The sequence below is a fragment of the Mytilus californianus genome, unplaced genomic scaffold (assembly GCF_021869535.1).
Source record: "Mytilus californianus isolate M0D057914Y unplaced genomic scaffold, xbMytCali1.0.p SCAF_42, whole genome shotgun sequence".
NCBI classification, from domain to species: Eukaryota; Metazoa; Mollusca; class Bivalvia; order Mytilida; family Mytilidae; genus Mytilus; species Mytilus californianus.
In genome coordinates, this window is record NW_026262693.1 from 1,573,702 (window position 1) to 1,645,790 (window position 72,089).

Sequence of the window (72,089 nt, forward strand, 5' to 3'; positions counted from 1 at the left end):
TTGTTATAAATTTATACAACTATTGTCTTTTCATAACTGAGCTTAACCATCTAGGAAAATATCTTTATATAGCTGATTAGATTCGTTATTCGTTATTGTCAGTTTATTTTTGACTTATGAGTTTGAATGTCCGTTTGGTATCCTTCGCCTCTCTTTTATTCATAATATAATGTTCATATTTCATTATATATATTATTTGTTGTCATTCTCCACTGATGATTAAATGATTCAAATTTGTTTATAATTGTACAACACATATACATATAATTACTGATGCTATTATATTTGTATATGTATATCATATAAGCTGTATGGTTCCTGAATAAAAGACTATTAATATTACTAATTTGAAAAGCAAAACGTCCAAAAATATTAAACATCAAATTTTATTCAAGAATACAAGGCATCTTATTTATCAACAGTGTCGGCTATATTTCAGCACTTTTAGTCATTTTGATCAAGAGATTTTATAAATTCAGTTTTGATATAACTGCATAATTTGTAATTTGACAATAAATATAAGAATGTATCATATAATCTACGATTTAGAACGAATGTTAAAAAGACATGGAAAATGTTTTGCTACCCTTTTAATAGGTTTTACCCCCCACTAAAACAGGCTGTAATTATTAAATGAGGATTGTTTTTTTATGTTTGAATAATTTAAAAAATACATGAATGTAAAATAATTAATTAAAAGAACAGTGTATCGTTATTATGAAACTAATGTAGGTAAAATTGTTCCTTAATTTCGTTTTTAACAAATGATCATAATTTATCATAGTTGAGTTATTCATCTCTTTCCATTTAAAAGACAAACTTTGTAATTTAAGATATGTTAACCGGTATTCTTAAGTAATAATATGTTGGTCATGTGAACTTTTGAAACCTTGATCAATGTGTCGTTTTTGTTCTTCATCATTTAAAGGTATAGATAATTAATTAGATTGATTTGGCATCGCTTACATGTGTTATTTGGAACAATTTGCTCTTCGGTGGTTGATACCGTGTTTTCAATATTTGGTTTTGTGTATCGCTGTTAAGAAATACATTTTCCAAAAAAGACAAACTATGCATCAAGCTAGCTGTAGTTCCTCGCATCTTTTTACACCTTATCCCTGCTGTGCTTTATTTCGACTCGTAAGCTACGGTACACCCTTGAGTTATCTTTTCTTTACACAAGTATTTCTCATTCCTAACTTGACATTTTGAAAGCAAAAAGTAAAATAACAAAAATACCGAACTCCGTGGAAAATTCAAAACGGAAAGTCCCTAATCAAATGGCAAAATCAAAATTTCAAACACATCAAACAAATGGAAAACAACTGTCATATTCCTGACTTGGTACAGGCAAATTGTTTTATAAAAAATTATCAACGGAGAAATAAACATTTTGCAAAAATTTACAGTTTCTGACAAAAAGTTCTTTAAAATGAGATCATAAAGATACTTAATTTTTTGAATTATAACAAAATTGTTTCCATTGGTTTTCAAATAAGCACCAACTGTGCTGTTGTTCTCATAGACTTGTTCCTAACTTCGTTTAAAGCAAACTTCAAACACGATTATTCCCCAAGTATAGTAAAACGTTTTATATCTTATATTGTATTTTCAATGTTATTTTTGAACGTTACATCCGCTATTTATACGTCCGTTTACATATCTCAATTGATACGTAACGCTCGTGCACACTATATATGAGGACTTCATTTATACGGGTCTATTCCTTAGAAAAAGCTGCCCCAACAGAGTTATGAGGAAGAACGACTGAAATCGTTACTACATAGGTTGTACGATCACAATCACAAATTGATTGACCGATACGATATATCTGTGCTTCAGCTCACTAGCGATATGTTTTCGCAGTCATGGATCTTTAGATACCAGAATTGTCTAGTCTGTAATGCAATATAATGGAATTTTATGCCACTGTCATACAAGTGAGAGGTTTAGCTAGCTTTAAAACCAGGTTTAATCCAACATCTACATAAGGAAATGCCTGTACCAAGTCAGGAACATGACAGTTGTTTTCCATTCGTTTGATGTGTTTGAGGTTTTGATTTTGCCAATTGTTAAGGGACTTTCCGTTTTGAAATTTCACTGGAGTTCGGTATTTTTGTTTTTATACCTTTTATGCAACCGAGTGTGTCCTATTCCTGATTGTGATATTTTACTGAGTGTGGATTCACATGGTGGGTGATGCACGAATAGCAGGAGACGGTTACTCTGTCGACCTACCCGGACTCGATCCTTCTGGAGTTCTTGCGATTCACTCAGATTTTGTTTGTTACCTTAGTTTGTCTATTAACCGATTTGTGAGATTTATAGATCGGTAAACTAACGTTGCCTAAATACATAGATAAAGGCAACAGTAGTATACCGCTGTTCGAAACTCATAAATCGATAGAGATAAAAACAAACCCGGGTTACAAACTAAAACTGTGCCAAACCTCCCGCTTTTATGGCAACGTCAAACACAACACCAAAAGGACAACATCACATGACAGGACCACAATACAAATAAATAGCAAATTTCTTTTCACTAATAAGTTATCGGTTTGGGATGTTTTTGGCCGCATTTATCACATTGAACTCAAAGCTCAGAACTCAATAGTTAAAGTTATTACTTAGGTTGGCTTTATATCTTGACTTACAGATGAGAATTGAAAGTGGAATAACTTCTTTTACGACAAGGGCTGCTGCTAGCATGCAAGAAAGCTATTTCAGCAAGAATCCAATGGCAACAGTGGAGTCATTTAATTAGTTGAGCGTTTTGGATATCGTAGCCACATTCTTGTTGTTCTTTATTTCCTACTTTACCAAAAGTGACAGGTTTTATACTTAACATGATAACTTTGGGTGATACCGCTTGTTGAACGGGAAGTGCTTCAGGAGCAAGAGTTCACTTCGACTTTTGTTGGAGGTTGATCTGCTCAATCTTTGGTGTTTGTGTTTTGTTTGTGGTTTTGTTTTAGGTTCTTTATGCCATGATGTTAATTGTCGTTCGCGACTTATTGTTTTGATTATACTATGCATTCATTAAGTTAAAGTTGTTGGATATACCTAACAGAAGTTCTCGTGAGATCATTGTGAATAAGCACAAAAAAGTCTTTTAAAATTTTGCTGACCGATTATAATGGAAGGATCCTCCAAACCGAAACACTTCCTATTTTATTGACAAACATATTAAGAAAAGACACTACCACTAGATATAAAGTTAAACAGTGGAAAAAAAAGACTTTTATTCAAAAGAACAGTACTTTAATATTAATTTACTTAAATTGAAGAAACATTCATCTGAATTTAAAAGAGTGATGTATTCGAACAACGTACATTAATGTGATGTCGATAATGAAACAGTTCAATAACGAATGAAAAATGGAAAGAATGTTATGATATAATTGCAAGATATGCAGATATGTGTTGATTTTGCCTGACAGACAGAAATTCCATTTACTTTGCGAAAAAAAGGAGCAACAGCATTAATCAATCTGAAAAAAAATAATGAAATTTAGACACTGGAGTATCTTATACTAGCAAGTATATAATCCGATTGTGGGTTTCGTGTAAAATTTAAATGTATAAAGATGTTACTGTGTGGTTAAATTGTTTGACAGACATTCCATGTGCTTTATTAAAATAAGAAGCAAAACAATTATAATTTCTTGAATATCTGACTAAAAATCATTCTATCCATATTATCAGCCCCTGAAAGAAAGAGGCGGAAGACACCAAGGGATATGTAAACTCATAAGTCAAAAACAAACCGACAACGCCATGGCAAAACAAAACAAAAACGACGACAAGACAAACAACAGTCTACCCAGCACAACATAGAAAATTCATATTCAAAATGGTTTTACGAGATTTCTACATCGGTAAACTATTGTTGCCTCTTATTTTTAAAAAAGATTAAAAAAAAAACATATTTATCAGATAAAAAGATAAGCTGATGCACCATAAACGACTTATGAACACAAGTTTTCGTATTTTTCGGTCAACTGGAAATATCAGAAGTACATATATATATATATATATATGAACATTAAAATAATCTTTCCAAAATCAATCGGCTTCTGTTATAAATTTCCATTACAAAAAAAATCCTTTTGACTTTGAACATGAACTTTAATTATATTAAATGTGTCTTGTTTAATAAAAAATAATAACCGTTATTGGTGAAAACAATCAAAATATTTATCTTTTGAAGACAGCGTTGTGTTTTGTCCCCTATTCAATTAATAAGTTGTGTATTTCAGTATGAGTGGGGATAAAACCTCGTCTGCCTGACTTTTAATTTAAAATAAACTATTTTGTTTATTTTGAATACCAGTTAAACTGGCTGGAGATATGTATTTTCAAGAATATAATAATATGTTTGATGACACATCAAAAATCTTTGAGAATAGTTATTGTTTTGTTTACATATTTCAATTATATTTTAAATGACTAGATCAATAAGAAAGTATAATAGAATTTACATCATGTCAGTTTAACATTTTTGTTGCTGGTATTTGAATCAAGAATTTCAGTTGAAATTTTGGCGTTCCGATAATATTTTTATTCATTTTATTAGAAATTTTAGCTTTTGTTTTTTTTTTCTTCATGGGGAAATACTTTTGTTTGTGCAATTTCCTCAATCCTTTACAACGAATAAGAAATTACCAGTTTGCACCAACATATTTTCAAAATAATTAGCATGTCCCTATACAACTGAAAATGTTTAAGATAATACATTTTACTAGCTGTTAAAATTTTTTGTTCCTACGGCCTACGGAATCCTTTGCTATGATTTCATTTTCCATGTGTAATTTTCTTTTTGACTTTGCTGTTCATTCTGCTTACGTCAAGAGAAGTGTCAGACGAAAGAAAACACTTGAAATAATAATTAATTTGAGTATAAGACACTACACTGGAGTAAAACATCAATTTACAGCATTTAAAATGACAACGACATTATCATAAAAACAGAAAATTAAGATGTTATAAGCATGGTATAGTAAATATGAATAAATTGTAAACTGTTTGTGTTTTATATGTACTATATGTGTGATAAATAATTATTACTAAACGCAAAAACTTTCTATATTCCATAAAACAGATTGTAGAATTCATCTTCCTTATCTATAAAGGTATGGCATTCATTATGTTTTCTTCATTTAAGTTGACAGTAATGGTCAAAGTTTGTTCCACAATTAGCATGAGATTTCTTTCTGGATTTGCATAAAACTAAATTCCTCATAAAATCAAAATATAAAAGTAATATAATATCTATTTACATTTTTAGATAGGACAGATATGCTTTGCTAAGTATATTCAGTTATAGAAAGGTACGTACTCTTTCGTTTGGTTTGCAAACATTCTTTTTATTAATTAGAAGTTAAACATTTTAAACATGGATTTTTGCCAGGGCTTATTAACTCGTTTTTTTTTGCTGTATGTCATTTTGTAATTGTTTAGAGAATTTTAAGATATACTTAATTTAACTTCAACGAAAGATTTAGAAAAAAAAATAAATACTAATATTATAAACTATTTATTTGTTCATTGTTTTATAAATCGTTGTGTATATCTTCAAATTTGAATAACTTCGATCTTGTTTAATCACTTATTTTAATGTTCAGAAATGTACATGTGGTGAATCAAATCAGTTTCGTTATCGTTTAATTTTTGTATTAGAAGCTCATTTGAAATTTCGATGATTATTTCTTGGAAATCTTACGTGTTCACCTCAAGTTATTCCATTCAATGGAAAATAGTATAGATATTTGTTATTAAATAAATACATGAAATGTCGTTGAATTAGTTTAGATAAGTTGACGGTATATTTGAATATAATTTACTTTCTAAACAAAGGCTTGGATTTTAAAATATAACTTGATATTCTTTAGTCTATCAATACTTTTACAATATCTTAATATTTTCTTAGTGTATCAATATCTTCTTTTATATACAATTTATATATACATAATATAATTTTAGAATGTCATCAGCAATTCAACAAAACTAAGTTATTAATGTTTCAATGTTGAAATTATGGTATACTTTTCTACTATTTGAAAATAAAGTTTTTAATTAATTAACAAAAACAAATCTGCATTGATTTTCCTCAGTTATACGGTTTGGCTACTTTCGGCAACATGAGACAAAATGATATGTATTTCGTAAAACATATTAATGTATAATAAATAACCTGATAATAATATAGAAATATATTTGAAAAATAAACAATCAAAGATATTAACTACCTCTTACATTTTTCATGTTTTAATTTTAAAATGATATAATATAAAGGATATTTTACTAATTGATATATTTAAAAACTGGATTTCCTTATTATTATTTTACGTTATGATATTTTGTTTTACTTATTAATCGCTATTTATTTTATCAACAACTCCAGATAGTGACGTTTAACGACTGTTGAGTTTGCATATTAAGATAAAATATATAAAATATATACCAGTGTAATTGCACTATATTGTGATTTTTTATATTTAATGTATCTTTAAATATATGTGTACACTATTTTTGTTTAAGTATAGAACATATATCGGTATTTTATATAGATTTTATTCCTTCATTTCGATTGAACATCGTTTACAGTTTATATGCTAAATTTCATAGCAATTATTTTATTTATATTTGATCAATATTGTTCGAACTAATTTATTGGCTTTAAACAAGCCCAAATGAATAATGTGTCATCAATTTCGAATAAAAACTCCATGTTTTAGCTGTAAACGTCAGTTTTAATAATGGCTGTTAAAATCTAATTTTTATATTTCTTTTATCGTGATTGAATTTTTTATTTAGTTTAATATCATTCAAATCAGATTAATTTAAAAAGTTCTGTGTGCCTAATTCTTCAAAGAATTTTCATAGTAAATAATTTATTTCCAACAAATTCATCATAATATAAAAGAGTAAAGTTATGATCCACCTTTAGTTTTCAAATTAATTACCAAAATATGTTCAAAAGAATTTAAAACAAAAAATTTAAAAAGGTAAGGAATACACAGAATACATATGAAAATTATCATCGGATAAGAATTTTATGTCAATTATTCAATGTTTTGTTATTATTATTTCTCTGAAAGTTTATAGATATAAAAAAAAAGATTACCATTTGTCTATTATCCATTGTAGGTGGTCCACAAATCTGCATTAAACTTTATAATAATCAAATTAGTGATTTATGTTAGAAAAACAAAGAAATAGCAAATGAATGTTTGCTTTGTTTATTACATTTATCTATGTTTTATTTGTAGAAAATTTTATGCGCGAGCGAACGAAGGCAGTCACTGTTCCGTAGCGACGATAACTGTCAGTTGACCTCGCGGGAGGTCATGTATGTCTTTATATCGTCCGCCTGTTGTTACAGCTAACCAATCAATATCTAGATAGCAAGCTATCGATGTGTAGTATTATTTTAATAGGCACTGTCGCAAAAACAGAACTGGATACTTAATAAGATAGAATACTTGTCAACGCCATAAACATCTCAACTGATGAAATAGTATACCTTAAGACATACCGTAGAGTAACGTTGATGAAATTGTTTTGTGTATCTTATATTAGAACGAGTTATTAACTGAGAAATAAGTGAGTTTAAGAAAACAGCAAAGAAACATTTCTGGATGGCGGCTATGAATCCGTATGCCTTTCGTGGGTGGCATATACCCTCGTATGCCGATGGTGCTAACTGTGATAGAAACTATCCTCACATGTATGGAACTTGGCCCCATTCGGGGTATTTCACACCTGGATCAGTGTATTCCTTGCCCTCGGAAACAGCAAAGCAGCATGCAAATACAGACTGGAAACTGTGTACCCCAACGACATCTGAAGGTATGTCCCCAAGGGATAATAATTCATTAATGAAAACCGGATATGAGAATTTACTATATAAAAGTTCAAATATTCGAGGGGACAATGACACCCCAAGGGACGATTCTCAAAGAAGCTGCTGTGCCATATCTTGCAGTTGTAGCAGTCATCAACGACTAAATGTATTAGATAATTCATGGAGGGGGCCCGATGCTTTAGACCTCAATAAAGCTACTTCAATGTCAGCTTACTCAACTTTCTGCCAAAGAGGTAAGACACCATGATTTATTATCAGAACTCACCAAATAGCTATTCTATTATTAGAATTTATTTATGGACCATTTTAAAATTTTCAAAATATCAACTCACTATTCTTAATTCATTAGAAACAATCAAAGTTTGTTTATGGACATTTTTAAGTTTTCAACATACTTACAACTATCATCGTTTCAGGTATCTAGTGATGATGGATCAACTGAGATACCTCCATTGTTTTGGTACCTTGTACCTTAAGATACTCTTTGTTTTAAAATGTTATCAACAATGTTAAGTGCTTAGTATTCTCAATGTCATTACATAGTAATTTCCTAACATTTGTAATAAATCAAAATATATTAACAAATGTAGATTCAACGTCATTTATGCTAACCACAAATTTTGAAAACATTAATGACAAGCCTGTAATGACCCACAAATCGCTTCTTTTTATTCATCTTTTTCATATTTTCATTAATATAACTCCTACATGTTCTTGATAATTTTTTTTTACACACAAAAAAACTAATGAAATATAGCAATTTGAATCTATACAATTTTTATGCCTGTAAAATTTAATGTAAAAATAAAAGCAATTTAAAAGAAATAAATATGTCAGTGATTGAACGGTTATGAAATAATAAAAATATAATATTGTGTATTTCCCATTTTTATTAGTATCATCATAATTTTTTAAACTAAAACAATTGTCGAAACGTTTTCAGAATTGAAATATTATGTATTATTAACTTGTTCGTGTGGTTTGAAAATCATTAATATAACAGAGCATTTTAAATAATCCTTTTAAAGTGCAAAAATGAGTGAAAAAGTTTGTAATACAATTATCGCAGGATATGTAAGCAAGGGGCCTTCCAGAAAAATATTTTGTTCATATAACGTCATCAAAACAATAAAAGAAGTTCATTAAGAAAAAGTCTAGTCCCTTTTTAGCAACAATCTTTTCTTTTTATCAAAGTTTAACAGTTTTTCGTTTTATTGTCCGAGTTCACGTCCTGGCTAAGCATGAAAAATATTCCAAAACAAATAAATCGTTCTTATAAAAAACAAATTTTGTTTGGCGTCAATACTTCTCTCAGAAATGTTTTCTCTTAATTTTGCTATAACATTAAGTCAAAGTCAAAGATTTTATTGATATAAAATCCAAAATATGGATTGTCATCAACACACAAAGAACAATCATTAATCATTACAATCAATTATATAACAATACAGAACATAAAAAAAAAAGAAGAAAGAGGTGTATATATAAATATATAATGAGTATTTTTATTTTCCCCTTCTATCTATTTGACTGAGGAGGTACAGTTTTAGATACTAGTATTACAATTTATATAATATAAACATAAAATAACTTAAGTTAGTGAACTTCTGAACGTGTACATCTCATTAATACCTTTAATGCAACATTTACTGACATCATAATCATTACTTCGAAATATGAAATAGAATTTTTCAATGTCTGAAAGATTATTGATTAATGATTATAAAGATACATTTCAATCACCATTTACACAAAATCCATTATCACATATACATTATACTTCTTCAACCCGGATAAACATTTCAAGTGAAGAAAATATATAAATGTGTTGACGAAAGAAAATTAAGCGTACACAATGGTCAAATGAACGAGTTTAAATGTATCGAATATAATACTCAAATCATAGTATGATTGACTAAATTGTAAATGTTTCTTTATTTCAAATTTTCCCCATCGAAGGTTAAGGTAACAGAATGCATTTACAAAAATAAAAATATAACGCCCCAGCGATCACATGTGTTAGTTATGGGAAAATTGTTTTATTTATGCGAGTTACTCTCAGATGGTGTCATACATTTTGGTTATATAGTAATTTATTTACTAATCATGTCGCGACAGAAATGATATCTATATATCTGCAGAAGTGTGGGTCGATTTTTAATAAATATTCTCTAAAACTAGTATAATTTGCATGTTAAAGATATAACCATAATTTATGACAATGTTTATGAATGTAAATTGTCTGTTTAAAGCTACATTTTCCTGTTTTTCATCTTACAAATGTATTTCAGTCCATTTAAGATAGAAAGTGCTGTTAAGTGGAGAGAGATTCGCATAACGTTTAAATTTTTAGTATTCATAAATAATTTTTTTCGAGTATAGAAATGTCGAATTATTATATGAATTATATTTTTTGAATAAATATTATAGAGTCTTTTGTCGTTCTTGAGTATATGTTCCCATAAAGTAAATTAATGTCACCAAAGTGATTTGAAGAGATAAGTCTTACAAACATTAAATATATGTAACAGTGTCAAAATGTAAATTACTGCTATATAGTAATCAGAATAAAATAAACTGTACAACAAATTTGTCACTTTTTCTAGAAAAACTTCACCTTTGCAATATTCGACGCTACAAAGATGGAAAAAGTAGTATGTTGATGTCTTAAACAACACCCAATTGCACTTCCCAGTGACTTTTCTTGTGAAAAGTGATTTATTTTTCTCAGTAATTTAATAAATGAAATCTAATATGTAACGAGAAGGATAGTAAAAAAAAATGCTTTAATACAAATTAATTCGGGAACTTATACAATAAGATGTGAAGGTAGTCCTAAATAAGAAAAGAAAAATAGCGATTTTCTTTATGAAGATTTTTGTTTATAAATTTGTACATTTATCATAATTCAATTATATTATCGGTCATTAAATGAATATTTGTGAGTATGTAAGTGTCGATTCTATTTTCAAATAATATTTCTAGAGTGAGATTTTCAATATGTCAACACATAACATGTTGCAACCCCTAATATTGTTGTACAACTGCGTGTTCTTAAGTTATCTTAACATTATAAGTTTAGGATATATCTTAAACAAATACATCTTCAATATTCTGACTTGAGGTTATGGTACGTTATAAAACCATTCGAAGTCATTTTTTATAAACAGGCTAAAGAATATCTCTATTTGGATTACTGGTTTTGCCACCAAAACAGTGAAAAAAAGTGTAAAATAAATTAAGCAAATACCGTTTGCATTTTCTCCTTTTTTATACTTTCGATACATGGGGCTAGTATAGCTCATAAAAGAAAAATTAATGTACAAAAAATGTCGTTTGAATTAATTACGAAATCCACACTGAACATAGACACTATAGCTGAACAATGAGATGTAACAACAGATTCACATTTCAGTGTTTTAGATGAATACAAATTAAAACCTAATAATGAAATTTATAAAACCACAACTATGATGTTAAATATAACATGTACCGAGTAGCCGAAGGATGATAACAAAGGTGTTAAGACAATCAAATCAAAACTTGGTTCAAATGCACGCATTTGGAGTCGAATAATTTTATTTAATTTCAATCTTGAATTTTATAACCCAAACTGAAAATAGTCAGATCGATATTTCACCACCTTGCATCTAAATAATCTAGTTATGTTGGTCAGCTGATATAAACAACTAACTACCTGTTTCAAAAATGTATTGTAAATCAAGTAGTAACAAGTGAATCTTAATTCTTATAGACTACAAGCTACAGTGACTGTCACTGTATTATTATTTAGTCGGAGACAAAATGTTTTCTAGGGTCATACGATGACTTGGGGACCACCCATGCATTCATCAGTTCATTATCATACACTATACATTTATTATTATTTTTTGTCATAGTAAATGGATTAGTGTTATGTATTAGGTTGTGTGCAGTGTTTTGGTTGTGATGGTAAGGAAATTGTCAAAGATGAAACGAAGTTGCTGTTTTATTAATCGTTCTATGTGTCATAATTTAATAATATATTACCAGACACTATCGATGCTATCGCTTTAAGCTACTGTTTTCTATTTTTTTTCACAGTTATAAATGCGTTTAGAAGTGAGGTCGTTTGCATATTTCTTAAAACGATTTTGAAATGCTTAGGAAACTGCATATTTATAAGTGAAATATATAATAACTGACCACAAGAATGTATATATATAATTCGTGTGTATGTATTCGATTTTCTTATCTGAAACGAATAGATGAGTATATGCTGCACTGTAGCAACTGAACCAGGAATGTTTGCATACCATAATAAATTTGATCTGAGAGCATGTGTACTTGCATGTGTACATTTGAAAATATTTTGAAAACAAAACAGGTTTACATCCTCTTTATTTGAACTCTGGTGGATAGGTGTCCCATTGGCAATCATACCACATCTCCTTATTTTTATATCAAAGATGTGTTAAATTTACTACACGCGTTATACTTTTATTGTATTTGTCACTGATTTTCTATTGGTTATATTTTTGGTGAACAAGCGAGGCACAAGAACAGACAACGCCTTGGCCAAAAGAAACTATATTTGGTGTGACTACACGAATTCCTCCGCCTTTAGAAGGGCAGAAGGACTCCATGAAAAGTAGGTCATCCGGAACAAAACGCGAAGTTGATTTGTATCTCACCACCAGACAAGAAATGTAGACATAATGAATAAAGTCCGGATAGGTTAAATTTTCATTAATATCTTTTAGTAAGAAGCTTGAACTCAATGTATGTAACTTTTATAAGCTTATAAACCAAATATCAGCTCAGTATCTAAAGTCTGTAAGAAATGTCTTGACACTTTTTGGATTTCGGATTGACCGCGCAAGGACGACATGACGTAACATTTTATGTTCCCATCATTACGTGGCACAAAAAACAAAATAGTTCACAATACTTACTAAGAGAAATAAATACCTAACTGAAAACCGGGAGGCTGAACTCAAGTGCTCAGAAATTTCTGTTATTCTAGTGATACACGGCAAGTTACGTTATAGCTCCATAAACACCTTAATATAACAAGTTACGTTATAGCTTCATAACCACCTTAATATAACGGGTACGATTTTGCAGTATTAAAGTCAAATTATAACCTAGAAATAGAGTAGTCGGTCAATTGGAGAACTGTGTGCGTACAATAACTTCTTATTATCTTTAATAGAACTTGTCATATCAGACAAACCAAGAATGTTGGGCCTGAATTTTGTGTATATTTCAGTCACATGTGAGAAATAACGATGACGCGTTCAGGTTCCTCCCATCTAAAACAATGGTTGCAATTCGTGTTTTAAATTTTATGACACAAAGAACATTTAAAATAACACCTTTATTGTAGGTCTGTTTTTGTTTTGTTTGTTTGTTGGTAATAGACTCTTGCTTTATCGGGTTTCGGGGGTTTTCAGACTTTATACTGATGCGCGCTATATAGTTTCAACTATAGTCTAAAAACACAAGTAATATATCATACCGCGATATATTAGATTTTCTCATCTGTATAATGTTTACTAGAATTCTATACACAATACCAATAGAACCAAACAGTTTAAACCCATATGTGTAAAACAAACATAAATATTAGAAGGTTATAATAATTGGAATATGAAAATTTCATGACTCCATTAATATTGTGTTATTAGATCATTTTTGTATAATTTAAATTGATCCTAAATGTAAATCAATGAGTAACGAATGACAACTTTATAAAATATTTAAAGTACAGCATCTGTCTTTACGAGTGTTTCCCTTTAATTTCTGTAACATTCGTTTTAAAAAAAAAAACAAAGATATTCATTGTGGTACTTGACTGTTTTAAGGTAATTGCGTGGTGTTGAACGCCAATAAAATGCATATGCGATAAAATAAGTAAAGATTTGAAACCTCTTTGTAAATATTGGTTTACAGGAGATGCTATCACTTTTTTGCTTCCGTTTAACCTATATCAGTATGAACAAGTATTCAAATCTGAAACCGTTTCATTTGATGTTTCATTTTTTATATTGTTCCATGTTTGCTGTTTTTTTAATTGACTCCTTTTTGATTTGTTCTATGTATGCATATCTCTAGCCCTTACATTAGATGTACTATTACAACTAATTGATATAAGTGCGAGTTTCCCTAGATAAGAAATTATTACTGAAAATATGTCAATATATAAAAAGACATGTATAATACTTTTATTGTATTGGTTATGTTTGTCTTATTACGTATACCCAATATCTACTTTTATCAAATTCTTTACTGACTATAGTAACCCGAATTATCCAGTCCCATATATTCCGTTCACTACGATCACTCCATTAACGAGAAACATTAGTGGATAGAGGGCGCTGAACCTATTGCGATCGTTTCAAAGGTGATTTCTTATTCAGCTTATGTGTTTTTTCACGTTAGGATGTTTTACACACAAACATCGAATAACAAAATAAAATAAAAACTAAACTAAACTAAAACTGATAAAATTTTTGTCATCAAGGAAATTCACTACAGAAACCAAATTCAAATCAACTTGTAATTCTGCATGTAAACCTCATCAATGAGCTGTAAACTATATCAATTATAAACAAATAACAATTAAAGCTAAATAATATACAACTAATCTGTCCAAACCAGTTAATATTGAAACACATCATAACATATGGATATCTGTCTACAGCCCTGTGGTCAGTTTTATTGTCAATTGATCTGATAAATTATCACAAAATAAAATGTTCAAAAGATTCCGACCTTTGATAGGGTCCACCTGGAAAATGAAACCACTTAGAAATGTAGACAGTTAGAAAGTCGGTGTGGATTTCTTATCGAACTCAGAATTACCAATTATTCAGCATCAGAAATGCTTTTCAGTTCATTCAAGGTGTTAATACAATTTGATATATAAATTGAAAATTAAATTTAGTTTCATATACTTAAATTACTGCTCTCACATAATATGCACAAAATATGTCAGTATTAGAGTCAAGTAGCAGATGTGTTTTACAAAAACTATTTAACAATATATATGTCGGATACAGTGCAGGCGATTTGGTGTCACGATAACGAATAAAGTCCCTAGTGTGGACAGTGTGTTGCTTGCCAATTTTTTTAGTACCCCTTCCAAATGTATTCCTTCATGTTTTATGCCTCAAATAGCAAGTAGGGGGATGAAATTACACTGTAAAAAAATTTGGGTCATGAATTGTAAAGTAAAGTAGTGATTTGGTCCAGCTGAAAAAGGTTAAAAATTAGCACTTCGGAAGCTGTCAAAAGATTTCAAGACCCCCTTAACATAGAATTGTCCATATTTTGAGTTAGAGCCGATGAAGTTTTCTATAATTTTGATATAATTTGTCCCAAAAGTAGTACAACACACTGTAAAAATATTATTGAGAAAGCGCAGGTGGGATTTTTTTTATTTTCATTTATTGTCTAAAAGAAATGCACTACGAAATAACTGTGTACTCGGACCAGTAGCATGAGTTCGAATCCCGGCGAGGGAAGAACAAAAATTTGCGAAAGCAAATTTACAGATCTAACATTGTTGGGTTGATGTTTAGACGAGTTGTATATATATATATATATATTATATCTAGAGCACTGGACATGAGACTTCCTCCCCGACTGTACAGGTTCCAGCCCCGGTCGGGCAGGAAGTAGAGAATCAGATCTTCTCTAACATTGTTAGGTTGATTTTCTAGGCACTTTATATCTGTATATATTTATTTAACCTTTCATACTGGGATATGATCCAATCTAACATCAGAGGTGGTCATTTTAGTTCATACTCATGATTTCTATTGTTAACAATGCATATAACCCTAAGAAATAGAACACTGTAAAGTTATATAAACAGACATAATCTTATTATATGTTTGTTTTAATGATTTGTTTCACAAACATCGATTCAAAGTTTGTTTGTATCATTCAAGCTTTCCATGTATCATTTATTTTTAACTTTCAATTGAGTATATAATTGTGATTAACAAATTCAAATCTCTTATTGGTATTGATTGTTTATCATCCGGCGACCAATATCACAGGCATATTAAGAGTCACAAATTTCTGTATATCATTATGACCAAGCTCGAAAAGAAAAATAAACTGTAAAGGAATAAAACAATGTATGAAATTGGCAAAAAATTTTCAAATTTGATTTTGTGTTATATCCAGACATTCACATTATAGTACTCTGAGTTTAAAAATACAATATAGAAAACCAATAATCTTATTCAAGATCTAGCTACACTTTCTCGAGGTAACACCGAACGAGATTTCATTGTCAATAATCAACAGATGGTCAATATGAAGTAGAGATGGATCATAAAATTGAGAATGGAAATGGGGAATATATCAAAGAGACAACAACCCGACCAAAATCATGCATGTTATATGATTGTACACAAATACTTCGACAGGATAACTATCTCTCTCAGTTGGTTCTGCAATGAAATGTCACAGAAGTGCACGATGTTATTTCCAAAGCAACACTGTACCATCTTGGATTGAACCCGAATACATTTTAATAAAATGTCATGGTAACACCATGCTCTACTGCTTAAAGTTAAGACAATTTAATTACACATGTGTACCATGGGAAAATATTGGTCCGTTAACGAGTTGACTATATCCAGAATGTCCGATAATGGTCGTAAATGTGTTTTTTTTTTTCGCATAGTGCTGACCAACAATTTGTTACTTATTTTTCATTTCATGTTTTTTCACATTTTCCTACTTTTCCTATCAAATGATAATATTTGTACAGCATTGGAAGCGTATTTTCTGCTAAAGTTATTTTCAATTATATATTTAAGTATGAAGTTCCATTTTACGAAGCAGATTCGAAAAGAAAACAAGATCCCAACCTGGAAATATTGTAGTTCTGTACCCAATATTATTGCTCAGTTTTTCTTGCACTAATTTAGAAGCCAGTTTACAAAAAAATCAATTACTTTATTTGTAAATTTGACAAAAGAATTATTGGTGTCAGTATCATATGTGTTGTAATTCATGACTGTCTCTTTCATGTGTTTTATTTCTTTCTTCTGAATGCGAAAAATTTTAACACTTTTTCATTTCCGATAAAAGAATTACTCATATTTTCTTTTTTTTTAAACTTAAATGGATTTTGAATAAAAACTAAACCATTGATTACAAATTTAAGATTATAACATTATAACATTTTAATTGTTATGCTTGGCTTTAAATTTCTGAAATCCGTATACGTTTGTCCTTAAATCACCACCTAATGACTTCGGCAGATATTAAACCTATTTGACTTTTTAAATGACGTTTAGTCTATCGCCCTCCGTTGGTGGCAACAATAATCATATAACTGATAGAAGATACAAAGGCTTTGACAGAATCATTTACGGAAAGAACATGATAACATCTTGAAATTTACATCCGTCAAAAGAAAATGTTAAGATGAAATGAATGACATAAAAAAAAATATTTTTATTTGTTGCATATAAATTGAATCATGATTAATTTTAAAAAGGAAGGATATGTGAGTATATAGAAAAAGGGACACGATTCTATACGGAAATAAAGGAGCGCTAAAGGTGCAGTCGCTTCAATTCACGTCAACACACTCTTTTTACCTTAGCAATTGATAAGAATATTTTAAAATATTTTAACTGCCTTATAGTCAATATAGTGAAGGATTTTTTCCTTTGCGATTTAAGAGAAGTTTCTGGTATGCAGGGTCAGTGGGTCATCAGCCAACTCATGGTCTAATATATACTTGGGCTATTCAAGTTAGTATATTTTTTTTGTATATCAACTTAACATGGTTCTATATCTAAGATGGTATACCCTTGAAACAAAAGTTTATTGTCACGTTAAATAAAGTGAAAAACTTCCGTTCTGCATTAAAACTTACATTATCTATTAATGATTTATTACAAAATATCAATATAACAAATCCTTTATTCTATTGCTTCTTCATAATCTACCTTTCACTTAGTAGCCATTTTTACGATAAAAATCTTCTTTAATGGAAGATTCACTTTGAAGATTTCCTTTTGAGTCATATTGGAGTTCATTCGTTATTATAATAAGTAGCAAATATATAAAATGCAATTTTGATAAATCGGTTACGCTTTCTTTGTCTTTTAAAATGTCTATGACTATTAATTCGATTGTTTTTTTTGTGTGTGTAGATGTGACCACAAACCCGAAATGAGGTTTTTTATGTGTTTGTTTGTGTGAAGATGTTACCCCAAAAGCCGAAATGTATCCTTAATAAAAATGCTTTCATTGTTTTAGTTTGCTACAAACAGTAGACTACTAGTCCATGTCACTGCTAGAGGACTCCGAAAGATCTTCTGTCATTAGCCACTGTTCGGTCAACTATTTGTTTCAAAGAAGACATTTTGGATGATTTTTTTATTTTTATTATTATATAACTAGTCGTAAGGTTTGGCCTAATAGTGCACGTGCTCGCTAAATTTTAAATTGATTTTCAAAAGAGGAGAATGGTTTATTGAAAACACACATCTCACATAATTCTGGCAAATGCTAGTATTAAGTCATTGAAAAAGCTGTCAGTCTTCTGTCGTTTGGAATGTCTTTATTATAAAGCTGCAATGTTTGCATGTTTTGATATTGTAAGTTTTTAGACGTTTTAACTGTAATCAAATTTTTACTTTTTTTTTATTAGAACAAAATAATGGATTATGTTTTCAAATAATCTAGAGCTTCTATCGAACAGAAAACTTAAGAATACATTTGAACCTACCTCATGCCAAACGAATTGGCAACTAGGCAAATCATAACATCTGATGCTTATAAATTGCCAATAGTAATTTTAATAACACCAAAAAATATTCCATTAAATACCTTACAGTACAGTTTAAACCCTATACAATAAGACAATAATAATAAAAGCATAAGCGTTTGTTGATTGCATGTATTTGTTGCATTATCGTCTGAAATTCTTAATTGAATGTTTGCGTTTTAAAGAGGGTAGCATGTGAGCTAATTGTTCTCTTGATCTTAGTTTCTGATATGTATATCGTATGTTGAAACATTACTGAATATTTGACACACATTGTGAGTTCGAATCCCGCAAGTAGCAGGTATAATTTTTCTTCATTATCAAATTGAAAGTGTTTATGTAATCTTCAATTGTGTTGTTCTCTTGTTCGCGTGGAATATCTATTTATCAGTTAGAGACAATAGAAATATTCGTCTAGTCTAACCTGGGGAACTTATGGCTTTTTCTTCCAATCTTTAATTGGATAGAGAACTTTCAAGGTATTCGTCCTAAGCGTCTAAGCATACTGAATGAAAAAAAATCAGAGGTTATCTATATATCTTTTTTTTCTAGAGGCCTTTGGTTATATGTCGTTTAGACTTGGGCTTTTGTTGAAGACTATATTACTTTCTAGAGGCCTTTGGTTGTTTTTGTCGTTTAGACCAGGCTTGCTACCTCATTAACCTGCGTCTCCTTTATTTCTATATTATGTGCAATTATGGATTTTGGTTTAAATTTTCCAAAGTTAAGATAAACTCTTGTTTGCAGTACAAGAATGGGTTTATAATAAATTCTCAGCGTTTCAACCATCCAAATTATGTTCTAATCTTTAAATCAGTGGGTTAGACTAATTTTATAGTCTGGTAGTTTAACGTTATGGAGATACCAGTTTGACTTTATTTAGTATACCTTTAGGTGAGATGATGTTTTAATTTCACACTTGTTTGTTGAACCATGTATTTACTAAATCAATGTCATAAATCATAGTAAAAATAGAATTGGATACTTTTTTAGACAAAATTTAAAATATTTTTAGCGGTGCCCCTTAAAAGAAAAGATTTTACCAGTGATAGTCCTACGCAATCGTACACTAATGGGAAGAAAATGGAATATATTTTTGTTAATTTATATAAATGAATCATATCCGTATTTGCGAGAAAAACAAGTCCTACCTTAATAATTATCGTGTGTTTCTAATTTACATATATATAGTTGTTTGGGGTACAATCACTAGAATATCAAACAATTATATGTTTAAAGGCAAACATAGAAACTAGTTTGAGAAAAGGGATTGAAGGCATAAATAACATATAAGTAAATAAATTAATATTACAGTCATAAAATGAATCAATAAATCAATACTTATTAAGCGTTTCAAAGTGTATATGTAGTTTTCGAGTTCCCTCTCCTGAGTAACAAAAACTTTTTGATAAATGGAGCCGTATACTGTGTAACGTGGGGGTACCCAAATTGCACCTATTTTGACAGTTTTTTCGTCTACGTTTTTTTTATGATCCAGACAAAAGTTTCCATTTTGTGTTTATTTTGTAGATGTATCCTTATTTACTATATAGTCCCACCAATTTAATTTTTAATCCATATTGAATCATAGAAAAATGGGTTCGAACTGACCTCCAAACGACCCATGATTCTGTAATGAGGAGTACCCAAATTGCATCCATGCTTAAATTCACGTCCGTAAAAATCTAATAACTGATGTTTTGTACTATTTCTTCAAATATTTAGAAAAATTTGACTATAGTCCATGCTTACTATTCATTTTTTAAGAAATGGATGCCTGTAACATATTGTATTTGCTCATTTTTAAAAGATGACTCTTTATGGACGTCGCATGGCGACGTTTTCGTAGATTTTACTTTTTCCAGTAAACACTTTATCTGTTGATATATACAGTGAACGTTCTGTGAATATTTAAATATATTTACCTATTTGAAAGACGTGCATAATGTCAAATGATAAAAAAAAAAACATAAATTGTTTAGTCCCTAAGAAAACTTGTAAGATTTTCGCTGCTATTTTTGCTAAATAGGTGCAATTTGGGTACTCGGTGCAATTTGGGTACTGTGACGTTATACTGCACCACATTTCAAAAGATTAATGGACGCCATCATGATTTGGTTGAAAGTTACGGAAAATATGTGCCTCAGATGACCATGGCTGTGTATGTTCCAACTATCTTAGCCACAATCCTGTCCTCTTTTCCTCAATTTTGACATCACCGAATGAGTTCTTACCTGCCATAAGCTACACGACAGGAACCACATGTGAAGCAGGATCTGCATACCCTTCCTGACCACCTGAGATCACTCACGGTTTTTGGTGTGGTTCGTGTTGTTTAGTCTTGTTTTCTATGTAGTGTTTTGTTGATTGGCTTTTTGTTTCTTCGTCGTTTATTGCAGTATGCTATGATATTGTTGGGTTTTCTTTTACTTATGATTTTTTTGTTGTCCATTTTGTGTCCTCTGTGGTTTTTTTACATGACATAATTATTTCATTCATATCAATACTATTTGGATACATTGAATTGAAGATATATCTCTTTCAATTTTTGGAACCTAGCCATACACTTTTACCGTATGAGAATGAAAAAAAAAAACAGTATTCACTATCGTAAATGATATTAAAACTACGAGTTATTATTTTATATCTCACTTTTTCAATTTCTTAATCGTGGTTACTAACTCTAAAGTTAGTTAAACACTTTTTGTGTTAAGTAAATGTAACTCAGTTTCCAAAACTTATCAATTCAAGTGAACGAGCTTAAATTTTGTAAGAATGATGGCTCCGTGTTGAAGGCCATACTTTGACTTATATTTTTTTTGTGTGACTTGGATGGAGAGTTGTCTCATTGGCACTCATACCACATCTTCTTAGTTATATCTAATGGATGTTGTAACAGTTCTGATCTGACTGAAATATTTATAAAGATAGTAAAGTTTGAAGCAAGTAAGTCATTGGTCATCATTTGACACAAATTTGATTTTATTTCCTATATTCGCTACAAGATAAAAATGCTTGTGTGGCGAAAAAGTTACTAAAAAATAGTACAGCTGTCATGGCAGACGACACTTTTCTTTGATCTTGTGACGAGTATCAGACGACACATTTCGCTAACAACACCTACATCGATTCGATGGGAAAACAATAGCTTTCCTAATCAGGGTCAATCAGTACATTATGTCCATCGGGATAGATGGACATGATATTTTATTGCTTTATATCAATGATATTTTTTTTAGAAAGATAAATCACAGATTAAAGATGGTCATCAAGCTGAAACTAAAACAATATTTATTTATTTGGTTACGGTGTGTAAGCATGATTACAACAAAATAATAGCTGGTAACGTCATTAATAAAGAATGCCTCTCCTTTGATCGATCGCTTTGCATTTCTACGAAATACACACAAAATGGGAACTATAATGGTAAAAACTGACCGCGAAAATGCCTTTTTATCGAAGTTTTGGTCTTCAAAAAACCATAGATGTTTTAAGACGTGGCCTTTATATAAGTCGGCATACTCATTATAATCAACTTATTATTTTAGTTTAAGAAATGTGTACAAAAAAATGATTGCTGCTGTAATCGACTTTCTTTAATTTGAGTAATGTCATCAGTCAGACCATCTAGAGAAGATCGAAGTTTAATTTGAGTAATGTCATCAGTCAGACCATCTAGAGAAGATCGAAGTTTATATTGATTGAAAATTTCTACTAAAAAGTGTTGCATAGATTTAATATTTGATAAAGCATAAATCCCAGACCACCGGCGACGGGAGATAGAAGCTCTACCAACTATGCAGAACACTCTTTTGTTAGCCGTTAGCCTCTAGGGCTTGTATGTGAAAACTTGATCATAAGGAATAAGGCTTACTGCTTTATCAGAGGAAAAAATATGATTAAGCTTTTAAGTGTGGAAAATTTGTGTTTTTACAGAATATCGTAAACAATTTTTTTCTGAAATAATTTTAATGGATTTTTAACATTTTTATTTCATATTTATTAAAGAGATTGATTTGAAAGTCAGACATACTAAACGAAATCACATATCCGTCAATATTTAAATGGTAAAACCGAAATGAAATTTGAAATAGCCAAAAATATAATACAATCATCAGTCAGAATAGTATAGGAGACGAAGATTGGTTGATGCTATTCTACTTTCATGTGCATTTTAATACATAATAATAAATGCAAATCAGTAGAAATCTTCAAGGCTACTTGCAAAACAGTCATCAAATTAATTCTGCAAGACATGACGAGGAGAAAATCACGCTTGTAAATAATCTAATTATATCAAATTGAATACATTAATGGTAAATATTCTAATTTGCTACTTGGAAATTTATATTTTAGTTTTAACATCTTTGAAAATATGTAACAATTGTATTGTAATATCATTTTTTAGTCTAATCAATTAATTTATATATTTCTATTTTTTTTATTTATAAAGTTATTTTTTGGGGGAGGTGAGAGTGGGAGGTTACGACTTTTTCCATTGTTCCTCTCGAATTGATAACCTGCTATATGTCATCTGAAGAAACTTTGTTATATTGCCCTTAATTAACTAACATGCATATTCATTAATGTGTGTGTCATATTTTAACTTTGACCTTTTTCCTATTTTGTCTTAAGTATTAGTTTAGTAGTGAAATGAGTTTGAATTATTTCTTCCTTCTATGATATCATTTTCCACGTCCTATCCGCTACACCACATAAACAAAATATCATGTTATCATTTCTTGAATACAAATTGTGTTTGAATATTGTTTTGAACTGACCAAACTTTATTTACATGTTTTATTTCTTAGTCTTTGTTATAAAGCAGCTTATTCTTTGTATTTTCATGTAAAAAAAAATATGCAAAACCAAACCACATCACTCATTAAAATAATGTCAAAACCATAAAAATTGGTAATTTTAGGTTTTAAGATTTCAATGAAAACACGACTTCAGCTATAAGAGTTTTAAACGATGAAAGTGGTTTCATAAATCGACAAAAACATGAGTGAGACAAATAGCATTATGACAAATATAAAATTGAAAACAACTGTACCCCATATAGGCCTTGGATATCATGATAGTTGTGACTTTCTTTCCAATGAAAAATAAAACAATCTAAAATGGATTTTAGGACAATATATATATGCATCATCTATCTTGCATTTTGTGCTAAAACAAATAGATTTTCATATCTTTTGGTGTTCTGGTCAGTCCGAACGGATTTAAACTCGTTCATTTCTACGATTGTAAACCAAATATTATTGCTACAGACCCTTTTAAACGGAATTATTCAAGATATTTGATATTATGGAATGAAAATCAAGAATAAAAAAATATTTGATACTTAACGATAAAACATAAATTTGTCGCCAGTCCGTAGATCAATTTTTCTTACAAATACAAAAAATTCCATTTTTTTTCTTTTCGCTATTAAAATCATATAATCAAGATATCTACTTCATCGAAGCAGCAGTAAATGAAAAATGAATCGTTTGATTGGTCATGCTTTCGAAGTGGTGAATGATAAGAGATGGGGTGATTGGTTCCTAATTGTCAAAAAGTTTTTAATTTCACAAGATTATTAACTGATAAATTCCCGATATAAAATACTTTAATAACATCTGCAAGAAAGCAAACTGATTTTGAAATCAATGTTTGAATGGATAAACACCTGCCTTGCAGTTTAAAAATGCAAAAATAAAGTGATGATCTGTACAGCTTTTTTTTTTGTAATGTAATTTGATTTTTAATTGTTTTTCATCTATCTAGGATAGACAGGGAAGCAACCAAGTTAGTATTATATAGTTTTTGCACACACAGAAACTTAGATACGTTTCCCTTTTCTACATTGATGAATTTTAACTTTTTTTCTTTCAATTGACATATCAGAATTACTAATTGTTTAACTCCCCCAACTTAATTTGATTAAATGTGAACTCTCGCCCATAGGGTATTTTTCTTGTCGGTTCAAATAATCTAACGTAATATACAAAAACGTATTCAGTTTGACAGAAAGGGCTTATCCTATCAGGAAACGTGATTGCAATTTGGTATATGCGGTATTTTCATCAAAGCATATGTACTTGGTCTTTGAATATAAACGTTTTGACTTGTCTTTAATGTTTGGTCTTTATCTCCATTTTTTCTTTCAGGTTTGACCCTTATATTCATTTTTTCATAAAGATGTAGCTAAATTTTGTTTTATTTTTTTTCTGGTTTAACCTTGTCTCGTATTCATGTTTAAGAGTTTTAATGTCAGTCTTGCAGGTCCACCTAGTAAGGAATCTTTCAAGAAAATGATGGTGTTAGGGCATGAAAAGATCCTCAACATAACTTGACACATTATATGGCGAAACAATTGGTTTTGGTTTGTTGTTCAATTCCTTGGTAGTCATTCTATTTTTTCCTTATTTCTAAATGTCGATCGAAACGTCCTTCACACGCTTTTTTAAAAATGATTTCTGTAAATAAACTTATAAATCAAATCGGACACTATAAATAATTCCGGAGACGGCCTTGATGAGGAAATGATTAATTTATGATGATTTATTTGCATACATTACCAATGTGTTAATAACCGCATATATTGCACTATTTGACCCTTTTACTACAACTATTGTCATTTTCTAAATTCTAAATAATTCAATATTTATTGACTACAACACAGAATCCATTATGTTTTTTTAGATTCCGAATGATAAGAGTCTGATGAGCATTGAACTGAATGATTTTGATACCTTCATTTTTAGAGAGGTAAATTAGTTCAGATCAACAGATACTTCTGTCAGATAGGCATATATGTAAACAGCCGAGTTTGCATTAGCAGAAGCTACGTGCCAATTCCAATTTCCTTTAAAAATTTGAGATAGATATCGTTAATGTGGTCTTTCTTTAAAAGGCTGTGCACCTTACAGATTTAGTTGGAATGTCTTTTACCTATATTGTTTTAGCCCACCATACAAAAAAAAAGATATTTCACAAAAAGGTAGTGTAAACGGAAAACCAAAAAAGGTACTGCTGTGCGATTTTCTGTGTAAATTCTTGGTATATACATTTGATACCTAGTCTTTATAAAAGTTTCCTAGACAATGTTTCTGCTTGTCGATATCGTACTTCAGTGAGGACTAACCAAACTTCAAGCACCAAATATTCAAAGCCCAAAATTTTAAATAAATAATTGCGTAAAAATAAAATATTACTTATCATGCACGATTATTTATATAAGTCTAAAGTGTTTCTGATGATACAACATTTCGAGACAAATTACAGCTTTGGATTGGTTGGTAGAGGAACACTTTGTATTGGTAAATCGGCTATTGAAAATGAAGAAATACATTTTCTCTCTGGGGCAGAGGCAATGCAAAATTGTTGGATAGAGCAATTATTGAAATTTCAATATAGGTATAATGGGGTCAACAAATGATACTTTCATTCTAATCTGAGATTCGGTATATTTTAATTGACAGATTTTAACCCCTGCAGAGATCTAATTTGTAAATTGTAAGTATTCTGCAAGCTGTAAGAGGACAATATAAGATACTATGATTACTTGATTGATTGTTTTGCGTTAAAGGCCACTTTCAGCATACTTGGCTACATCGCGGCAACCAGTTTTTATTGGTGAAGCAGGAGTATCCTGAGAGAATCACCGACCTTCGACAGGACATACAATCCTAGGCAATTAAGATCTCAGTCGAAAGCACCTAGCCGCGAATAGGGTTCTAATTAACAACCTCAATGGTGATAGGCTAGTGTAGCAGTGATCACTATAGACGAACTGCTTAGATAAAAATATATCCGATGCCTCAAGTTATTGAAAATACTATGATCTATATACCATGTGATCTAAATAACATAGGCTAATCTATTTTAGTAGGTTTATATTACGGTGTGTGTTGGATTTGCATATATAAGGCATCAATATGCTATCAAGATAAGTAGGCGACATTAAGCAGTGAGGACTAAAGCATTGTCGATGTTCCTTCTTGAATACTTTTCACACCTGCACGTGTAGTGAAAATAGCAACTAACGTATCTTTTTATACATCAAAAAGTAAATATTATGGTATTATTATAATTTTGATATTTGTTCAATTATTTATGCGCTACCTGCATTAAATGCAAAATTTGTTTAAACTATCGTATAAGGTACACGCGGTTACATGTACGTAATGGTAATGTGTAAATATTCCAGTTATTGAAATTCAATGATTCCTATCAAGATAAACGGAATAGAAACACACCCGTTCCTGATACGGATATGGCCTCCTACCCAATATGCATTGGTTGTTTATTAATAATTATAGATGTAATGTTATTTAATGAATGTTTAATATACTATGTCCATATAGATTCTTATCTCGTCTTCAAATTCATAGAACGTGCTTGATATTAATAGAATTAAACCAATGTTCTATCGGATACTATCTGAATTTGTAGAGCGCAAAATTGCCTTTTAAACAGGGAAATTAATCCTTGGTTTTCCAGATGATTTTTCTCTGAAAAAATAACCTAGACATTATCACAATTCCACATCAACAACACGAAAGGGTAACCAAAATAGATGTGGTAGTGGAGGAGAGTTTCACTTTGCTTAACCTTACATTACATACAAGTTGGACGGAAGTTTAGCTAGCTGCTATAAAACCAGGTTTAACACATGCGCCATTTTCTTATGAAAGTGCCTGTACAAAGTCAGGAATATGACAGTTGTTTTCCATTCGCTCCGTTGGTTGATAAAGTTTAACGTTTGATTCTGTCAGTTTTTCTGGACTGCCCCTTTTTTTAATTTAACTTGGAATTCGGTATTTTTGTTATACCTTTTTTTTCTTATACACATACAATAGACGAAATTGTGAGTACTCTGCGAAGGAAAGTTTCACTTTGCTAAACGTAACATTTTCTTCTACATATTTTAGACGAAGTTTATTTGTGGTCAAGATTTTTCAAAGGAGGTATTTTGAATATTTTCTAACGCAGCAGAAAATGCAATAATCACAATGAACGTTTCTGAAATCAAAAGTGGCATAAATAAAAGAAGATCTGTGGTATACGTCATATTGTTTCGGATTACATAAGCGACCGCGCAGTAAAAAAATAAAGGAACACCCTTCTCCTTTTTATATATCATGCATTTTAATAGGGTTAGATATCAGGAGTGAGAAATCATCAGATGTGTTTCTCACTCCTTATATTTAACCCTATTAAAATGCATGATATATAAAAAGGAGAAGAGTGTTCCTTTATTTATTTTCCGCAGCCGCTTATGTAATCCGAAACAATATTTAGCTGACATGTTGTTTTGATTGCATTACTTACATTCATTTCCATATAGTGGTAGTAAATCTTTCCACGTGTCTCTCTCAATACCATATATCAATTACATGACGGAAAATTTTTTGACTAAAAGGCAATTTGATTCTATGTGAAAACAATGATTAAAAAATATCTAAAAATAATACAGGAAATATTACTATTTATGTTACCACATTAAGACATGGGCTTATGTATATGTTTTAAATAATAATCAGTGGAACACTCGATGATTTCCTCAGGCATTTTATGTATTTACAAGTCAAGGTAGTTGATCATTAATTCTTAAATATTAAAATGTCTGCTGACTTTCAGGTAAACTCGATTCCGTATAATGTTTGTTCATATTTTTTTTTTAATTTAAAGAGGGTTTCTTTTCTTGAGCAATGTTAATGTCCGGGAATTACTGAATTATTTTTGTAATTAAACTTTTACGTTAGAGTGAACTAATATGTTATTTCTGTGCAACAAATTTAATATTCATGGATTAATCATGTTAATATCAATTTCACGAAGTAGTTGATTCAATATTTGATGGACTCAATTTCAAAATAGATGAAATTTCAAACGGTTTGAAAAAAATAGTAAATTAATCTGTTTGTTAAAAAGAGGAAATACATTTCAAGTCACCAGAGTGTAGAAAGATATATAATATTTGGTTTTTGCATTAAGTCATAAATAATCCACACGAGAGAAGTTTGTCTCTGAAAGTGATTTAGAGCCGCCATACTGCAAATAACACAACGGAGGCCTCCTTTGATTTTGTTCATAAAAATATACTTAGAAATATAAAAAGTGTGAATTAGTCTTTCAAAGTGTCGCGGGTTTCAAAGTAGACTTGATTGTTATAGACTTTGATCTGTTAATTTTATGTCTATTTTACAATAAATCGTACTAATAAACGCGACCGGGGAATATTCTGAGGCTATTTGAATTGTTTATTTTTATTTTGTGAATGTTTTGTTACATTTCACGATTGATTTCATTTTTCTTTTAGATGTTTATTTCATACATATTACCAAAACAAATATCCTTTTCCTTAGTGGCGCCTGTAAATGACCGGAAAAGAAAGAGAAAAATAAATTCTCTAAGGTTATTCTATAGTGAAAAGTAATAAAAAATGAAATAAAATAAAGTTAAGATTTATTTTTCTCACCTCTCAGTATAGTTTAAAGGTGGTTTGTGGGTGGTAACGGAGGTCATTCCTCATTGACAGGTAAAATACAGTGCTTATGAAAGTTTACTGCCGTTGAGGTGTTATTGTGGTCAGAGGTTAAAGTCATTTGTCGAAAATAAATGTTTAAACTATTATATCAATTTTCATACGGAGTCCTAATTTGGAGAGAGATGAATCCTTGTTTTTATGCAAACAAAAGGAGATATATGGACCAAATTTAAGAAATATTTCAGATATATACTTTAAAAAATGTATTTACATGCTACCATCATTTAATTTACTATTATTTTTTGATAGAAATCTGTTTGTTTTTTTTTTGTGTTTGGCTGTAACCTAACAAGTATAGATTCACGGATAAATGTTTTTGGTTGAATTTTAAAGTTTCATGGATACATTATTAAAAAAATGAATCCCTGTTTTTATTTAAGGTGACAGAGAATTTAGAAATTTGATTGAAAATCAGTTTGTGTAATTTTGGAAGCGTAACACCTGAATTGGACGCTGGAGAACTGTTACTGAAAACTATCCCCTTAGAAACCTGCTTTTTAACTTCTACTTCATAATTTGTTATATGTTAATTTATTAGAATCTTTGAATATTACTGCTGGTGGACAGTAAGTCCTTTAGCCCAGTAGACATTTCTTCGAAACTGATAGGATTTATCGCATACATTTCTTACATTTTTAACTCCCTCAGCCAAATTTGACCTTAGATTGTTTTGACTATTCTGTAAGAGGAGAGAGGCAGATTGTTTTGACTATTCTGTAAGAGGAGAGAGGCAGATTGTTTTGACTATTCTGTAAGAGAAGAGAGGCGAAGAATACCAAAGGGACATCCAAACTCATAAGTCGAAAATAAACAGACAACGCCATGGCTAAAAAAGAAAAGGACAAACAGACAAACAACAGTACACCAAACACAATATAGAAAGTCAAAAACTGAGCAACACGAACCCCAACAAAAACTTGTTTTCCTGATGAAGGTTTATCCACATTTATAAAGTGTTGTTTGTTATTTGCTCTTTGGTTCCTGTTCCAATCTGGTATCTGTTTCAATATAAAGCCACCCTCTTAAATCCGGTCCATGTTTCCGAAATACAGCGATAAATTCCAGTAAATTATACAAATTTATACAAAGAGACAGACATTTAACGTGTCACCTTTTACTTGACTTTTTCAAGATAATCTAAACAAGGAGGCGGAATTTTAAATAAATTGTAGTGTACGTTCATAAACGTTTAAATATGGTGTTAAATTTTTTTGAATGGAGTGCGAGAAGTGATTTATTAATACTTCAACTCGCATGAATAGTGGTGATAGTGTAATGTATAGTCTAGTTATATGTATATTTGTACTGGAGGTATTTTAGATTTTTATGCATTTGACGTAAGCCTAACACGACTAACACAATTTGTATATGTAATCAAATTTCATGTTGTTACACAAGACGTCTGATAGTGTATGACATGTCGATTCACCTTCTATCTCATCTCTCTATACCTCTCTCTCTCTCTCTCCGTCTCGATTATATATTTACATTGATCAGACCGATAGAAACACAAAAACTAAGAGGTCATTTAGAAATGTCGGCTTTTGTTTATTTTAATTTTAAGAATACGAGATACTCGACGAGTGGCGTATGCATGCTTAATGACATCATCAGATTCATCCAATCAACATTACATATAAGTGCTTTCTAGTCTGAATAAACGCTAGAAATTTTACCTTTCTTTCAATTCACTCATAGCACACTATATTTTTTGGGACAATTGGTTTTAGGTGAAAAGTTCATCGTTTAGTTTACTTTCAAATCCCGTAATACTGCTTGTTTCCCCGTGTATGATTCCTTCCAAAATATTACATTCTGCACAGCTTGACGGTAACTTAAACACATGCACGGCAACTAATACTTTTCTCATATCTCTGCAAATTGCATAATCCAAACTTCGTTTTAGTCAAAGTATAAAACAAGTCTATAATGATATCCCTTATGTGTTTGAGAAAGAACGTTCATTCCTTGTACTTCCCGCTAAAAATTAAGCAGTTCCTTTGAAGTTTCATGACAAAATGTTACATTTGATGTCAATGCAGCTTTTTTTTACAAAATTATGACAAAATAGGATCATTGATGTCAAGGTCATGTCTTGAACATTGACACATGCATGCAGTTACAAGATTTAATTATTTGACTCTATTCGAACATAACAATGAACAATAAACACACACACATGTATTTACAGTTTTTATTCAGTTTAAAGATTTTTTTTTTTGTGGGGGGGGGGGGGGGGGATTGGACTACCTTAAAAGCCAAATAATGTAGATTAGGTTATAAGTTGTCTCGGATAGATGTCTTGGACAAAGTTACGTGCATATGTCCTCAAGTCAGTAATGTAATTCAGTGGTTGTCGTTTGTTGCTGCATATCATTTGTTTTTCGTTTTTTGTTTTGTACATAAATCAGGCCGTTAGTTTTTTCGTTTGAATTGCTTTTTTACATTTGTCATTTCGGGGCCTTTTATAGCTTACTATGCGGTATAGGTTTTGCGTACTACGTCATTAGGTCTCTTGTGGAGAGTTGTCTATATTACAACACCTTCTTTGCGCATTGTACTACGTCATTATGTCTCTTGTGGAGAGTTGTCTATCTTACAACACCTTCTTATTTTTATGTGATCAAGGACATATAATTCATAAACGTCCAAGTTTTGATAAAAAAATTGTTCGAGGTTTTTGACGAGACATATTTGACCGAATTTGGATTCGAATTGCAGGTGGTGCATGCATTGCGGGAGACACTTACCATGTCGACGCATCCGGTCTGTCCGTCCGTAATTTTTTTCTCTCTGTTCGTTAAGTTTCTATTTGATTTGATAGCTTTGGACACCTGTACGCTACTGTTGCTTCTTATTTCTGATACACAATATCGTATAGCATTCGCTTTGTTAATAATATGTCCTTATTATGAATGACATTTGTTGTGTATTTAAAAATACAGGGAGTCTCAGTTCATGGCGACACACATTGAAGAACATAAAATCTATCTACCATCTAATCCAGAAATTGATATACGCTAACTAATCATAATATGTTGTCGAAAAGAAATCAGGTAAACGCCAATGAGACAATGTATGTTCTTCAAAAAATTATATTATGTAATTTATTTCTTTTTTTCTGTTAGAAGATAGCCCATTTGTACTGCTCACAAAATGATACGTGTGATTGACATCTCTTAATTTAGTACTGCATGATAAATGTTGTATGTCAAAGTTAGTTCACCTTTCTAACCCAAACGATTCTTTCCAATTCGCAAGTACAAAGAAATTAGCTTAAATCTTCATTACCATAAAAAAAAAAAAACACCCATAAATGCAACATTGTAGCTTGTGTAAAGCTCTAAAATTAGGTCCCAGTACCAATTCATCGTTGACTGACCTCAATGAATAGGTGTTATATTCATGTATTTTGAACCGTTTATTGTTTGGTTGCTGTCTTACTTGCGCCACGGTATTACTTATCCTTGTTGAATTTATATCTTTCAAACTTTTGCCTTTTATTCATTCTTATTTTCTTTTATCCTTATTCATTTTCTTTTTTCATTATATTCTTGTTATATTTGAAAGTGACCTTAACTTTTCCCACCTCCGGCCATCATAGATGATTCAGAGTGATTCGTGAAACGATCCGTATAATTGTACAGAAGATCAATGACACCAGTATTGTTTCTTTTATTGACACAGAGTAAGGTTTATAGTTATTTTATGAGTTACAGTTTTATGTGTGTGGTTGTTTATTTATTTTTGGTTATATTGTCCGGAACACTATCCCTCGACGTGTCAAGTCAGGATCATTTCGCAGACGTTTCCTAACAATTTACTTATCGTTAAAATGCTTTGGGGTTTCTTCTTCAGATAAATAAAAGTACTTTTTATTGAAAATGATTTTACTGAGTGTGTTATTTAAAACTCCTTTTACTCGGTATGGTGTCTGGTAGGCCTAATAAAAATACAATTAAAGAACCAATTAGGATTGATTTTAAACGTATCTGCACACCTATCATCAATTTATAACCAATCAAGAAGCGCCTACCACGTCGATTCTTCACCATGTGGTTTGTATTTAGTTTGATAAGTAGCACATTTTATTATAATTTTTTTGCATATGTTCATCTTATTGGAGGAAATAAAATCATAAATCAAATTTGAACGATTACATTTGATTTAATTTGCATCCACAATTATTTGCAAGGGGGTCTATAAGGATTACATTAGATTTATTTTGCATCTATGATTATTGTAAGAGGGTCTACAAGCAAGTTTTATTCATTTTAGATTTTTTATCCTTAACATTGATTGCCAAACGTAATGAATTTATAAAAGTGTTATTTAAGTATTAAATAAGAATTTCTCTATATAACTTTTCGATAAGAAGACATTACCCTCATATTTATTATCAATGTTTATTGTAAAACGTTTTAGGAATCGGCAAATGCATGTTAATAGGAAATGTTTTATTTTTAAAGATATATATTGATACTAGTAATACTAATTATGACTAAAAGTAATAATTGCGCATACATGTACATAGTTTAAATAGAAAAAAACGCCATTGAATTTAACCTTGTAAAAATGAAAGAAGTAGCTGTATTTTTTATTATGTGTCGTTGGATTGCTGTCTCATTAAAGTATGCCCAAAAATTCCCCATTTATGCATATGAACAATAATTTGTTAATTTAAGATAAATACTCTATTTGGGAGTGATGCAAAATGACATTTCTTTTAATAGTCGACAAGGACCATGAGATAATGTGTCTTCAGAGAGCTGTAAACCAGTCTAGATATTATGGTTCATATAATTCTATAATTAGACTAGTGTTCCAGATCAGATTTACAGTATAATGGTTTTCAATGTCAACGCGTCGTAATTGGTTAGTAACATGAAAGGGGTATATTGAAGTCAACACAGTCCATCCGTATATATATATATATATATATATATATATATAAACAAGTCTAAATACCTATATATATATATATATATATATATATATATATATATATACACCTTATTCAAATGAGAATATACCAAGGGGGCAATTATAAGCCATAAGTTAAAAACAGACAGACAACTCAACGGTCAAATGGGGGTGACCAAAAGACAAAACTCAGCGAACAAAACCCTAAAATTACTTTTCAGCAACACGGAGTCCATCAAACTCAGGTGTTCCGGAATGGTAACCAGTGGCACCTGATGCCACTGAATTTAAAGCCGCTGATAGGTACAAAGGATAAGTGATATAAGTAAATTTGTTGGAGGGTAGATGTCGCTCTTTGAATTACGTTCAGTAAAAAGCACACAAACGTGATATTCAATGCGTTAGAGACTATGTACTATTTAAATACACTTCGTAATTTAATATTTTTTCAATTAAATTATGGCTTGTCATGTTTTAATCCATTAATTTCTATGTCGGAATGCTCCAGAGAGCTATGAAAATCGTGATAACAACATCCCTGCAGATCCATTGCAAGAACCAGATGAACACAATATGAAAAGTTTCAAGGATGTTTTCGTTATGAACCCTAATCTACGAGATAGAAATGAGTTTACTCATACTCAAACCAAGCTTTCTGATCTGAGTAAGGTACTAAAAACCACAACTTTCTCATCTGAGTAAGGGACTAAAAACCCCAACTTTCTCAGCTGAGTAAGGCACTAAAAACCACAACTTTCTCAGCTGAATAAGGCACTAAAAACCACAACTTTCTCAACGGAGTAAGGCACTAAAAACCACAACTTTCTCAGCTGAGTAAGGCACTAAAAACCACAACTTTCTTTATTTTCAAATGGACGTTTTAAAAATAAAATATGAGTTCGAGGCTTTTGAAAGCAAGACGTTAAGTGTATATTTCACTCAAATCCCTCTTTATCAGTAGATTGCTACTCTCTGTGTTTGCCTTTTTGTGAACTATTTTGTACTGTATCAGTTGTTTGACCACCGTCGAGATGACGTTAACCTTTTGCGTTCATATTTTCAAAGTTAATAGAAAAACAAAGGATACGTGATATCCATCCATGACACAAAATCAGTATATGCACAGCAAAAAATCAAAGTAACAGCGCTTTTATTGCTGTTCTTCATCTCAAAGTCACAGTGAGGCCTTCAACACGAAGTAAAAGAAAAAAACTCTCACCTCAATGCAAGTTTAAGGCGGCCCCTAGCACCGGCTTGAGCGGAATTCTTTGGAAAAAATAATTTGAATAGACTTTGTCAGATGTAACACCACATAATAGGGCCCGGTCAAAAAAGAACATACTGGAAAGTAGAACATATTTAAAACAAAATAGTTCCTACGCATAAGGGTAAATCTTAAACTATGTAGCATATAGTTTAGTAATTAAGGTATCAGATGAAAGGTGCTTGTAGAACACACACTTTACTAATAATTTTGAATAATACAAAAATGTATGAATGAATGAGTATATATATCCAGATTTAATAAGCTTTAAAATAAGTTTTATTATAGGCTCAATTTCTTGTGAAATTTTAAGAAATTTGATTTAATTCAAACAATAGCGTATTTATATGACATAAGATTAATGCTTACTGTTAGAAAAAATAATTGCCTAACGCATTAATTTGAAATGTTTAACCTTCTTCATACAGATGTTTTATCACAGATTTCGAAACAAGTTTATTTCTGTCACCAAAACATCCATCATATTATATGAAGAATTACACCAATGATTAAATGTCATTGAGCTTTAATTAAGTTTTATGTACATGTAGGCACCCTCCCTAATATTTTGATAGATCGTCTGGTAACTCCCGTTGTACTATCAAACATGAAAAGAAAACATTTTTTATTTCATCTCGTTTTTTATTTTGCTGTTTATGTTAATGAAACTGAACTTAAATGTTTTCATGTCTTTTGACCATTGTTACTTGCCGTGCTTGTCTTTTATTACTGATGTTTTTTGCTTTGTTTTGGGGAAGGGGGTTGCTTTCCTACGTATTATCTTCCTTATGTTCAACATAGTTGGTATCGGCTTACAAATAAAATTGTTATTTTATTCTGTATAATGTACGTGCGTTGAAAATTTTCAGGTATACTGAAATTATAATGTTCAATTTTTGGAAGAGATATAAATAAAGACAAAAATTAATTATAAATTTTGAAATCATACAGTGGGTGTATATGAAAATGAAGGACCCCTTATACAATGTTTTAATTAAAGTTATCGTTTCAGTTAAGAGAAAGGAGAAATTTTCAGTTTGAAAAGAATGTGTTGTTCATTGACTAGTCATGATTAAAAATTATGTTAATTCAGACTTCACCAGACGTTGCTTCATGTGCTACTGGAGATCTGACCATGAATACAAATCAGTTTTAAAATCTGGAAATCTTGATACACTAAACATATAAAAATTTAATACTGTTTGTTTTAGCTTTCATACTGTAATAAAATGTATTTATCGCTACGGCAATATGGCTGCCCTTCTTTGATGTTCAGCAATTCTGTAAACATGGTGGCAATAAAAATCTCGTGAATTCACGTTTCTTGGGTGATCTGAATGAGAGTGGGTAGATTCTGATGACTTTTCAGACACAGTAATGCAATTGTTGTCACATTTTATTTTAGCATATTTAAAATGAAAACAACATAACTTTTTATATTGCCCATTTGATTTGCAACATTTCTTTACATTTTACAAAACAGATATACAGCATGGAGTTGATAAAATAACTCATAAAATTAATATTTAAACAAAAATGTTGTTGGTAATAACAAACAATAATTCATTGCATATTTAATTGTGCTCACTCTCTCTCTGTCTTCAAAATTAGCTCTATAGTGAAACTTAAACGCTCTGAACCAATCCAACAAAGAAAAGACTTTTTTTTACGTTGTCACTCATTTGCCTGCCTAATAAACACGTCTCTTTTACAATGTACTGGATTCCAAATGTAGTCTGGTTTTTGTCTATTAAATGGGTGTTTGACTTTTTTTGAAGGTTATACAAATGTTGTGCCGTTCTATTCCGGGTCTAATCCTCGTTCACGTAGTACATTACATCAAAATTGTAATCTTGATTTTCATAATTATACGAGGAGTTCCATCGCTATATTGCAATGTTAAGTAAACCTCGTGACACGCTCATGGTTTTATGCTTAACTCAAAGGAAACTAATTTCAATATTCCTGTGAACATGAATTTAAACACGATGGATAAAACGATAATTTGTTTTTATCCTTTTTATCTAACAATATATTTGATTTATAACATTGTATTTTTAAGATCTTTTAATATTTCATGTCTTACTTATTAGTGTGAAACGATGTGGCAGACACGGCCATATTCAATTTATTCAACGTTTTTATTATTCTAGCGTGAAATGTGACAATTTTTTTTTATCAAACATTGATTTTAAACGATCAATACACGCATTCATTATTTGCATTGAATTCTTCCCTAATTCTGTAATATGAGTGTATTTAGTAAAAATTATTTGACTTTAGGGATTCAGCATTTTTTTTAATAATTAATTACAAATCAAAATTAACATCAGTAACACACATTGTAAATATTGAAAAGAGTTCTTTTAAAATCTGTTAAACCTATTGCGATCAGCTATTGATGATCTCAGGTCTTAGATGGCTCCCTTTCTGCTAGTGGACATTTATAACCAAGGTCAACGCAAGCCCAGTTACATGACATAGCATAAATGCGGTAATTTTCTGAAAAGATTGCCAGATTACTGTCTACATACTGTTAAATATTTGGAAACAGTAAGGTTTTTCTACCCCAAGAAATAGATTAGACTTTTTAGAATTTTTTGGTTTTAATGCTCTTCAACTTTTTAAATGATTTGGTTTTCAAACTGTTTTAGTTGGATCGCATCTTTTGAGTCTTGTGCAACGAACTAAATTACGAGTCTGGTATCTTTAATGACTTTCAAAACTTTTTTCTAAACATAAAACATTTCGTGTGCACATATCACGTTGCTCGTCCACTTTGAAAGGTTTTCACAGAGATATTTCGGACCCTTAGAATATAAAGATTTAGTTACTTAACAGAACCTGATTATAGTCTGTGGTGCTTTTTGTGTGCATGTGTGCATGTGTGCATGTGTGCGTGTGCATGTGTGCATGTGGGAGATCCGGATGACGTTAAATCCAGAAAAGCATATTCAATTTTTTTCACTTAGGAATACTATTCAATCTATAAATAAGCTTTTCGTGACAAATAGAATTATGGTATGGACCAAATTGAGTCAATCAAGATCATCTCTTTTGGTAATGGTTTTCTTTTCTTTGTTTTTGACACTTTTGCTTGTTATTTTAGTTTTTATAGAGGAGGGATCTGTAACGAAGTGACCTACTATATACTCCTGTTATGTCGTGTTTGCTCTTCGAGTTTGTAAACGGTATTATTCTTCATTATCAAATGAATTCACATAAGGCTATAGAAAGTTTGGTTCTGTATGGTCCAGGTCTTTTAGATGAAATGGTGAAAAGATCAAGTGTACAATTGTAATAAAATAAACATTTTTATAAGACAATTAAAAGTATTCATAAGAGGGATCCAGAAATTTTTTCTGTTATTATTTTTATCGTCATAGTTATATACTTTATGATTTGAACCGTCGTCTTAGAGTCGGGCAAGAGTTAAATCATTGGCTCGGCGGGACTTAAGTTATTTAGCGAAAATTGCCTTTGGATTAACACTTTGCAAATTAGACGAAAACGAAATTATGAATTTGATATTTTTAAAACAAATTATGTCATCTTTAGAAAATCTTAAATTCACACAAATCGCAATGAGGAAAATTGAGGCGTTCAATTTCACTTGCATTACTAACCATGCAAACTTTCCTACAACTTCGCCAAGTCTCAGTCTTAATTTTTCTCATTTGACGAAAGCTATATAGTAATATTATTATTCCTAAAACAGTATATGTCATCTTTGGAAATACTTAAATTCCCACAACTTGTAATAAAGAGTGCAACTTTTCCGTCAACTTCGCCAAGTTTGAGTCTTAATTGTCCTCATTTTTAAATAATTTAGACCGAAAAAATGTTGATTTCTTTATAATTAATATCGCCATATCTCAAGCAGCTGTATGTAAAGTACATTTGTGATGTATAAGACACGACGGCAAAAAATATAGTTTTAAATTCTTCACCTTTTACTGTACAATCTTTATAACATCATTGTATTTACATGAACATATGTAACCCACAGGACCACACACACGTTTATTAATGACTCCGTAAGGATACTAGGACTGTTTCAATATTTATATAAAATGATGGAACGACGACGTCATGGCGACAGCCATTTGTCTAAATGTGACAGAAAATGGCTTTATACAAGGTTAAAATTAAGATGAAAATTATAAATTTGGGGCATCCGAAGCACTTTTCTGGATTCAACTTCGTATCTAACGCGTAAAAATAAAATATTTGGAATTGGGGCATCCGAAGCACTTTTCTGGATTCAACTTCGTATCTAACGCCCAAAACTAAAATATTTGGAATTTGGGCATCCGAAGTACTTTCCTGGATACAACTTCGTATATAACGCCCAAAACTAAAGAATTTGGAATCCAAGGATTTTTAAATACTGAATACCCGGTGCCAACATATATATTTGAATGTCGATGAACAAAATATGGTTATTTTATCCAATAAAGGTAGTAATGATATAACTGTCCATTCTTTGGAAATACTGTCCATCCCAAATATCAAATAACATCATTAGCTAGTCCGTCAGATATCAATGATAAAAACCTGCTTTAATCATTCAAACTTTCTGATTTGAAGGGAAAAATCAAACGACACAATTTCAAATCTTCCTGATATATTTTGATATGAGTAAGAGTCTTATCAAAAAGGATATTATGTCACAAAATGTCTGATACAAAAATGTCTGATACAAAAATGTCATCTGAGGATATGTTTTGGGTAAGCCTGTTGCTCATTTTCAAATTTATCCAAAAAAAATATTGTTTTGGGGCAATTATGTCAATATAATGCAAATATGACGTCTAATTGACAAAGCAAATATTCTTCAATAATTAAATTTTGGATGTAACACGTCTTCTTATTGACTGAAAGTGTTTTGTCTATCAGCTCATAGACATAATTTTGTCATGTAACCATGACGTCACCAACGTTTTTTGTTCAAAATTTACTCCTTAAAAACGGAATTTAGAATTGAATTATAAGGAATGACTGTAATATTTTTTCTGTCTATTCGAAATAACCTAAAAAATGTGGTGCACACTTTTAAATAAACCGCTACGCGGGTTATTCAGTGTGCACCACATTTTTTATGTTATTTTTTCATAGATAGAAAAAATATTACAGTCATTCCTTAAATAAAATAACAAGAGTATATCTTTCTATTTATTTACCATGAAAATTAACCTTATTTTGAAAGGATTGAATAATTTTACTATTCCTGGCGACAAATAATGGCTCTCTTCAAACCTCCTATTGCCGAATGTTTAGCAATTAATTCCTATTAGTAATTTGAACAGCAATAACATACTGTTCATTTAATTAACGTATATTCATCTTTAATTTCAGACATGCAACAGATTCATCTTCCATCAACCACACTTGCTCCCACCACAGTTACGTTACGGAAGCGACGGCGGCCATATTCAAAATTTCAAATAGCAGAACTTGAAAGGGAGTATAACAACTCCACATATATTTCAAAGTCTCGCAGATGGGAACTTTCACAGCTCATAAACTTGTCTGAACGACAAATCAAAATATGGTTTCAAAACAGGCGTATTAAAGCAAAGAAAGTTGTAAAAAGGGACGATACACCGACAAAATCTCAGGTACCGTGTATGCCTCAGTCTATAAATCAGTGATTTGAAGTATTGTATTGAGTATTGTCCAATGAAATGGTTGCTTACATCAGGACAAGCACTTAAAAGGATAAACCAATCATCTTCTTTCAGAGGAGGACATAGGCAGTAATGCAAGTGAAACTGGACGCCTCAAGTGGTGCATTATTATTGTGTAATATTAGTTGTCTCAATTATATGGTCCCATTATTGTTTTGGTGTTATATTTTTATGTTTTATATTTTTTCTGGTAATGAGATTACCATGACTATAATCAAATTTGAAAATCCTTTGTATTTATGTAAATAGACCGACCACATGCAGTTGCACATTTTTTCTTGTGTTATTATTTCAAACTCTGAAATGTATGGAATTGTTTATTTGATTCTTACTGAACTATTTACATAGGATTTTCTCATTTGGTAAATTTGCATAATTTGTCGCATTTGCAATATATAAAGGTGTCATTACGGGGATTTAGTAAAAGAGATTTTAGAGGAAGTAAACTGCACTTTTAGAAATTCTTCGAGATGCCAATGTCTTGCCAATATATAAACATATATACTTCCAACCGAATATAATTGTATAATTTACATGTATGTCCAAACGATATTCTTTTTCTATTTACCTCAATCGATGACTGACTGTTTCCGCGGACAATATGCTATAAGTATGATAATTTTATTTTAAAGATATATCTTCTTTTAGATAAAATGAAAATTACCTTCAAGATATTTTATGTTTATTTTCGACTGTGAAAAAGTCCTAAAAAATAATAGTGATGCTTGTTTAACAAGAAATTAATAACATATTCTAGAAAAATCGCCTTTAATTTGCCTAGACAACTGAAGCAAATTATTATTTAACAATTTTAAAACTAAACGTATGAAAACAGTTGATTAGTATTTTACAAAATTGTGTTGGTATAGCCTCGCAAACTAAACCGGAAGCACAGCCAGAAGTTATGCAATGAATTTCTTTTTATATCTAAGTATGCGACTACGCCGCGAAATAGCCTTTTACGCTAAAGCGGCGTCAATCATACAATCTTGACAAGCTGATGTAATTCGTGCATTTTGGATGATGCGTTTTGCTGATGATAATTTTAAGGCCACGATTCCATGCTTAAAATTTGAAATAACACAAGCCCAAAGGGTCAATTCAGAAAAATACTATTGTTTTTCGAGAGTCGTTGTTTTTTACCGTTTTAGTTTGGTTTCAAGGACACTGTGACTGAACCATATATTGTTTTAGGAAGATTGAAGTTAAACTTCTGATTTGGTGTAAGCACCGCCAAGAGTATAAAACAAATACTTTCAATCAAAGCAGTTTCAACCAACCTTACTTTAAATAAAAATGATACCAAGGAGAGATAATGAATTATATCCTTATAAGCTTTTTAAATATTTAAATTATCTCCCCATAAATTAGTTTTTATCATGTATCGGACGTTGACAAATTACATAACTTACCTAAAATTACATTAACTAATATATAGTTCTCTTTTTTTTGGTGCACATTTTGTTAACTGTTAAATACAGGTAAATGATATTGTTTCTTGATTATTTTTATTTTTTTGGTTCTTTGTACGTATGGTGTTAAAAACTTCGGTGTTCATGACAACATAACATGTGGACATTTACATGAAACTAAAAGGTGTATTGTATCATAGGTTATCAATAGTCTTTTTATACTTCTTGGTATTATTTTATACTTCTTGGTATTATTTTTTTATGATTTGTATATGAAACATGATGTATCAAATTTATACATTTGGGACAATTTTCGTTTCATCAAAATAAGAGAACCACCTCAATGATAAATAGCAATCGGATATGTAATCGATAACATCGAAAGAAAAAAAAACTTTATGGTATATCATCACGCCACACGTGAAAATTCATTTAATGCTAAGTTTTTTCATTTGAAAAACAATTTATTGCTACATATTTTGTTTTATTTTTCTCTTCAGGGGCGAAGGTTCCAACGTTTCTAGACAATTCGATTTGACTGTTTGATATAGAAATATAAGTTGTCAGATTTACATACGATATTTACACTTTGGTGATTTTTATATTATGGCGGACGTACATGTCACAGACAAATGCGATATACTGTTAACTCTTCAAAGATGATCAAATCTAGAAAGATAGGAAATCTAAATTAACTCCCGCTTCATAGATATATATTGTGTTTCCTGGTTTCTGTTTTAAATACCTAACAACAGTTTATGACTTACTCTTGAAATGACTTACTGGACCTCAGTTTTACAATATATATTTGATTGAACTTGTATCACTTCAGACGTTTTAAGCCCTAATCAAACTAATAGCGATGATTTTTTTTTTACTCTTTTAAGTTTTTAAATAGCACTCTAGTAAATTTTTACCTGTAACTGAATAAATCAGAAAAGTTTGATAATTTTGAGTTTTATTACTTCAAATACATTATCTAAATTGAATATATCATTTTTATTACATTTATTTATTTTTTTATGTATATATTTGACAATAATTATATGAAAGAGGTTGTCTTTGGATAATTTGTTCAGGAATTCGCAATGAACAAAAGAGTTTAAGAGGGGGAAAATCATTTCGTTTTGAGTGCGGTAAGCAATAAACCGCTTATCGTATATGCTGTACAATGGACATGACTTTAAAAAGTGAATGATGCACTATTCTGGATTTTTGTCAGACTTCAATTTTAATTCCAATTTACAATTTCGTTGGACGATAACATCGTTCGTACACAGAGAACTGTTCCATCATTGGCTTAAATACATTTCTTTGGAAGGTTTGAACTATCAAAATATCTTATTTTTTTACTTTTGGAAGTACTTATAATCTACCAGATTATGAAAAAATAAAATAAATATATGTCAATTCAAATTAACGATTTGTATATGGATAATGCATATATAATTAATGTTTGTAAGTTTATTCGTTAGTTTGTGTTTAGTCTGTAATTTAAGCCAAAGCTCTTTTATCGACGAATTTCTGCAAATGCGATTTACTAAGTAATGAAAGTAGATATGTAATAAAATTTTATAGATGTTTAATTTATTTATTTGAGTTTCCTATTCACAACATTAACTCTAAAGGTAAAGAGGTGATATGTTGTAACGTCTTGTGAGACAGCACCCAAACAAAGAAAAAAGAACAAGAACTGAACATATAATGGTTATTACAAACAGTAAGTTACATCAATGTGCATAACAGGAGATATGGGATTTATTTTCAAAGAGACAGCAACCGAACAACAAATATCCAAAAGGCATATAAATGGCAACAAACAGTATTCAACAGCAGACAAGTGTCTATACAGACATCTACTTGGCCCGAGTATAGTAAAGATGTGAATAAATTGAACAGAAAGATGAAACTTCTATACCAGCACCCAATTCTTAAAATAACAAAATACATTAAGATATGACAAACGACAAATACATAAAAATTTGGCGGGATACGACTTATTTTTTCAAAATTTCAATCCTCTCCCTTTTTTAGTCTCGATTAGTAGATTAAGAACACGCACATAAAAGAACATACAACGAAAAAAAGTACATGACAAACATTTAATCTAAAATAACGATACAATAGATATTACTTCAGTAGAAATGTATGACATTGGTGAACAATTTAGACAAGACTCTTTTATATCTAATTCATCTGTACAAAACCAATGGACAATTCGGTTCAGAGTTAATATGATACTACCAGTTACAGGGATGGTGTAAATCACACTTCTATAATATTACAAAGACCGGGTATATACAATCTAAGTCTCTCTCATTGTTTTATAATACAAAACATTTGACTTCTGTACCTTTAACACAAATATTCGTAATTCTAAACTAAAAGATTCTTCAAAATTATTCAAACTCTGTTTCAAAGAAACAGAAACAAAAATATACTTTATAAAACAATTTGATTCCTATAAAGTCTCTGAGACTTGCATCATTAAAATGCTTGATTTTTGGATTGACACAACATTTGATACATACTAGTAATACTACAAAAACAAATGATAACAGAACAGCTTGCGTTTCTGGTGAAGTTTTTCTGTGATGTATTTTTTAATTGACAGTCGGCATTCCTATGCGAACCAACTATACTCTCCTTCTCGACGACTTATTCATTGACTGGTATGAGACCGACTTTATACAGGAGCTTCTCAAGACGAATAAAAAGATGTAGGAAATAGTATTGATAAACTTCCTAGATATAAGAAGATGTGGTATGAGTGCCAATGAGACAACTCTCCATCCAAGTCACAATTTATAAAAGTTAACCATTATAGGTCAAAGTGCGGTCTTCAACACGGAGCATTAGCTCACACCGCACAGCAAGCAATAAAGGGCCCCAAAAATTACTAGTGTAAATTCAAACGGAAAAACCAACTAAACTATATAAAAAACGAGAAAAGAGAAACACTTATGAACGACGTTGCGCACGATGTTGGTACTACTTAGCGTTACACGACGTTCCTCATAATGAAGCAATTTCGACGATTTCAAAGAACGTTTCACTAAAGCGTTCAAGCTTATAATTGATGAGGTCAATTTACTGTTGTGAATATGGTAACCGATTTGGGTTTGTCTGAAAATGCATAGTTTTACAAATAAAACTCAAAGTGGTCGTACACATATTTATTTTTTTATGAATATTCATTTATAGGAGTTGTCAGTCTTTCCAGGCCATAATTGATGATTTTACTTTTGGCAGCAGTTCGCATTAATGAATCATACATTAATTTCCAAATTTATACAGATTTCTTTTTAATATAAATTAGATTTTGAACTTATTTTCCCTTTTTATTGCATGTTTATACATACTTCTATTTTCTATGATCTAACTATGCTTATTTAATATACAGCCGGTAAAAACCTCAATTGTAAAGAAAATACAGCGTTTTTTTCGTTGGGACAAGATGGCTATACTTTTTGAAGTCATTGCAATAGAAACTATACGCATGGTTTCGGCAAAAAAATATCATGAACCACGAGAAAAATAAAAAAAAATTTCAAAATATCATGAATATTTTTCCTCTTAGCTTTTCCAATTACACGGTAAAAATGCGCAAACCCGATATATGCTTACCTTGCATATGCTTGGACATTTTTCAGACCGTTTTCAAAAATAACATTTTCCGGTTTACGGTTTCTGTGATATTGATTTTGCTTTAACAAGCAATTAACAATAACAATAGCAATACTCTTGTGAAGTTTTACGATGATCAGAAAAAAAATACCGTAGGAAAGAAACGGAACTCCGATCTTTAGCACACAAAATGTAACGTTGGACATTACGTTTTTGCGTAAAAATGGGATAATTAGGTGTTATAATTCTTGATATTTTAAATTTCGGTTCCTTTTTTTCTTAATTTTCAAGTTCTAATGTAATAATTTCAACCAGAAATCACTATATTTTTATCGAACTGACCAGTCTACGTATTTATTTTCATGCTAATCTATAGCAAAATGGAATTCGTACCAACATCGTGCGCAACGTCGAACCACATTAACAAACGACAAGTACTGAACATCAGATTCCTGACTTAGGCCACGTGCAAACAATTGCAGCGGGTTTAAACGTTTTAACGGTACCAAACCTTCACCCTTATCTGAAACAATAGTGTGACATCACAACATAGAAAGACACACTATAAAATATCAATTGAAATGGCTTAATTCAATCAAAAGACATATTAATTATTAATTTATAGTAATACCAAACACTTATCAAAGCTGGTATATAGACCAGGTATAACCCTGAATAAGTAAACCTTAAATAACAAAAAGAGCATTACAAATAGTATCAACAGGTCAAATTAACAAGAAAATACGATTTGAGAGTACTTGCAGTTACTGACAGCTAGTTTAAGCCAAAAACAATTAATAATAAAAAATTGTGCATCAGAGACTAAAATCAACTAAAACACATCCCAGGGATTTAGTATTTTAACGTCATGGACAGTCAAAGAAGTCATGACTTGTGCAATGCCAAAAATAAATGTATCGACAGGTCGTAGGATAGTTAAGAGTTAACCTCTTAATAGATAAAAATGAACGTGGGTGTGTCTTTATACATCCCGTTTGAAAATAATACAAATTTAGTTATGTTTTAATTTGTTGATGACAAAATCGATATTAGTGCCAATGTAAACTATATCCAAAGATCTAATTACAACATTGGTAAGATAACCTTTACTAATAAGTTTGTTTAAAGTTCATGTTCAGTTATAAAGATGAAGTCCTCACACTGAAAAAAATATAGTTTGATGATGTTGTTGATCGCTCCTATTCTGTAAATCTTGAAATTAAATATATCACAGGCACAGTGAGATCTGCTTCATAGACAATACTACCCTACAAAAGAGATGACTTTCATTTTTCCGTTTTTATTGAAAGATGGTAACTGCTTGCAAGGAAGAAATAAACATTACCGTTGAGAACCATAACATATCTTCCTTGTAAGCAGCAACCAAATCATGATCAGAAATGCAAGAGTTGGTTGCTGTCTGTTATATCTGTGGTTACTGTCCGTTATATCTGTGGTTACTGTCTGTTATATCTGTGGTTGCTGTCTGTTATATCTGTGGTTGCTGTCTGTTATATTTGTGGTTGCTGTCTGGTATATCTGTGGTTGCTGTCTGTTATATATGTGGTTGCTGTCTGTTATATCTGTGGTTGTTATCTGTTATATCTGTGGTTTTTATCTGTTATATCTGTGGTTTCTGTCTGTTATATCTGTGGTTTCTGTCTGATATATCTGTGGTTGCTGTCTGTTATATCTGTGGTTGCTGTCTGTTATATCTGTGGTTGCTGTCTGTTATATCTGTGGTTGCTGTCTGTTATATCTGTGGTTACTGTCTGTTATATATGTGGTTGCTGTCTGTTATATCTGTGGTTGTTATCTGTTATATCTGTGGTTTTTATCTGTTATATCTGTGGTTTCTGTCTTCTATATCTGTGGTTTCTGTCTGATATATCTGTGGTTGCTGTCTGTTATATCTGTGGTTGCTGTCTGTTATATCTGTGGTTGCTGTCTGTTATATCTGTGGTTGCTGTCTGTTATATCTGTGGTTACTGTCTGTTATATCTGTGGTTGTTGTCTGTTATATCTGTGGTTGCTGTCTGTTATATCTGCGGCTGTTATCTGTTATATCTGTGGTTGCTGTCTGTTATATCTGTGGTTGCTGTCTGTTATATCTGTGGTTGCTGTCTGTTATATCTGTTTAGCATTTATTGTTTTGTCATTAATTAGTCCGTTAGTTTTTAAGTTTGAATTGTTTCACATTTTCTCATGTCGATGACTTTTATAGCTGAATATAAGATATGGGTTTTGGTCAGACTTTTGTTAGAAAACTAACGGCCTGATTAATGTACAAAACAACTAACGAAAAACAAATATGACAACTATTACAAAGTTAAAATCACACGAAGAATCAAACAATTTAAGAAATACAAGATCCTAACTGAACTATCTTCAAAAAACCAAATCAAATCATGCAAATTAAAATATCTCGAGCAAAACAATACATATACAAGAAACAGTTGCATAAGGAAAAAAGAAAGAAAATCAAGATCATATGAACTCTCATTCAACTATATACTATTTATATGGGACAAATGATACATAAAGTTTAATCAAGACAAAAATAAAGACTTCAAAAGATAAGTCAACCACAGAGAATTCAACATATAGTACAGGGCATGGGTGTTGTATTTACACGCACTATTCTACAAACCAAGTTAAACAACATAAAACAGAATGTGTATACAACGAACATATACATGGTACAGGGCACAGGTGTTGTATTTCACGCACTATTCTACAAACCAAGTTAAACAACATAACACAGAATGTGTATACAACGAACATATACAGAATTTCATAATAGCTCATAATATTACAGTATAAAGATTTTTATTGTATTCAGGTATATTTTGCACATACATTGCATTATTTATTATTTTACACAACATTGAAACTTGAATATTAATATAATCTAATAAAACATTGGTGACAGCGGTGGGATAAAATAAAATAGAATTATTGTTCATTATGACATGAAATAATAGCTTCTATTTGCACAGCAGTGGGAAAAGAACATATGCAGAATATCGATGCGATTGAAATGTGACAACGAAATAAACATATTAATGTTCACGACCAATAGAATCGTGTCTTGTATTTATATTCTACAAAACAAGTAAAACAACATGAGACAGAATATGTATATAATGCACATATACAGAATTTCATAATATATTATTATTTACATAATGTGCTAGTGACTTATACGATATATATGGGGTCAGTAAATTCCATATGGGGTGAGAGCAATTATATGCTGTGTAAAATTACTGACCCCATATATATCGTATTAGGTCACTAGCACACTATGTAACGAATTTATCTTACCCATCTATCTTAACATGTGGTATTTAGACTAGTGGCCTATCAAAGTAATTAAGTCTTCAATACTTAGTATTAAGAACCTACTTTCATTTGTCTATACAAAAAAAAAACATATGCCAACAATAACAACTTGCTAGCTTTAGATTTGTTTTCTGAATTTATTTCGATCGTTCATGATCAATTTCTTCGTCTGTTGAAACCGTTCAGATTTCTTTTTTGTTTTGAAAGGGAAGTAACTCCTTACTAACTAACCCCATATGGTAACTAACCCCATATTTATTAGGACACCCTATGTCAAATATATGTAGTCACCACGTGTAGTCCTTCAACCAATCATATCCCCAGAAATCTATAGGAGGTAAGATAAAAAGGAGTTATATGGTGGGAAGAGAAAATATGCAGGATATCGATGCGATTGAAATGTGAAGACAACGAAATAAACAGATCTTACGTTAACGACCAATAAAATTGTGTCTTGTATTTACACGCAATATTCTTCTAAACAAGTAAAACAACATGAGACAGAATATGTACAATAAAAAAAATGATATATACAGAATTTGAGTAATATGTTGAAAAATGAAAATATGCAGAATATCGATGCGATTGAAATGTGAAGGGGAAGCGAAAGATACCAAAGGAAGGGAAATTCAAACTCATAAGTCGAAAATAAACTGACAACGCTTATATGGCAAAAAAGACAAAGACAAACAGAAACAACAGTGCATAAAACACAATCTAGACAACGAAATAAACAAATTTACGTTAACGACCAAAGAAATCGTGTCTTGTACTTACACGCAATATTCTTCTAAACAAGTAAAACAACACGAGACAGAATATGTACTATTAATTAAAAATTAAAACATTCACAATTTCACAATATGCAAAGGGAGTAATATGGTGAAAATGAAAATAAACAGAATATCGATGCGATTGAAATGTGAAGACAACGATATAAACAGATCTACGTTAACGACCAATTAAACATAACAGTGAAATAAAGGATTAAATTGTCCAAAAGTAACAGTCAGGGGCGTGGGAACTATGGTTTCTTAATTTGAATTGTGAACGAAAAATGATATGGCCATTTTCCAGCGTAGCGGTAATACTAAATGTAACCACATCAAGGCAGTGTAAAATGAGTTGATTGTTTCAAAACTAGAAGGTAGTATATCGGTGTTAAGGAGTCACTCATAAGTATATATATATATATATATATTACTGCGGGTTATCCGATTGATAAAATCTGTCGTAAAGTTGACCTGGCATGACAAAATGTGAAAGAAATTGCAAGAAAACGCAACGGTCAGATTTTTGCTAAAACAATAAACGAAACACAAATATGACAGACAGCAACTAAAGACAACATCTGAATTATGACTACCTTGTACTGTAACTTATAAACTTTATAAATGCAGTCGAATACTGACGAAACAATTTTGCCTGGCGTACTGAAGCATTGAACCTCAGTTAAGTAGCAAACAGTATCTGTGATTTATTAATGCAATCGTTAAGTTTAAACATATTTTATTGTTCAAAAATGACAAATGGATTAGACACAAGTTTTTCAACTCAGTAACGTCTTCTCCAAATGCAATCGTTTGAACTAACGTTTTAAATTTCTGAAATATGTGCATATGTAAGTACAATGTACATGCTTTTCTTTGATAAGTTGTTTAAGGATATGAACTAGCTTTTGGTAACTGCGAGTACTTTCAGATCTGTACTTCGTGTCTTCAGTGCTTTTGTTAGTTAGTTTTGTGCTTTATATCGATCTGATGAGTTAAGCACTTTTCAACTGATTTTGATAGTTTGTTCTTATGTTTTGCTGTTACACCATTGTTCCAGGTTAGGGGAGGGTTTGGCGCCCGCATACATGTTTTACCCAGCCACTTTCTGTGTGTGCCTGTCCCAAGTCAGGAACATGTACTTCCGTCATCGTGGTTGTCATTTGTTACTGAATATTGTATTTGTATTTGTTTTTCGTTTGTTGTTTAGCACAGTTTGTTCTTGTGTTATTCTGTTTCACCACTGTCCGAGGTTTAAGGGGAGTGTTTGGCGCCCTTAAACATGTTTAAGGATGTTCGCTCCTCTTGTTTTTGAATTTTTGCCAGATATTCGGAATCCTCTGGCTTTATCCATGTAGTGATATTAAAAAAATCTTGCCCACTAACCCCTACTTTTCTTTCCATAATTTGATTACATATAGTTTAAAATGTCATCTTTGAAAATCTTATAAAATCCTTGTTATTTTTTCATCGTTTTTGAAAGAAAAATGGTGCCAATGTTAAATGTATGAAAAATCTAGGGAGAATCATTTCCCGCCAAAATTTCAATGGCTTATATCTCGAAAACAAGCACACCGACCCTTCATTTTTTTCTGCTTTTTTAGTTTCTTTATTTATATTCTATCAATTTATAACAGTCTTTTAAAAAGCTTGATATTTTGAAACAGAGTAGCAAACATCCTTAAAACGACAAAAGGGACGATTTTTCGTTCCCTATTGTTAATTTTCCCTTTTTGGATGGTGATGTTCCTTTGGCACCGTCTTACGGTGTTTATATTTCACAACTCGTTCGCTATGCCCATGTCTGTTGTGACGTTTTTGATTTTAACGAACGTAATCTATGTATTACTGGTAAATTATTAAGCCAGGGATTTCGTTAACACAAATTACTGAAAACCTTTACTAAATTCTTCCACAGATATAAAGATTTGGTCTTGAAGTTTGGTTGTACCTGTAGAAAACGTATTTCAAACGGGATTGCACATCCTCATTTTTACGGCAATATTGTTTATCGTGCCCGGAAATTTAGAAACGATCCTGGTAAACTTATCGATCCTTTAAATAAACTTATTCTAAACGGTTACCAATTCAACACTGTAATTATATCATTAAATATTGTTTTTATTGGTACTGATATTGATATTGTTATCAGTAAGTTAATAGAAAAATAAATATTATTGTTATATACATATACACATTCGTGGATCTACAATCTGTCGATACCTGTTTCTTGGCATTGCACAAGGTCATGTTTTTCTCTGACTGTTTATGACGTCTTTACACTAAATCCATTGGATGTTGGATGTGTACGGATTGATAATTTAGTCTTAGATGCATGATTTTTTTTATTAGTTGTTAGTGGCTTTGAACTAGCTGTCAGTAACTGCGAGTACTCTCAGATCTGTACTTAGTGTCTTTTTGTTGTTTGGATGTACAAGTACCCGGCCACATCCACTTGTATTTGTAGTATTTGTATTTTTATCCATCTGATGAGTTAAGCCTCTTTCAACTGATTTTTATAGTTCGTTCTTATGTTGTACTGTTACACCACTGTCCCAAGTTAGGGGGAGGGTTGGGATCCCGCTAACATGTTTAACCCCGCCACATTTTGTATGTATGTGCCATTCCCAAGTCAGGAGCCTGTAATTCAGTGGTTGTCGTTTGTTTATGTGTTACATATTTGTTTTCATTCTTTTTTTGTACATAAATTAGGCCGTTAGTTTTCTCGTTTGAATAGTTTTACATTGTCATTTCGGGGCCTTTTATAGCTGACTGTGCGGTATGGGCTTTGCTCATTGTTGAAGGCCGTACGGTGACCTATAGTTGTTAATTTCTTTATCATTTTGTCTCTTCTTTTTTATATTAACCTCACCTGCTGCTGAGAGTGCCTGTCCCAAGTCATGAGCCGCCTGTATTTCATTGGTTGTCGTTTGTTGCTATGCAACATACTTGCTTTTTCGTTTGTTGTTTTGTTCATAAATAAGGCAGTAAAGTTTTCTCGTTTGAATTGTTTTACTTTTTTATGTCGCGGCCTTTTATACCTTGTTATGTGGTCTAGTCTTGCTCATTGTTGAAGGCCGTAAGGTGAAATATAGTTTCTTAACATCTACTCCATTTGGTTTCTGGATAGTTGACTCATTCTTCTTCTTCTTCTTGGTCATTTTGAAATGGATATTTACAATTGCGTATAGATATTTTTTTGTTATAGATAAAAGAAGATGTGGTATGAGTGCCAATGAGACAACTCTCCGTCCAAGTCACAATATGTAAAAGTAAACCTTTATTGGTCAAAGTACGGTCTTCAACACGGAGCATTGGCTCACACCGAACAGCAAGTTATAAAGGGCCCCAAAAATGACTAGTATAAAACCATTCAAACGGGAAAACTAACGGTCTAATCTATATAATAAACGAGAAACGAGAAACACTTATGAACCACATCAATAAACGACAACTACTGAACATCAGGACAGGTGCAAACAAATGCAGCGGGTTTGAACGTTTTAATAGGTACCAAACTTCACCCTTATCTAAAACAATAGTGTAACATCACAACATAGAAAGACACACTATAAAATATTGAAATGGCTTAACTCAATCAAAAGACATATTAACAAAAACAAGTGAACATACACTGAACGAATAAATTTGATCTATGACACAATGTAAATACAAAATCAATAAAATAAGGGGTTAGATGTTACACGATTTCAGAAAAACAACCATAACCGTGAACAAAATACCGCCAAGTAGAATAATGTACACAGGTAAATGAAAATAATTTTGTCGTATGGTATACAGTACAAATGGAGAACGGAAATATTTTTTACATAATAAATAATTTTGTTGTTAATAGTACGAGAACAGAAGTGAAAATTTATAGTCATATCAAACACTTATAAAAGCTGGTATATATGAAAAAATAGAGAGACGAGATATAACACCAAATTAGTAAACATTAAATAACAAAAATGCATTACAAATTGTATCAACAGGTGAAATTAACAAGAAAGTACGATTTGAGAGTACTCGCAGTTACAGAAAGCTAGTTAAAAGCCAAAAACAGTTAATAATAAAAAATCATGCATCAGAGACTTATATCAACCAAAACACATCCCATGGATTTAGTATCTTAACGTCATGGACAGTCAAAGAAGACATGACTTGTGCAATACCAAAAATAAAAGTATCAACAGGCAGTAGGATAGTTAGGAGTTAACCTCTATATAGAAAAATTGAACGTGGATGTGTATATATACATCCCGTTTGAAAAGAATACAAATTTAATTATGTTTTAATTGAAATACACTATATCCCTTATTTCCTATCTCAGAATAATTACATCCCTGGTACAATATAATTTCATTATCATCCGACCAGTAGTGGGTCTGGACGAGGGTCTTCATTTTCTCTCTATTCATTAATTTTTGCACATTATATATTCTCTATTCTGTCTATTCTGTATACTTTAGAACCCAATATTTCTGTATTCTTTAATTTTTGGTCTATTTTTTTTTCTATTCTTTATTTTCAGTCTATTGTTTTTCTATTCTTTATTTTTAGTCTATTGTTTTTCTATTCTATATTTTTAGTCTATTGTTTTTCTATTCTTTAATTTTTGGTCTATTTTTTTCTATTCTTTATTTTTAGTCTATTTTTTTCTATTCGTTATTTTTAGTCTATTGTTTTTCTATTCTTTATGTTTAGTTAATTGTTTTTCTATTCTTTATTTTTAGTCTATTGTTTTTCTATTCTTTATTTTTAGTCTATTGTTTTTCTATTCTATATTTTTAGTCTATTGTTTTTCTATTCTTTATTTTTAGTCTATTGTTTTTCTATTCTTTATTTTTAGTCTATTGTTTTTCTATTCTATATTTTTAGTCTATTGTTTTTCTATTCTTTATTTTTAGTCTATTTTTTTTCTATTCTATATTTTTAGTCTTTTGTTTTTCTATTCTTTATTATTGTTTTGCCCATTATTGTCTAACCTCAGAAGTCGGTGTTTCTGTTTCGGCTATGATATATTTCCACGTTTTTTTTATTATTTAAGCTGGAATCTTTGTTTTCTGTAGAAAAGAAAAATAAAATAACACCTCGCCCTGAGAAAGTAAGCCTTAGACGGTTGGCTGTTCTTTCGTGCCCCTTTACATGCATTTCTACAAAATGTATTGCTTGAATGTTCAGTTCACTTTGAAAACAGCAATTGCGGTATGTTTTGATAGGCAACAATAAATAGAGAATATCATATGGCTTTTTCAATATCACACCTGTATCAACAGAAGACACCAATATAATCCCAAGAGCTCTGCTCGAGGGATTATATTGGTTGAGGGTTGATACAGAGTGTGATATTGAAAAAGCCATATAATATACACTTTATTATATACATGTTCCTCGAGTACAACTAATTAAGATGTTTTTTTTCACGTGACATGACGTATAACATATATTTAAGGGGTTTGAATAAGCCCTTCTAACCGTGACTGATATCGATTACGAGACGTCATACATATTAGGGAATTGATAAAGCCATTGCAACCGTGACTGATATCGATATTATCACGGTTGGCTGATACAACATGATTGCCATCGATTGTATTACAGACAATTTACTTGTATTTACTACTAAGTATATAATAAACCTATTTATTGGAGACCTCACAAGTACGTTAGTCATTTGATGTTAGAATATTTGAGAATATCTATATGCATTTCATACCAATTTGAAGAGATATATATAAAACCCTTGTTGCTTGTCTTTGTTTGTACATATTTGTTTCCGGAGAGGTCGGGTGATGTTGGTTGGTGGTGGATGCGGTCTGTTGTATATAGATGCTCATTGTTAATATATCTAACAAAAAACTGTCATTAAGAGACTTTGGTATTTATGGCGGATCTTTGGTAGTCTTTTTAAAAATTAATCACAACGTTTAAAGACTGTGCGATTTATTGTATAGACACTTATCTATTATTGAAGAACGTATGTTGTATTGTATAGACACTTATCTATTATTGAAGAACGTATGATGACCGCTAGATGTCTTTTGGTTTTCTTTTGCGATGCTGTTTCTTTGGCGTATATCGATATCTTCTTCTTTCAATTTATGAATATACAAACATTGATAGATGTAACTTTTTTTCTTCCGAAAGAAAAAGAACTATTGTTAAGACTGCACGTAAATATTGCAGGAAAGGTTCAATAGTTTGAATTAAGTTGCAAATTACAAAAACATAGTCTACGAACTTTTTTAAAAATGATATGTTATTGTCACTGAAATTTCTGTTTTATTGACATAACGTAAGGGAGTCATCCAATTCGTTTTTTGATAATGTTTCGATCCGAAAATCTGTAACAAAAGTTCAAACAACAAAATTTTATTTGAACGTTTTTTATAACAACCGAAGAATCAATATTTACAGTGTTAACAATGCTTTTCAGCGCCACAATCTTTATGTTCCTGTTCCAAGGCAAGGGATTATAGTCCAGCGGTTGTCGTTGGTTGATGTCTGTCGTAATTATTTTTCGTGTAACGTGATTAGCTTACATCAGGTCGTTAGTTTTCTCTTTTGAACTGTTTTTGTAACTTTCTATACGATATGGGTATTGTTCATTGTTAAAGGCCGTACATGCCCTTAGTTGTTTACAACTTTGTCCTTCGGTCTTTGATGGATAGTTGTCCCACGGGCAATCATGTCACGTCTGCTTATTTTATAATGTACAAATATTCTGATCCTATTATCCAAAGTTTACAAAGTCCAAAACTGAAAAGGATGTCCAAATCTGTATAATGCATTGTAAAATAAAAATCCAAAGTTTGCATAGGGCACAGCCAATAAAATTTTTGGAACAATATTTTGTTAGTCCAGCTTAAACAATAGGAGGGGGTAATATCTCCACAGATCCGAACTATCAGTATATCTTATGGAAAATCACTAACTCTATTAATGCTCATGGTGAAAACAAACGTATAATTTTACAAATACACCATTTCCGATCTACTGACTTCTGGGATGTAGCATAGTGGAAGTAATCATAGGTAGGTAATGTCAATGACTGACGAAACAAACTTGTACCCTATGGTATCATACCGTATAATATTATTACCGAGGGATTTGACAGGGAGACACGTTTATTTAAAGCTATAGTCTTAGAAATTCCCATGCAGATAAACTGACGATGTTTTGTTATTCAAGATAAGTTGCACACTATTACTGATTATGGTAACAGTTACTTGGACGTCGAGATATTCTGAAAGAAAAATGGCCAACTGCCATAAAAGGACACATGAATTTCTATTGTTGAAGACAATATGTGTTGTCCTCTAGATTTCTTTTGGTGTTGTTGTTTTTGTCTTTGGGTTGCTGTCTCACTCACATATACCCAACATCTCCTTTTATCATAGTCCAATACAAAAAAAACGACATAGATCTGATGAAAATAGGTTACTAAAGTGAAATTATCAAGAAGGTCACCAATTGGATGGGATAGCTGATAATGGCGACAGTGTCTTGAAGCAAGCTACTTTGAATGGTTAAAACGTATGTGTCGTTTAGCGACCGATGGATTCAATTAATGCAATTTATTACACCTCATATCGACATAAGTTGAATGGTTTTTATAAAACGATAAAATTGCATAATATAACGGGATTTGTGAAATATTAGTCCCAAATAAAACACCATGCAAAATATGATCTCATACCAAATGGTTATATGAAATTCATTTATACATGATTAACGCTTCAAGGATTGGAAGTCCAAGTTTTAGACGCACATTCTCGATTGTTTTAACTTAACAAAGTCCATATCTGCCATTTACAAACAACAATCAGTCAATGTTTTTATTTACATTAACGTCTTTTCCCTGTGTACCATAAATAAATCGTTATTTCTCAGTGGTACAATGGTTTACTGGATATTTCTACTTCCCGGTATTCCCTTCTTTTATATTTAGTCCCAAGCTTTCTTATGATAAATCTTTATCTAAGTGTTCCAATGGTATACAACAAGGTATGTCTTTTTCCCAGTATCCTTCCGTAAATATTAATTTCTAAGTGTTCTTTTGACATATGTTTTTCGTTGTCATTCGAGTATTTCAAATTGTTTTGACATATTGTTATCGCCGAATGATTCGTTGTCATATGCGTATTTCAAAGTGTTCCTTTGGCATTTGTGTATTGCCTAGTGTTTCGTTGTCATATGTGTATTTACAAGTTTTCCTTTGACATATGTTAAATACCAAGTGTTTCATTGTCATACGCGAATTTCCCAAGTGTTCCTTTGGCATGTGTTTATTGCTTCGTGTTTCGAATTAATATGCGTATTTCCGAGGGTTGATTTGCTATATGTTTACTCCGAATCGTTCTTTGATATAGCTCTATTTTACTGGAATACAGGCTTAGGACAGACACATAAAGAATGTGGTTGGGTAAGACATCCATGTGAGCGCCCAACATTGGATATAATGGTGCAAGAGTACACCTCTAATGGATTGAATGTAAAGCCGTCATTATCAGTCGGAGGAAAAGCATGACATTTAGCAATACCAAAATATTAGTATCGATTGGATGCAGAGCCATAAGTATTATTATCGAAGTTGTGTTATGATAAATTTTAGTAAAGTTTTAAATACTCTTTGCAAATGTGAACTAAGTACATTTGAAATTTTACCTACCTCCAACCTAGCTATCTCATTTAGCAGATTCAGATTCAATATATTTTATTATAGGCTCACCACATACAAACATAAAATAAGATTCACAGAAATAAACATAAAACATTTAAAACATTTGCAATGTATGCAGCAATCTTAAAAAGATTTATGAGAGACTTTTAAGACACAATATATACATATAAACATATTTTTACACATTTACATTTAAAATTTACAGTGTCCATCTATACTAAATGAAAGTAAAACATTTGTTTCTTTAAGAACTAGTGAAATACAATACTATTTCTTCTCAATAAAATATTGTTGCATGTTTTTTAAATAAGCATTAAAAGTTTAATTCCTTTGTTAACTTAAACAAATTGTAAAATATCGCATTTTCTTCAGGGATTCTTCAAAGGTCCACTTAAAAAAAGCTAATACTTATTCTTTTCATGGAAGTAATATTGCCTTTTAAATATTACTTCCATGGTCTTTTGGAGTGTTTACTCAAATTCATTATATTTTGTGTCAGACTTGATGACAAGATGAAACTTTGGGGCTAAAGTGGTAATTAAATACGTGCGATTGAACCAAAGGTCCACTTAAAAAAGCTAATACTTGGTCTATTGGAGTGAGACACGTGTTAGTTTAGTTAATTATTTTTTGTGTCAGACTTGATGACAAGATGAAACTAAAGAAAAAAATGTATATGTTATTAATGGACACACATAACATATTCAAATGAGATATGCTGTATGCATCAATAAAACAGCAACAAAACCATCAAAATACATAAGAGGTATTCCTTTTACGATGGATACCACATGAAAAGCAGGCCTGGCTTGCCCTTCCGAATCACCTTTTAACACTTCTGCTTACGATGACAAGATCTTTAGTTCAATATGCTTGCTGCTGGTATAGATCTGTTTTTTTTATCTGTACAAATGTCTCGCTGCTTTTGATTGGAAAGTATAGTGTTCTCGCTGCTTTTGGTTGGTCTTGTTCGCAAAATTGCCGTCTGGACTTCGACTGTAAGATTTCCCCTTCGTCATATTTGATTCACTTTCTTCTGCTCATTGTTTGATATCCATGGTATGAATATTATCATAAAAGAGTCCATTCCTGTGCATAATATATTATATGTATATTGCAGAATATGGAATGGAATTTATATCTGACAGTTTTGTTTGATAGATGCTTGATCTAATTTATATGTTACAAACATTTAAATGCACATCAATGTTAGAAACATTAATTGGATATTTGTTTAAAAAATAAAAAAAAAATTTATAACTTTGGTGCGTCCGCAGCGCATTTCTAGATTTACCTTAGTCAGGAAAACTTTGTCTAAAAAATGCAAGCTTCAACACGTAATGAGGATAATGATCATACGGGACCTTTAACGAATATAGCCAAAATACACTTTACGTAAACTTTGCCTGAGGGAATTAGAACATTCGTGTCTTGATAATTTCTTAATTTATCAACAGAGAATGTAAGGAGGGTATGTATAAGCGCTGGACTTTACATCTCCAGCAATACCCAAATATTGGTATCGATAATATTGACTTTATATCTACATCTTCAGCGCTAGACTTAAAAAACCCACAACTCTCTATCTGTATGAGACCACTAGGGCTCCGTATATAAGTCGTGTCAATTACTGATATAGTGTATTCTCCGAGAGTTAATAGTCGTCATGATTACCTTATTTTACTATACAATCCAAGATTATTCGTTTTTTAAGACCATTCTATCTTGAAATTTCATCTTACATAAACATGTATATGATTGTTAACTTTTTATACATTGTGCCTTGGATGGAGAGCTCATACCACATCTTCTTATTTATATATGAAATTGTTGTTCGGTCAACGCTTCAGAAGCGCTTCTAAGATGATCGAAGGCAACTGAATCAACGTAATAAGCAAAATAAAACTGAAATATTGTAAATTTTGTATCATTTAGGCTATAAATGTGTCCATGTAGAGATGGAAAAAATACACCTGATTTTACAATGTCAAAAATCCCTTTCATCTGATCACCGGTACATAAATATGTCAGGGTCCAGCTACACGTTTGTTTTACAATAAAATACAGGTGGACAAGTGGGCGTGTCTCCTTAGAGATTAAACAAAGCTCAAATTAATATTGAAAGTCAGAGCTTATTTACTTATTTCTAAAAATGAAATTATAATAAGCAATGAGGCTTAACATGAAAAATAAATAGGATATGAAAGATAATTTGAACTTTCAGTCTGATAAAACTAAGAAATTCATCTGTTTGTTTGATTTTCATATTAATATAGAATTGTTTTCTTTTCTCAAACCCATTCAATGTCTTCTCTCAAAGCCCGATTTACCCTATCATTCATTTAAAAAAAAAAAAAATTCTCTTTCAAATTAAGATTTATTCAATATTTCAACAAAAGACTGAAACCAGTCATTTCATAGAAAATATTAACTTTTAAACGTATCTAAATAAAGTGTACTCCAAAATTTCGTTCAGTCGAATATTTGAGGATCACTACACCTAAAATTATGTCGTAATTTGATTTTCATAGGCGATTCTGAAATTTTCATTTCTTTGTCTCAAAAGTCTATCTGTTATGCCCAAGACTATTTCATTTATTTCCTGATGACACGAAACTTAAAACAACTCAAAGACAAAAATAATGAAAATATTCTTTTTATAAATGCCTAGTTCGAAAATTTCTTCGTCTTCATAGTACTTTGTTTCTATCATTTTTTTATTTGTGTGTCCAGTGGTGCCTTGAGTGTTATTTTGTCAGTGCCTTCAAACAATAAAGACATAAAAAAATAAATTTGAACAGTTCATGTACTAAATAACACACAGGCAATGCGAGAAGCAATTTGTCCAACTGACCATTTTTCGACAAGTTTCAACATAAAGTATCAAAAGTTGTCACATTTCTTGCGACATTTTTATAATGTTCGGCTGAACATTCTTTTTCTTACGACTTTTTCGGCGTCAGGTGTCTGGGACAGACCGCGGTTACCTGCCAAAGACTCGAGTTCACCTGGTTTGACTGAATCTAACAACTCTATCATCCATATGGCTGATAATTCTGATCTCTATATTTGATTGATTATATATTGGTAAAATAGATATTTATTGCCGCAGAAGTCCATACTAGCCATCACCGGTTGACAATTTCGTGTCAAGTCAAAACGCAACTTCTGTCAATCATTCATTGCACCTCCCTCGCGATACCAATAAAATGGTCATTAATGGCATGACATTTGGGCATTTATTGGGAGGAAGAAAGATAAACTTTCCCATGGAGTCAATATCAAAACATTTGGAAAATATATCGCTATGTCCTTATCATAGTCGAATTTCACGGATAAAACAGACCCCAAATTAGCTCTGTCATTAGCAGACGTCTTTATCCGTATTTGAGGCATTAAGTGTCCCGTCAAGCGCATTCCTATTACTTTATTATCTTTAAATTGTTAAATCCTAACACGTCTCGGCCATGAAATAGAGAGAAAATTGAAATAATTTGAGAAATTGAATACTTATTTGAAATTTTCGGCATATGCCACCCAATTTTTACATTCTAAAGAAAAAAGCGACATCTTACAATAAAATAGAAAAAAACGTCAATACAATATCAAGCAATATTTATTTGTTTTTTTATGAAGGAAAATATTGTTAGGGAATTTTACATTTAAGAAAGTTATTAGCAGCTTATTACAATTAGTAAAATAAACAAGAATGATCAATATCGGTTTAATCATGGTTTTCAAAAAATGGTTGTTTATCTTTTTTGTTCAGATTAACACTCATCATCCTCTCCAAATGTATATCGGAAATTTCCAAAGTTAACCCTATGACTATGTCGTCAAAGTAATAGATTTGAAATGTTCCAAATGTATCATAAAATTAGGATGGATATTAAGACAAATAATATACACCTATTGACTGGGTGTGAGGGTAATAGCAAGTTTGTTGTCCCTGAGATACCAACTATTGCTCGAGGCGAAGCCGAGGGCAATAGTTGGTATGCGAAGGGACAACAAAATTGCTATTACCCGCATAACCAGTCATTAGGTGTTTTATTATTCTGAACAACACAATCATTAAGTGTTTATTATACCAAGCTAACTAACTTTATAAAAGTGTACATATATCATCTGAAAGAAAAGAAAAATGTCACATAACTTGACATGCACAAGATGAACGATATGTTTGTTTTTTATAGTCTGTGTTGTATTTGTAAATATTTAATTAATTGCAATCAAGACTAGAAATACTTGTGTTAAACTTTCCGTGCATATAATAAATTCTAGCTAAAGTACACCAAACGCAAATACAGGTCTAGAAGACGACGACAAACCCATCTTATAAATTAAGTACTATATTTTAGATCTTTAAAAAATATGTCGCAAAGATTTTCTTTCTCTTTTATAATTGCGTCTTGTAAGTGAAATTACGATCGACACATGTATTATACCGTTTACGATATTCGAGTTTGACGTTGCCAAGCACACAAAATCCAAGCAGAATGGTTAATGACGTCATTATTGTCCAATGAAAAAATTTCATGAAAAAGTACGGGAAATATGATTATAAAACTATTAACCGGGGTAATAGACTTTGAAACTATTGACTGGCAAATAGTCTGTGGAATGAAATAGCACAATAATTTCATTATTTTTTATATAGAAAAAACATAGTGAGGTATAATAATATATATTAACGTAAATAGAGCTCTCTCTCCCCTGCGAAGTCCTGTATTTCAATTAAATACGTACACCAATAAAAAAGAAGCCCTACAAGTGTACAGTTTCATTTAAATGTTTGAAAAATTATAAATCTTCAAACACTGCATCTTTACATGAAGCTGTTTAGGTTAACATCAACATTATGTTGTTCATCTTTATATTTCTGTTTATTGTTATCTAGGATCATGCAGATTGGGAAAATGACCTATATGACAATGGTAAGTATTTTCCAAACCGAGTATCATCATCATCATTTTTATACGACCGCAAAAATTAAAAAAATTTTGGTCGTATATTGGTATGACGTTGGCGTCGTCGTCGTCGTCGTCGTCGTCTGGCGTCGTCCGGCGTCGTCCGAAGACACATTGGTTTTCGCACTCTAACTTTAGTTTAAGTGAATGGATCTCCATGAAATTTTACCATAAGGTTCAATACCACGAAAGAAAGGTTGGGATTGATTTTGGGGGTTATGGTACCAACAGTTAAGGAATTAGGGGCCAAAAAGGGGCCAAAAATAAGCATTTTTGTAACTTCCAGACAATAACTTGTGTGTAAGTGTATGGATCTCTCTGACATTGTACCACAAGGTTCCATATCACAAAGGAAAGGCTGTAATTGATTTTGGGGGTAATTGCCTCAAAATTTTAGGAATTAGGGGCCAAAAAAGGGGCAAAAAACAAGCATTTTTCTAGTTTCATGACAATAACTTGTGTGTAAGTGTTTGGATATTTCTGAAATTGTACTACAAGGTTCCATATCACAAAGGAAAAGCTGGAATTGAGTTTGGGGGTAATTGCCCGAAACGTTTAGGAATTGGGGGCCAAAAAGGGGCCAAAAATAAGCATTTTTCTAGTTTCCAGACAATAACTTGTGTTCAAGTGTATGGATCTCTCTGAAATTGTACTGCAAGGTACCATACCACAAAGGGAAGGCTGGGATTGAGTTTGGGGGTGATGAATCATAAGGGGGTTCAAAAAATTTGGGGGGGGGGATTTTTTTTTTACTTTTTTTTTTCTTTTTTTCCTTTTTTTTTTTCTTTTAAAATTTTCCATTTTAAGTTGGTTATTTCTGATTAATATTTAAAAGCAAATAATAATGATATGGTAGGAGATACACACCAAACAGGATGTGTAAATTATTATATAATAAGTATTGTGCAATAGCAAGAAATTTTCAATTGCACAGTATTGCACAATAGCAAGAAATCTTCAATTGCACAGTATTGCGCAATAGCAAGAAATCTTCAATTGCACAGTATTGCGCAATAGCAAGAAATATCCAATAGCACAATATTGCGCAATAGCAAGAAATTGTCAATTGTACAGTATTGCGCAATAGCAAGAAATATTCAATTGCACAGTATTGTGCAAAAGAAGATACTTCGTATAAATTGCTTATTTCTTGATCAATTTCAATGGGGTTTTATTCTTGAATTCTTGGGGTTCTTTAATATGCTGAATCTAACCGTGTATTAAGTTTTTTGATTTTGGGCCCCGTTTTTAAATTGGTCCACATTGAGGTCCAAAGGGTCCAAAATTTAACTTTGTTTGATTTCATCAAAAATTGAATTATTGGGGTTCTTTGATATGCCGAATCTAATTGTGTATTTAGATTCTTAATTTTTGGTTCCGTTTTCAAATTGGTCTACATTAAGGTCCAAAGGGTCCAAAATTAAACTTAGTTTGATTTTAACAAAAATTGAATTTTTAGGGTTCTTTGATATGCTGAATCTAAACATGTATTTAGATTTTTGATTATGGGCCCAGTTTTCAAGTTGGTCCAAATCGGGGTCCAAAATTAAACTTTGTTTGATTTCAACAAAAATTGAATATATGGGGTTCTTTGATATGATGAATTTAACCATGTATTTAGATTTTTGATATTTGGGCCCCGTTATCAACTTTGTCCACATTGAGGTCAAAAGGGTCCAAAATTAAACTTTGTTTGATTTCATCAAAAATTGAATTCTTGGGGTTCTTTGATATGCTGAATCTAACCATGTATTTAGATTTTGGATATTGGGCCATAATAGGTGAATGTCCAATTTAAAATTTTTAAGTTCTTAGACCACATTCATTCTGTGTCAGAAACCTATGCTGTGTCAAATATTTAATCACAATCCAAATTCAGAGCTGTATCAAGCTTGAATGTTGTGTCCATACTTGCCCCAACTGTTCAGGGTTCGACCTCTGCGGTCGTATCAAGCTGCGCCCTGCGGAGCATTTTATTATTATTATTATTATTATTATTATTATAATTATTATTATTATTATTATTATTATTATTATTATTATTATTATTATTATTATTATTATTATTATTATTATTATTATTATCATTATTATTATTATTATTTGACATGATTTTTTGTTACAAACCTCAAACTTAGCACATTTAGATGTGATAATGTGCATATCAATAAAGATTGCATGCTTAATTTTAAAATTTATATCTTTTTTCTTAATATGTGTTAATTTAGCTTTAATTGGAAAATAGTTTATCCCTACCACAGGTGTCTCGTTTTTTATTTGTGCAGACGTTAGATTTTATTTCTAAATACTTTTCTGATAATTATCATGAAAATAAGGAGATGTGGTATGATTGCCAATGAGACAACTATCTCCAAAGTTCAAAAAGTGGATGTAAGCAATTATAGGCAACCATACGGCCTTCAACAACGAGAAAAACCCATACCGTATAGTCGGTTATAAAAGGCCGACTATACCTCATGAAAAATATGAAACAATTCAATAATGAAAACTAACGGCATAATTTATAACAAAACAATTTACGAAAAACAAATATGAAAGATATGAACCAACGACAACCACTGAACAACAGGCTCCTGACTTTTGACAGGCACATATTGAATGTGGCGGGGTTAAACTAGATTGCTGGCGCCAAACCCTTCGGCCTAATCCGGGATAGTGGTGTAACAGTACAACACAATCACAAACTATAATAAACTGTGACACAGAGATATGTCTCGCCTGTCGGCATAAAATTCAGAAAAAGACAATCTGATGGACAGCAACATTACTAATTAATTCAAAGTCGCTGGACCTACTAGCGGATAGGGCTTCGAAATGGTTGCCAAACTGAGATGCACAGACACCATGTAACTTTTTAGAAAATATTGTCTATTGTAAGTAGTTCCTATCAAACTAACTTAATCATAAAACTTAACATTGAAAATTGTTAATTGATTGAAAGTTACTGGACCATACCTAGGGGACAGGGCCTTAAAATAGTTGTCAAACTGATATGTACTGATAGTAATGCAACGTTATAGAAAATATCTTTGATCTATCGCAAGTATTTCATATCAAACTAACTTAAGCAGAAAGTTTATCATTGAAAATTGCTAATTAATTGAAAGTCACTGAACCACGGCCCAGGGGCAGGGCCTCAAAATAGTCGTCAAACTGATATGTACGGATAGCAATGCAACTTCATACAAAATATCAATAATCTATCACAAGTAGTTCATATCAAACTAACTTAAGCAGAAAACTTAACATTTAAAATGGTTAATTAATTTAAAGTCACTGGACCCTGGCCTAGGGAGCAGGGCCTCAAAATAGTTGTCAAACTAATATGTACTGATAGTAATGCAACTTCATACAAAATATCATTGATCTATCACAAGTAGTTCCTATCAATCTAACTTAAGCAGAAAACTTAACATTTAAAATTGCTAATTAATTCAAAGTCACTGGACCCTGGCCTAGGCGGCAGGGCCTCACAATTGTCGTCAAACTGATATATACTGATAGTAATGCATCTTCATACAAAATATCAATAATCTATCACGAGTAGTTCCTATCAAACTAACCTAAGCAAAAAACTTAACAATTGTTGACGCCGTCATCGCAGCCGTCGCCGCAGCTATCGCCGTCGCCGGAAAAGCAATCCCCATGTCTTGCTTTCCGAGACTTTCGTCGCAGGCGAGACACAAATCAGTTGAAAAGGGCTGAACTCATCACATCGATACAAAACATCTAACGAAAACACAGACCGGACGTGGCACCGTATCTATACATCCAACAATAAATAAAAGAACAGAGTTCCAATGTCCCCCGCGTTGCACATATTTTAAATTTCCAAGGGGCATAACTCTTTAAAAAAAAGTCGATCGTCCACCATTATAGAACTTGCCCGAGATATTGCTGATATTAACCTATAGTATAAGTTTTATAAAAATCTGGCAAGAATTGTACCCGTGAGAGTGCTAACTAGGCCATTTTTCATAAATTTAATATTTCCAAGGGGCATAACTCTTTTAAAAAAAGTCGATCGGCCACCATGATAAATTTTTCCGAGATATTGCTGATATCTATAGAATAAGTTTTATAAAAATCTGGCAAGAATTGTACCCGTGAGAGCGCTAACAAGAGGGGAAGGACGGACGGACGCTCGGTATTTCCATGTCCCCCGCAACGCGTTACGCGGGGCACAAAAAGACACTAAATAAAGATCTGAGAGTACTCGCAGTTACCGACAGCAAGTTCAAAGCCAATAATAACTAATGAAAAATCATGTATCTTAGACTAATATATAAATCAGTACACATCCAACATACAATGGATTTAGTGTGAAGACGTCACTAACAGTCAGAGAAAAACATGACCTTGTACAATGCCAAAATATAGGTATCGACAGATTTTAGTAGCGTGAATGTGTATAACAACAATATTTAGTATTGTTTTAATTTACTGCTAACAAAATCAATATTTATAACACTGAAACAATATTTAAAGATCTAATTACAGTGTTGAATTGGTAACCTTTTAAAATAAGTTTATTCAAAGGATTGATGAGTTTACCCGGATCATATCTAAATTTCTGGGCTCGGTAAACAACATTCCCGTAAAAATTAGGATGTGCTATTCCGTTTGAAATAAGTTTTCTACAGGTACGGCCAAACTTGCAAACTAAATCTTTGTATCCAGGGAAGAATTCAAGGTTTTAACTAATTTGTGATAACGAAATCCTTGACTCAATAACTTACCAGTAATGCATAGATTCTGTTCTGGCCATTGAAATCCAAAATATCACTACAGACACGGGTATAGCGAACGTGTTAGGATATATAAACATCGTAAGACGGTGCCAAAGGAACATTATCGTCCAAAAAAAGAAAATTAACAATAGGGAAAGAAGAGTCGACCCTTTTGTCGTAAATGTTTGTGTAGAGTTTCTCGTGTAAAACTGAAATATCTAAAGCTTAAAAAGGACAGTTATTGCTGTTAATATTTGATTTATTTAAGGTTTCTTTCGGTAAATTTCGGCGGTATATTTAGAGAATTCTTGATTATTTAACGAAAAAATATCATCAAGATAACGGTAAGTGTTGTTGAAATTATCAAGAACATCGAATTAAGACGGGTCTTTACTGAGTTTGGCCATAAACTGTGATTCACAACAGTACAGTAACAAGTCTGCTATTAAAGGGGCACAATCGGCGCCCATAGGAATACCTACAACTTGTCGATAAACTGTATTGCCGAAACGTACAGAAATGTTGTCGAGGATCTTATTTTTTTTTGCAGATATGACGATATGTGAATCAGAGGATTTTCTAAAAATGATGATGAGAATGAACAGTAACAACACATTCCAATAGTCTATTTGCCAATTCTATAAATGACCCTGACGGTGTATATAGAGATTCGATTGTACGAGTTGATGCCCTTAGAAGGGAAAACATTTTCATTGGCAATAAAGAGCTAGCGGAAAGGGCAAATTTATCTGTTTTAATGTTTTTTTTCAAATCATTTAATTATATTTACTCTTTCGTTAAACTAAAAACTTTTGACATCAATAGTTAATTTTAACTTACAGATTGATTGAACGCCTATATCACTTTCGAATGATCATGCTTTGCATGAGCACAAACCCATTTTGTCCGATTTAGAACCAGTCTGTGCATCTACAGCCGGAGACAACCTGTGTAAAAAGTTTGTAAAAGGTTATTTTTTTGGAGCGTTTTTATGATAAATGCATTATATGAAAAATTGACATTATGGTTAGAATCGAACACTGTCATTATGGTTATCATAAGAAAAGACGGAGAAGATACAATGGGTGCAAAAAAAAAATCACCAGTCCAATTAAACAGACAATACCATGGCCAAAATGAAAACCGTTAAAAATACAAACGACAGTCCACATAACACCATAAAAAATCACCAGTCCAATTAAACAGACAATACCATGGCCAAAATAAAAACCGTTAAAAATACAAACGACAGCCCACATAACACTACACAAAAAACTAAAAACTAAGCAAAAAACGGGGATGACACAGGTGTTCCGAATGGATCAGAAGTTCTTATTACCCCTCATGACATTACCAGTGTTGTTACTCTTGTTAATCTACATTGATGAGCCATATCTGTTGATTAGGCATCTTACAATAGTGGATTAAAAATGTCTCCCGTCTTACTCTCATCGAAAGGTGACATCACCAAATTCAAAAACCATTCATGATTGGTACTTATAATTCTGAAACTTAACACTTGACCGAAGGTAAAAGTTTGAAAGAAACCAGCGCTTATGTAAGGAACAAAGGATAAACAATACTTTCAACGGTTAAGACAAGGATATTGAAAAATAAAATAGCACAAAATACAACACTGAAAACACTTTGAAATGAAACTATAAAATTGTCTTCCCGATAAAGCATTATCTTAAAAACACTACATGACTCGTTTAGACGATAGTATTCTTTTTGGTGGAAATTTTGACCTTTCGTCATATCTGTGCAAAATAACATTCAGTTTCTTTTAACAATGAGTCTAAAAATGTTGTAGGTAGTTTTCTTTGATCAGGGTTGATATAAGAAAATTGTCAAAAAAAGGTAAAGATATCAATTACCTTGCAATGAAAAAAGGTTACTTTTGATTTGGTACAGGGTACCATATAGGCATAACACTGTCATAAGTATCTGTTTTTTAACCGAAAAGAGAGGATAGCTCTTTTCCATAAAATCATTATAAAAACATTGTTTGGTTTATGCTTAGTTTCCTTCGGTGGCGTTTCGAAGCAGTCAAAACTGAATCTCAAAATGACATGGTCGCTGAGTACTTTTCTATAAATCAATTGACAATATATCTACTATCGGTTTAGAAGAAACTATTATCAATAGAAAACACTTCCATAATGCATAGAACATTGAAAAACACTTCCATAATGCATAGAACATTGAAAAACACTTCCATAATGCATAGAACATTGAAAAACACTTCCATAATGCATAGAACATTGAAAAATGTTCAAGAAAAACAGTTAAACTGATGCATAAGTGAAGTTCTGATCACCCTTAAGAGATTAGTTTCGGTATATGCTTATCGTTTATGCAATTTGATATGAATCGAATATTTGCATAGTTTCTTTAACGGACCACTTTGTGATTTGTTCCATGCAATGCGATAAATCCTTTAGATAATTACGTACTGATTTGGTCTTTGACCAATGAAATACATTTACAGAAAACGTTGCAATTTTTCATTTTTTGTAAATTGTTAATTTCGAATACTTGTATTTCAATATATCTGTTACTATGTTGCATGCAACAATAAAGGTCATTTAAAGTGTATGGTTTCATTTTAATGTTATTTAAACATATATATATTCTTAAGTAAACGGAATCTGGATACGTTATTGTAGGTTTTCCTGGTTAAAATCAAAAATGGTATTCATCTATTTCTTACTGCTTATTGCTATCGGCAGTCAGTTCGGAAAAGCGAAATCAAACGACAATGGTTAGTATAATTAAACTTTATAACATTTAAACCACCAATTTAGTATCTACAGTCAGCCATTTTATTTGATTGGTTTGATTGATTGGTGATTAACGCCACTTTCAGCACTATTGTGCTATCTTTTAGAGGCAGTTTTTATTGGTGGAGGAAGCCGGCGTGCCCAGTGAGAACAACCGACCTTCGGTAACAAAAATGATAATCCTAGTCAATTAATATTAGAGTCGAACACACCTGCCACGACAGTAACGTGCCGGAATCAAACTCACAACCTCGGTGTTGAACGACTAATTATATAGTAGTTCGACTACTTAGACAACTCCTCCACAGAGCCCCCTATTTGATTGGTATGTGTGGTATGCTACACTTTATTGCGCACTGAACCGCAAACTTCACACCACATGTACTAGTAAGTGGTTTTAAATTTTAATACGAGGTCGCAGTATATGGTGCAATATTGGAAATCGAACCTTTCAAACGAGTAATTCAGAAAAAAGCGCATCGGACGCAAGAAATATATTTTAAGTGTTAATTTCATTTGCACGCGAGAAACCAATTGTCGGTATGTTGATGGTAATTCTAAATATTTCTAAAACATCTTGTTATAGCTAAACTCATCCACTTAGAATGCCAACGACTCTCAACTAGACTTTTACTGAATATTTATTTTCTTTGTAACTATTTACTGGAAAGGTAG

General features: G+C 31.3%; 1 protein-coding gene and 1 long non-coding RNA gene across 2 annotated transcripts in view; both read left to right on the top strand.

Moving 5' to 3' along the window:
* Nucleotides 1–7,410: 7,410 nt before the first annotated feature.
* Nucleotides 7,411–44,068, top strand: LOC127699864 (homeobox protein Hox-D11a-like). Its single transcript, XM_052203272.1, has 2 exons — nucleotides 7,411–8,100; nucleotides 40,739–44,068. Exons 1-2 carry the CDS (start codon nucleotides 7,641–7,643, stop codon nucleotides 41,032–41,034), a joined length of 756 nt encoding a protein of 251 aa, XP_052059232.1. The 5' UTR covers nucleotides 7,411–7,640; the 3' UTR covers nucleotides 41,035–44,068.
* Nucleotides 44,069–71,317: 27,249 nt separating this feature from the next.
* The window catches only part of LOC127699878 (uncharacterized), a 2,722-nt gene continuing 1,950 nt past the window's right edge, over nucleotides 71,318–72,089 (top strand). The window contains exon 1 of the long non-coding RNA XR_007981266.1: nucleotides 71,318–71,395. This is a non-coding gene — a long non-coding RNA (uncharacterized LOC127699878). The remainder of the gene's footprint in view (nucleotides 71,396–72,089) is intronic.

Coding starts and splice junctions, on each gene's coding strand:
- LOC127699864 (XM_052203272.1), top strand. CDS start 7,641: ATGGCGGCTATGAATCCGTATGCCTTTCGTGGGTGGCATATACCCTCG. Junction 8,101..40,738: donor CTCAACTTTCTGCCAAAGAG/GTAAGACACCAT, acceptor CTTTAATTTCAG/ACATGCAACAGATTCATCTT.